General features: G+C 44.4%; 4 protein-coding genes and 1 long non-coding RNA gene across 5 annotated transcripts; 4 read left to right on the top strand and 1 right to left on the bottom strand.

The window, feature by feature from the left end:
* The first annotated feature begins 11,842 nt into the window (after window positions 1-11,842).
* Window positions 11,843-12,480, top strand: LOC129602997 (uncharacterized). The gene is made up of 3 exons (XR_008692517.1): window positions 11,843-11,899; window positions 12,182-12,238; window positions 12,407-12,480. It is a non-coding gene; the product is annotated as an uncharacterized LOC129602997 (long non-coding RNA).
* A 4,287-nt stretch (window positions 12,481-16,767) lies between these two features.
* LOC114870697 (uncharacterized) lies at window positions 16,768-20,923 on the top strand. Its single transcript, XM_029175688.3, has 10 exons — window positions 16,768-16,913; window positions 17,075-17,398; window positions 17,486-17,785; window positions 17,870-17,966; window positions 18,054-18,154; window positions 18,236-18,270; window positions 18,508-18,564; window positions 18,837-18,893; window positions 19,035-19,104; window positions 19,209-20,923. Exons 1-9 carry the CDS (start codon window positions 16,868-16,870, stop codon window positions 19,086-19,088), a joined length of 1,071 nt encoding a protein of 356 aa, XP_029031521.1. The 5' UTR covers window positions 16,768-16,867; the 3' UTR covers window positions 19,089-19,104; window positions 19,209-20,923.
* Window positions 20,924-21,135: 212 nt separating this feature from the next.
* LOC129602994 (uncharacterized) lies at window positions 21,136-23,374 on the top strand. The gene is made up of 9 exons (XM_055502232.1): window positions 21,136-21,271; window positions 21,359-21,658; window positions 21,744-21,822; window positions 21,910-22,010; window positions 22,092-22,126; window positions 22,480-22,536; window positions 22,804-22,860; window positions 22,995-23,064; window positions 23,166-23,374. The coding sequence occupies exons 2-8, from the start codon at window positions 21,415-21,417 to the stop codon at window positions 23,046-23,048; spliced, it is 627 nt and encodes a 208-aa protein (XP_055358207.1). The 5' UTR covers window positions 21,136-21,271; window positions 21,359-21,414; the 3' UTR covers window positions 23,049-23,064; window positions 23,166-23,374.
* Window positions 23,375-23,485: 111 nt separating this feature from the next.
* Window positions 23,486-27,427, top strand: vdac2 (voltage-dependent anion channel 2). Its single transcript, XM_029175692.2, has 9 exons — window positions 23,486-23,624; window positions 24,503-24,574; window positions 24,670-24,719; window positions 25,114-25,266; window positions 25,371-25,423; window positions 25,800-26,027; window positions 26,204-26,354; window positions 26,438-26,495; window positions 26,614-27,427. The coding sequence occupies exons 2-9, from the start codon at window positions 24,508-24,510 to the stop codon at window positions 26,703-26,705; spliced, it is 852 nt and encodes a 283-aa protein (XP_029031525.1). The 5' UTR covers window positions 23,486-23,624; window positions 24,503-24,507; the 3' UTR covers window positions 26,706-27,427.
* A 403-nt stretch (window positions 27,428-27,830) lies between these two features.
* LOC114870696 (neurofilament light polypeptide) lies at window positions 27,831-30,905 on the bottom strand. Its single transcript, XM_029175685.3, has 3 exons — window positions 29,729-30,905; window positions 29,521-29,645; window positions 27,831-29,420 (listed from the first exon to the last, which is right to left on the bottom strand). The coding sequence occupies exons 1-3, from the start codon at window positions 30,653-30,655 to the stop codon at window positions 28,202-28,204; spliced, it is 2,271 nt and encodes a 756-aa protein (XP_029031518.1). The 5' UTR covers window positions 30,656-30,905; the 3' UTR covers window positions 27,831-28,201.
* Between the last annotated feature and the right edge of the window lie 32,314 nt (window positions 30,906-63,219).

The following is a 63,219-nucleotide window of genomic DNA, read 5'->3' as shown; positions in this document are numbered from 1 at the left end:
TAATACTAATACCAATAATATTGTTGAGGTATGTGCACATACTCATACATATACAATCACATATGCATTGTTATAAATAATCTCATACTACTTAATAATAGCGATAGCCAACATCACAAATTCCATATTTACACATTATTGATATCGGTAGCGATAAATACCAGTAATATTTACAGTTGGGTTTAGAAAGCTTGTTTATCAGCTCAGGCGTTGAGTGTCCCTCTACAAGGTTAGTAAAGCTGTAGCTTAACATTGTTCACCCAAAGGGTGAGGCAGACGTTGGTGCATGAACAATGCCACTTTTGGAAGCCAGGGTGATGTGAGGGGCTCGGCCACTACGCCCATCCAACGAGCAGAGGAAAGAATCCTAGCAGCCAGGGAGCCCACGCACCTTCAGCTCCAGGAGGGCAGGTGTCGCGACCCAAGCCGCCCACACAGAGCCCCCCAGGTAGATCTGCAGCAGCCACAGAGACAGCACCTGATGCCAGAGTGGGCCACCGTGGATCAGAGTGGACAACCGTGGATCAGAGTGGGCCACCGTGGGTCAAAGTGGGCCACCGTGGGTTAACGCTGTCCGCCCCATGAGAACCAGGGGCAAACACTCCCCCCAGTGGGAGGGTCGGCCTGAGAGACTGGAGCCCGAGGACCTCTCCACCACATCGGCCTGCAGCACAAGGCCAGCAATTGGTGGGGGTCAGCAGAAAAGAGACCTCTGGTTTTGTCTGGGATTTGCAGCATCAATACAGTCCATACAGTCTGTACAGGCAAAAAATATTGGGAACTGATGAATTAATAAGAGTCAATCAAAGTTGTCTTTCTGTCGGTTTAATCTTGCATGAAGAGAAGTACACAGGAAAAGGTGCAGTTGCCCTGCAAGACTGTAATCCTGAAAACTCTCTCTCTGTGCCTCCCCTAATATCTCCATTGTTGCTAAGGAGTCAAAATGTAACAACTCAGTGAAACGTGTAACATATAAAGAACAGAGTGTTCATAGATTTGATCATCTTATGCTGAATGCAATGTTTCATAACACACCGAACAAATAACATTACTCATTGGATTACATGTAAGTTCTATCACAATAGGAAATACTTTCACATATATGAAATTTCCATTACATTCCCTCCCGCTTTGATTATTATTAATCAACACATAGAGTGAACACCGAAACATCAGCATAGCCAAGATTTTCAGTAGATATCATCATAAACTGAAAAGGGCAAGAGCTGTTTTTGTAGAAGTAAAAGCACTTCTGATGATAAAGCTTAGCAAAGAATAGAACACAGTCATTGTTTATGAGAGAGCATAAGTATCACTATTTACACAAAGTACTGTGGTCTTTTTCGGTGTCAGAGTCATCTCTAGTATCAGATGAAGTGTCACAGTGGTTTTTGTCCCATGAGAACAAATCTGTACCACAGTCATTATCAGTCATGGGTGCAACAACACAAAGTATTTCTCACAGTCCTGCGTCAGTTGCTGCGTCACTGCGTGTTGTCTTGTCCTCGTCCACAACCTGAACAAATGGTTGAGTAGGGTCTGAAAGACCCAAAGTTGGAGCAGTCTGCAAAGTGAGCTTTAAATTTACAAAGGATGCCTCTGCCTCAGGAGTCCAATGGATGTTGTCATGAGATTGCAATGATTTTCAATGAATGAGGGCACTCAAAGATGCTTCGAGGACGGCATAATTGGGAACAAAGTTTCCAAAAATATGAACACATTCCCAAGAAAGACATCATTTGTGGCTTTGTGAGCGGCCTTGTGATGGTCTGGATAGCTTCAACTCTTTTGGGTGAGAGTGATTTCCCAGCTGCTGTGATAACATGTCCAAGGAAAGTAACTTCTACTGCAGCATTCACTGCACAAATCCAGATCCTGAACAAATCTTCACTCAGTGGGTTGATCTTTGTCTCTTTTTTTTTCACAGGAAAGATAGGTGTGCAGCAGGGACTGGAGTCACATAGTATGATAATGCCTGCTTTAGTTAGTGAGTTAAAAAACTGGGCTTATGCCGTCTATAGCTTCCTGTCTATTGTTTTGCACACACCCTACAGTATATGTGGTCTTGGGTGTAACTACGACTGGTTCACAGTTAAGGATCAGGCCTATGTGTGCGGCTTTTCTGCTAAAGCAGGAGTTGATGTTAACTCAGTGTCAGTGAGCAGTGTACGGCAAGATGTGTGATTCTCAGATTGAGGAAATGGAACCACCACATGAGTTGTGTGTACAATAATGGTGAAACATTATTATTATACATCCATTTACTCTACCAGTGGGTGAGTACGAAACCGTTTCCTCAGGTGTGTGTTGCCAATCAGTCATGCGTCTGCGTCTTGATACAAATCGTCCCAAGTCTTTCCAGTCTGCAGATCTACTTTTAGTAAGAGAAATGTGTGGCACAGAAGAAAACAAGTCATATAGTTTGTCTAAATGTGGTGGAAGAGTGACGGACAATGCACAGTCATGCTTTGTCCAGTACAGACGTCCCGTGATCAATTTGTCAGACAACGTAATTGTCCACTGTTGTTCAAATTGTTTATCTGAACCCTGAAGCCCCAACACTGTAGACATAATTCCCACTCATTTTTGGCATAGTTCTAAAACTTGAAGTCATCACTACAGAGCGTGTAGCTCTACTATCTACTAAAAAAGTGATTTGTTCCCCATTTATCATCAAAGTTATCTTTGGAAACTGCATGTGTGGCTCATTCAGATGCACATACAGTAGGTGCCTTGTGGTTTCTGCAGTCTTCTTTCTAAATTTGACAAACATTGCCAAATCATTTCTGAATCTAAGCATAGCAAGCGTCCTTCATTGCTGTCGGCTGTGATGTCATCAATGAGTGTGTGTGTAAGCGTGTCTTCATTGCGTTGTGTGTGTGTGTCAGTGCATTCACCTCCCTCCTCAGGGTGATTTACACTGCCACCAGAACCCAACCGGCTCCTCACCCATCAGTTTGCCCTGGCAGATTCATTCTGTGGACATTCAGCTGATCTGTGCCCTTCAACTTTGCAGTACGGGCACCGTCCCTCAGTGGACTGGCAATTTCTAAACCAATGTCCCTCCCGCATTTAAAACACGCTGTTGCTGATTGTTGATTTCCTCGTCCAGTTCCTCTGTGTCCTGCTCGTCCTCTTCCTCCTCTGCTGTGACCCCTTCCCCGACCATGTCTCTGCAGTGTGACTGACTCATACAGTACATAGTTAAAGCTGGCATTTGCAACTCTTCCCTGTCCTTGGGAACCAGACAGGTGTGGATCTGACAGATGTTTTCCAGCATTTCTGACATCATCGTCTGTCCAGGGGCCTTGTGGCCCTGCGACCTCAACCATGGGCATGGTCATAACTGGGCCCAGTGTAGCTTGTCTGGTTCTGTTTGCGATCGGGCTGAAGTGCAGGCTGGCTTGCCAGCATTTCCTATGTTTTTCCACATCCTCTAAATCCTTTGTTTTTTACCGTCTTTCCCTTTCTCATTGTGTGTTCGCATTTTGTCAGTTTATCACCCAAATTATCAATTTGCTTTATTTTTAAGAACCACCTTCTTGAAACCCATATTGTTTTGTCTACACAGAAAGACAACTGATGGTGTCGTTTCCATAATTTCCCCTCATGATATCAACAATGGGACCCTCCGGCTTCAAGCAGGGTTTACCTTTGCTGTTCCCCATGGAACAGCACCACGCGTGGTTGGACGGTCACAGACGTCTCGGTGAGAGTTCCATGCCCAGTTATAGTGTCCACTGACTAACACTCACACCAGTACCCTACAATAGTGTTCACTGACTATCAGCCATGTCATATCATAGTGTACATATCAATGCCCAATTATAGTGTTCACCGATTAATACTTTTCCACGGACATATGAGGAAGAAAAATATTAACGAATCACTAGGTTCCCCTTTAGTGAAGTTTTGAGTTCGCAGGATCCGTCAGATGGCGATCAGAGGTGGAGCCTTTGGCCCCCGTCTCACTCTGTTTTTGTAGAGGAGGATGAGGCTGAGCTGCGCTCAGGGCGACGTCTTTCCACAGTCAGCAAACCCCTCTGACGTCCACCAGCGGATCTCACTTCTGACACCAGATTGTAGAGGCAAAAAATGTTGGGGACTGATGAATTAATAAGAGTCAATCAAAGTTGTCTTTCTGTTGGTTTATTCTTGCAAGAAGAGAAGTACACAGGAAAAGGTGCAGTTTCCCTGTGAGAGTGTAGTTCTGAAAATCTCTCTCTGTGCCTCCATTAATTTCTCCATTGTTGCTAAGGAGTCAAAATGTAACAACTCAGTGAAACGTCTAACATACAAAGAACAGATTGTTCATAGATTTGATCATCTTATGCTAAATGCAATGTTTCATAACACATCGAACAAATAACATTACTCATTGGATTACATATATAAGCTCTATCACAATAGAAAATACTTTCACATAAAATTTCCATTACATTGTCACATAGTTTATCTTTGATATTATGTGTTAAACAATGTTCTGTATGATCTGAACAGGAGTTTCTCATAGTGCTACACTGCCACCTTAAGTGTGTTCACAAACCAATACTTTTATTTTCTTTGTTTTATGTGCATAACTATTTCAGTTTAAACTCTCCTTTTTGACACAGACGATCCATTTAGTTGTTAGCTTCATGCAATATTGATAGCATCAACCAATGTAATGCAACTACCTCAGTCAAGAGGAAGAACAGACCCACATGTACTGTACATTAAGAAGAATTAGGAAGAAGGAAAACACATTGCTCTGACTGTTCACTCAGCGACATGGCTCATTATTTCAGCTTTCTACTCATGATCTTTGGATTTACACGTAAGTCACAGGTTCTTTCTTAACAATCTGATCACATGCTCATATTTGACCACTTCATTTCCATTTGCTTTAGAAATAATGCATATGAATATGTAATAAATATAACTCTCTCTGGCTCAGTAGTTATGTACACTAATATAGTACTTTTGTGTATGTTGCAGGTATTTACAGCATTACTACAATCAGAAAAGTATCAGTGAAAGCAGGACATTCCCTCATTATCCCATGTAATTATGATACTTATTATAAAAACTATGTAAAGTACTTGTGTAAAGGATACACTTGGACGTCCTGCTCATATGAAGTTAAAACAAACCACCGACATCATTCAGGAAAGTTACAAGTTACTGGTTATTACTGGTGCGCTGTGGAGATCAATAATAGAGTAGATGATGGGGTGTCCTTTCATGTGTTGGTTGTCATGATCCGTGTCTTTGTTTCTAGTTGTTCCCTGTTTTCACGTCATGTCCTGCTTGTCTTATTTTGGTTCCAGTTTCCGTTTCCTGTTTTATTTTGGTAGTCTCCCGGTCTCTGTTTTGTGTTCTAGCTTTACTTCCGGTTTCTTGTCTTGTCACAGCTGTCCTGCTCATTACCCACACCTGCACTCTGTTAGTCATCAAGTCACTGTGTATTTAACCACCACCTGTGTCCTTAGTTCCCTGCCAGATTGTCGTATTCGAGTTCCCTGAGTGTTCGTGTTTCTTGTGAGTTGAGCGTCCCTAGTCTCCTGAGTTCCCTGCGTGTTCGTGTTTTTCGTGTTTATTCCTGTTTGCACCATGTATCCTGCCTGACCCTGGAGTATCTACTGACCGTGAGTTTTTGCCTGTTCCCTGCCTGTACTTTTGTCGAGCCATTTCGTGTATGACCTGGACCGTCTGACCGTGCCTTAAGAATAAACCTTTCTGATCGTAATCCTGCCTCTGTGCTGTGCATGTGGGTTCGCCGCCTGCCCGAGTCTCTGACAGAACAATCTGGCCACACTTGGACCCAGCCAGCACTTAGCCTCCGGTCAGGTCAGTGACTGTTTTCCCCTTGTTTTTTTACGGCAAATATAACTCCCCCGCGGAAGTATGGTTTCGGTTTCATCCTCTCCGCCTCGTCGGATCGTCGTGCCTGCACCAACCTGCCCAGCTCCATGGTTATTTCCCTGGGAGGATTTCCTGCTCTCACGCGCTGCTCAGTCTCCAGTTCAGCCGCGCGCTGCTCAGTCTCCAGTTCAGCCGCGCGCTGCTCAGTCTCCAGTTCAGCCGCGCGCTGCTCAGCCTCCAAGTCAGCCGCGCGCTGCTCAGTTTCCAGTTCAGCCGCGCGCTGCTCAGTCTCCAGATCAGCCGCGCGCTGCTCAGTCTCCAGTTCAGCCGCGCGCTGTTCAATCTCCAGCTCAATCGTGCTTTGCCCAGTCTCCTGCTCAATCGTGTTTTCCCCAGTCTCCAGCCCAAGCTCCAGACGCCGCGGCCCCGTTTCACCATGCGGATCCCGGTACAGAGGTCCGGTCCACACCGCGCCCAGCGCCTCAAACGACGGACAGTCGCAGCTGCTCCGGACGGCGACGGCGGCGGCGCGGGTCCAGGATCCCGGGTCCCGCGGTCTCGGTCATGGGGACCGAGCAGCCTTCTTCCCCGACAGAGGAGCCCCTTAATTCTCTGACTGACTGTGTCCCTCTGATAACAGGCATCCCAGACAGCGTCGCCCGACGGGTCCACCTCCTCTGCTCTCCTCCAGTTGCCTTTCTCTTCGCCCACCTCATGAACACCGCCAATTCGGCTACAGACCAGGGCGCGAGAGAACAACTGTTCGAGGAAGCAGCCGCTCTCGTCCGGAGGGAGCCTGTCCTGCGTGAGGCCCTGCAACTCCCGGGCCTGCAGCCAGCGGTCGCTTCATGCCCCACCTCTCAGTCAGGTCAGCCGTGTGTTACTCAGACCCCAGATCAGTCGTGTGTTGCCCAGACCCCAGTTCAGCCGTGTGTTACTCATGCCCCGGTGCAGCCCTGTCGTCTCCAGGCCCCAGCCCAGTCGAACCTAGTCCAGACCCCAGATCAGCCGTGTGTCGCCCAGACCCCGGATCAGCCGTGTGTCGCCCAGACCCCGGATCACCGTGTGTCGCCGACCCCGGATCAGCCGTGTGTCGCCCAGACCCCGGATCAGCCGTGTGTCGCCCAGACCCCGGATCAGCCGTGTGTCGCCCAGACCCCAGATCAGCCGTGTGTCGCCCAGACCCCAGATCAGCCGTGTGTTGCCCAGACCCCAGATCAGTCGTGTGTTGCCCTGACCCCAGTTCCGTCCTTGTCCCCGTCAGAGGGCGCCGTCCGTCTGACGACTGTTAACCCCACCCAATCAGGCCCGACGTCTCCCCCGTCGAGCTCGGCAGCTGTAAGCTGTCATGCCAGCTCCGGAGTTGACGCCGTTCCAGTCCCTGTCGGCCATGTTGCGGCCGTTCCAGCTCCTGTCGGCCATGTTGCGGCCGTTCTAGTTCCTGTCGGCTCCTCAGAGGAGGACGCCGTTCTAGTTCCTGTCGGCTCCTCAGAGGAGGACGCCGTTCCAGTTCCTGTCGGCCATGTTGAGGTCGTTCCAGTTTCTGTCGGCCATGTTGAGGTCGTTCCAGTTCCTGTCGGCCATGCTGAGGTCGTTCCAGTTCCTGTCGGCCATGTTGAGGTCGTTCCTGTCCCTGTCGGCCATGTTGAGGTCGTTCCAGTTCCTGTCGGCCATGTTGAGGTCGTTCCAGTTCCTGTCGGCCATGTTGAGGTCGTTCCAGTTCCTGTCGGCCATGTTGAGGTCGTTCCAGTTCCTGTCGGCCATGTTGAGGTCGTTCCAGTTCCTGTCGGCCATGTCGAGGTCGTTCCAGTTCCTGTCGGCCATGTCGAGGTTGTTCCAGTTCCTGTCCCTGTCGGCCATGTCGAGGTCGTTCCAGTTCCTGTCCCTGCCGACCAAGTTGAGGTCGTTCCAGTCCCTGTCCCTGCCGACCAAATTGAGGTCGTTCCAGTCCCTGTCCCTGCCGACCAAATTGAGGTCGTTCCAGTTCCTGTTCCTGTAGGCCAAGTAGAGGGCGTTCCCGTAGGCCGAGTAGAGGGCGTTCCCGTAGGCCGAGTAGAGGGCGTTCCCGTAGGCCGAGTAGAGGGCGTTCCCGTAGGCCGAGTAGAGGGCGTTCCCGTAGGCCAAGTAGAGGGCGTTCCCGTAGGCCAAGTAGAGGGCGTTCCCGTAGGCCAAGTAGAGGTCACCCCTGTCTCTGACCCCGTCCTGCGACCCTGTAGCGGTCGTTCCAGTCCCCGTGTCCTGTCGACCCTGTAGCGTCGTTCCAGTCCCCGTTCCTGTCGACCCTGTAGCGGTCGTTCCAGTCCCCGTTCCTGTCGACCCTGTAGCGGTCGTGTCCAGTCCCCGTTCCTGTCGACCCTGTAGCGTCGTTCCAGTCCCGTTCCTGTCGACCCTGTAGCGGTCGTTCCAGTCCCCGTTCCTGTCGACCCTCGTAAGCCGGTCGTTCCAGTCCCCGTTCCTGTCGACCCTGTAGCGGTCGTTCCAGTCCCCGTTCCTGTCGGGCCCTGTAGCGGTCGTTCCAGTCCCGTTCCTGTCGGCCTGTAGCGGTCGTTCCAGTCCCCGTTCCTGTCGACCCTGTAGCGGTCGTTCCAGTCCCCGTTCCTGTCGGCCCTGTAGCGGTCGTTCCAGTCCCCGTCACCCGTGGAGCCGCAGCGCCCGCCGGTCCCCAGGAGGAGGTCGCGCTAGCCGCAGTTCCTGCGCACCTCCAGGAGGAGGTCGCGCCAGCTACAGCTCCTGCGCACCTCCAGGAGGAGGTCGCGCCAGCTACAGCTCCTGCGCACCTCCAGGAGGAGGTCGCGCCAGCCGCAGTTCCTGCGCACCTCCAGGAGGAGGTCGCGCTAGTCGCAGTTCCTGCGCACCTCCAGGAGGAGGTCGCGCTAGTCGCAGTTCCTGCGCACCTCCAGGAGGAGGTCGCGCCAGTCGCAGTTCCTGCGCACCTCCAGGAGGAGGTCGCGCCAGTCGCAGTTCCTGCGCACCTCCAGGAGGAGGTCGCGCCAGTCGCAGTTCCTGCGCACCTCCAGGAGGAGGTCGCGCCAGTCGCAGTTCCTGCGCACCCCCAGGAGGAGGTCGCGCCAGTCGCAGTTCCTGCGCACCTCCAGGAGGAGGTCGCGCCAGTCGCAGTTCCTGCGCACCTCCAGGAGGAGGTCGCGCCAGTCGCAGTTCCTGCGCACCTCCAGGAGGAGGTCGCGCCAGTCGCAGTTCCTGCGCACCTCCAGGAGGAGGTCGCGCCAGTCGCAGTTCCTGCGCACCTCCAGGAGGAGGTCGCGCCAGTCGCAGTTCCTGCGCACCTCCAGGAGGGGCGCGCCGCGCAGTTCCTGCCTGCGCACCTCCAGGAGGAGGTCGCGCCAGTCGCAGTTCCTGCGCACCTCCAGGAGGAGGTCGCGCCAGTCGCAGTTCCTGCGCACCTCCAGGAGGAGGTCGCGCCAGCCGCAGTTCCTGCGCACCTCCAGGAGGAGGTCGCGCCAGCCGCAGTTCCTGCGCACCTCCAGGAGGAGGTCGCGCCAGCCGCAGTTCCTGCGCACCTCCAGGAGGAGGTCGCGCCAGCCGCAGTTCCTGCGCACCTCCAGGAGGAGGTCGCGCCAGCCGCAGTTCCTGCGCACCTCCAGGAGGAGGTCGCGCCAGCCGCAGTTCCTGCGCACCTCCAGGAGGAGGTCGCTCCCGTCGTAGCTCCTGCCGACCTCCAGGAGGGGGTCGCTCCCGCCGTAGCTCCTGCCGACCTCCAGGAGGGGGTCGCTCCCGTCCCGGCTCCGGCCGCATCTGCATCGGTCCCTGGCGGTCCGGCTCCGGCCGCATCTGCTTCGGTTCCTGCCTCTCGTCGCGGTGGTCCAAGGAGGACGCCGCTGGTTCCTGCCTCGTCTCTGCCTTTGCTGCCGGACTGGTGGCCTCGCCCTCGGCGCATCCTGCTGCTGGGATGGCGCTGCCTCCTGCGGCGCCGTCCGCCTCGACTCCTCAACCGCCTGGATCAGCGTCCGCCTGGTGGACGCTGCCATGCGGGGTGGTCCCCGGGGACATCGTCACAGCTCAAGGGCACTAAGAGTGCCATCCTGGCTCAGCGGCTGCTGAGCAGGATCTCGCCACGCCGTCACCCTCCGTGACGGAATCCCTGGACTTTTTTTTATTTTCCTGTTCATGGACTTTGAGGTTTTCGTGTGGACTCTTGTTTTGGCCCTCCTCCGGTCCTCCCTCCACCCACCCTGCTCATGTACCTTGAGGGGTAGGGATTCGGTCCCTCCGCCTGGGACCACCCTCCGCCCGCCCTGGTTTGGGGGGGGAGGCTTCCGTAGGCGCCGTGGAAGGCGCCATAGGGGGGGGGGGTACTGTCATGATCCGTGTCTTTGTTTCTAGTTGTTCCCTGTTTTCACGTCATGTCCTGCTTGTCTTATTTTGGTTCCAGTTTCCGTTTCCTGTTTTATTTTGGTAGTCTCCCGGTCTCTGTTTTGTGTTCTAGCTTTACTTCCGGTTTCTTGTCTTGTCACAGCTGTCCCTGCTCATTACCCACACCTGCACTCTGTTAGTCATCAAGTCACTGTGTATTTAACCACCACCTGTGTCCTTAGTTCCCTGCCAGATTGTCGTATTCGAGTTCCCTGAGTGTTCGTGTTTCTTGTGAGTTGAGCGTCCCTAGTCTCCTGAGTTCCCTGCGTGTTCGTGTTTTTCGTGTTTATTCCTGTTTGCACCATGTATCCTGCCTGACCCTGGAGTATCTACTGACCGTGAGTTTTTGCCTGTTCCCTGCCTGTACTTTTGTCGAGCCATTTCGTGTATGACCTGGACCGTCTGACCGTGCCTTAAGAATAAACCTTTCTGATCGTAATCCTGCCTCTGTGCTGTGCATGTGGGTTCGCCGCCTGCCCGAGTCTCTGACATTGGTCACCACAGGTAAGATCCTTTAAAACAAAATACAGGAAGTGAAATGTTATTAAGGTTTTCTTTATATTTCCTTAATTGTATATATTCCCCCCAAGACGCCCCCGCTCTCTATACAGATCATCAGGAGATTACAGGATTTATTGGAGACAATATGAGACTATGGTTTCACAGTAGAAACCCTGGAGAAGTAAAGTGGTGCAGACTGGGCAGTTCTTGTGCAACATCAAAATCAATGGATGGAATACATTTGGCCATTAATGAGAATCCCTATGATAATTTTACTGTGACTATGAGTGGACTGAGGACAGAGAGCAGCGGCTGGTATTACTTTGTTAAAGGGGATTTACAGATGCCAGTGCACCTAACTGTTACAGAGAGACCCTCCACTAGTAAGTACAGTATAACTCTGTGAACTACATTAGAACTGATGTCCTCTTGTTTTACTAACCACTGTCTTCTTTATTTATAGCCGCTTTATCACCCACTACTCATCAGTCCACTACTACTCATCACACCACTGTTAGAGAGAACCAGACCTTTACCACATTTGGAACTGGACAGAAGAGGTCAGACATGAAATCTGTTCATTCAGAGACAGAGGATAATGTACATTTATAACGACTAGCTAAAACACACACTACTGTATCTTACAGCACTGATAAAGTTGACCTGAAGAAGCTCATCATCCCTCTGGCTTTGTTGATCTTCATAGTAATGATGACCTTGATCATTTGGTTTATGCTGAAGACACACAGTAAGTCTTTACTCGTCTCTAGGAGTTGATTCACTGAACACTGACCGTGTGTAACATGAGCTTTAATTGTTTACCTTGTAGAGCAACGCAAAGTGAATTTATCAGCTACAGTTAAGGTAAAATAATACACACACACACACACACACACACACACACACACACAGCAAGAAAATAAGACTGAAATCAACTCATTTTAAGGTGGATGTTAACTTTCATTTGGTGGCTACCGACCTTTTTTTTTGAAAACTTAACAGCAAATTCAATTTTTTTACTCCTGTGGTATTTTGGTTTTCTTGATTTTACAAGTGTAAAACCTACAGAAGTGTTATTCTGTAGGTAAAGGAAATTTGTGAACTGTTTTTTACTCCTTTAAAACAGGCTGAAGGTGAAGTAACATACTGTGATGTTAAATACAGGAGAAGAACTTCAGTGCAGGTAAGAATTCTAGTAATCAAGTGTCAATACTTAAGTTATCTGTGAAGGTCTAAAGGTTTTTTTATAACTATGTTGAAGTATTTCTGTGTACTATATTGTTCATGGCACTATACAACTGAATAGTAGCCACATAATTAACTAAACATGTTTTGTGATCTCATAGTATTGTGTGTTTGTTGTAACGGTTCACTTTGTAATATCTTTGTCTTTGTCTTGTCAGAGGGAATTTTCCACCTCCTCAATATCTTTCAAAATCACATTTATTCTGTTTCTTTCAAACAGGCTGGAAGTGATGTAATATACTGTAACACTGGTAACGTGAAAGTAACATCAGATCAGGTAATGCTGCATAACAGGAAAAAGGATTAAATGTATTAATCAATACAATAAAATACACAGATCAACAAAACAACCTGAATGTCATATATAGTCATTAACTTTGTGTATAATTAATAATTAATGTAATGTAATTAATAATTAAATCTCTCTCTGTCTTTGCTCATCCAGATGCCATGCTCAGATGTGGATGTGATTTATAGTTCTGTGGTTACTAAAAAGTAGCAGTCTCACACAGTCCAAACAGTCAATATGAGGTACATTAGTTATTCAATTTTCACAGTCACCTCATCTCACAGCAACAACACATCAAAACAATCAGACAAAGGCTAAAACTGTTGAAGTAAAGTAGGAGATTCATGAATGAGTTATTTAAAGTATATAAATTTATTTTTGCATTTTAAGAGCATATTTAGAAACAATCATACAATTTATTCATAATTCATATTAATACCATGTTTAATATGAATAAGTATACCTTTACTACACAAGTTTTTTTCTCATCTTACTTGAACTGTCAGAATATGTATTCTTTTTTCTAAATGTGTTTTCGCTATCTTTTTTTTTTGTTCCGTCCAGCAGTTAAACAAGCAGCATATTGTGATGGACAGCTTTGCTTTAACAAGAGGAGTATAAAGGAAATATATATTTACTTTTCTTGATTAATGGTTTATTTAATGTTTTATTCAGTCAATCCTAAATATGTGTGATGTTGCTGTGCTGGTGGACAGGTTGAGGTTTTGCTTTGGGGTGTGTGTGGGTGAGGGTGCAACCAGCTGCTAAAACCAAGCAAATCAATTAAGCAAACAATCTATGCAAAATAAATAAGTAGGGATGTACCTTAGTCTGACACATTCATAAGCTACTAAACAACTGCTGTACCGTGATTTACCTTTGAGATTAATACTAATACCAATAATATTGTTGAGGTATGTGCACATACTCATACATATAGATTCACATATGCATTGTTATAAATTATCTCATACTACTTAATAATAGCCATGACGTACAACATCACAATTTCCATATTTACACATTATTGATATTGGTAGTGATAAGTACCAGTAGTACTTATACAGTAGCTAAGTTTACAAAGCCTGTTTATGTGCTCAGGTGTTGAGTGTCCCACTACAAGGTTAGTAAAGCTGTAGCTTAACATTGTTCACCCAAAGAGTGAGGCAGACATTGGTGTATGAACAATGCCACTAGTGGAAGCCAGGGTGATGTGAGGAGCTCGGCCACTACACCCCTCCAACGAGCAGAGGAAAGAATCCTAGCAGCCAGGGAGCCCACACACCTTCAGTTCCAGGAGGGCAGGTGTCGCGACCCAAGCCGCCCACACAGAGCCCCCCAGGCATAGCTGCAGCAGCTACAGAGACAGCACCTGATGTCAGAGTGGGCCACCGTGGGTCAGAGTGGGCCACCGTGGGTCAACGCTGTCCGCCCCATGAGATCCAGGGGCAAACACTCCCCCCAGTGTGATGGTCGGCCTGAAAGACTGGAGCCCGAGGACCCACGGTCCACCCACACTTTTTATTATCTTTCTTTTTTGTCCTTGACATAATTCTCAATGAAAAAAAGTTTTAAAAAAATCTTATTCACCTATAAATTTTGCATGAATTCACCATATATAATGTAGCATTTAAATTAATTAATAAATAGTCTGTACTGAATGCAATGTGTATGTATGTAATCGCTTATTGCATGTGACACTAGCATTCTGATGCAACTACACTGCCATTAAAATACTTGTGGTGATAATAGTTGTTCATGCGAGTCCCTGGCGGCCAGGCCTGTTCCCATGGGACCTGACCAGGCACCGCCTGACATAGGATCGTCTTCATGTGGACCCACCACCCACAGAAGGAGAAGGAGCCGGTGCTAAGAAGATTGGGCAGTGGTCGACCTCTGGTTTTGTCAGGGATTTGCAGCATCACTACATGAGGCGTCAGTGAAAGCTGGGGATTCTATTACTATTCAGTGACTTTATCGTGAAAAATACATACGGTAAATGATGTGAAGTACTTGTGTAAAGGACAACTCACTACCATGTGTAGTTTATTCAGGAAACTTTGCAATGCCTGACAACCAAAGCTAATTATTTTGTAAAATAAATTATTTAAATCTTAATTCTGATCTAATGGATGAAGACTATGATTTTTACTTATGTGGTGTGACGATACCAACAAAAAGTTTATGTGTGTGTCACCAGAGGTTAAAGGTATAGAGATATGAAGCGATGCAGGCTAAATGGGCCCTGTGTGAAAGCTGATCTTAAAATAAGTCTTGACAATGTTTTTCAAGCTGTGAGTAAATCTGTCTTACATTTAGAGCAGAACATAAAAGTGGTGAGACATGCTCATTATGTCCTACTGTCAGGGTTACGCAGACATCGGACCCATATGCACAGCGCGGACAAGTTGGTAAGTTTGAATGATGACAGTCTTTATTTGCACAATCGTAGTCAAGGCAGGGTCATACAGGGGTGAGCTTTTTATCGAGCAGGCAGACTCGAGTCCAGGGACAGGCAGCGTCGTCAACAGATGAACACGGCAGCGGTACAGGTGAGGATCAGCCTTTTCTCTAGGTCAGAACGGTCAGGTACGTTTCCGGTTTTCCACAGCAGATGTACAGGCAGGGAGCAGGCAGGAATCAGGAGACAAGGTAAGCTTTACAACACCGCTGGAAAGGGGTGAGTACACGCGACAATCTGGCAACTGAGTGGTGTAATCTGGTGTTTAAATGCTGGAGGTTGATTACTAGATTACTGGCAGGTGTGTCTGATGTGGACCGGTGGTTGCATGAGAGCAGCTGTGACATGAGTGAAACAGGAAGTCCTTCAAAATAAAACCGGAGCTATGCCCAAACATGACACCTACTGTACAGTACCTTCTGAAAGAGAAAGTTGCTGCGTAATCCCAGGTTCCCAGGTTCAAGCCCTGCTTCTTGCCCTAGGTTTGTCCTTTCGGCACTTCACTTTGCTTTTGTTGTGAAAGAGACTAACTGTTAGGGAAATTGTTAGTTCCCTTTGTAAATCTTAAATAAAGCAGGCACAATAAGTTGAGACCTTCTTCAGGATTTTACTTGCAAGGAGTGAGCAGTTTACAGCAAAGGCAACTTCCTCTCACTGAAGAGAAGACAAGGATTCAGCTCATAATATGTATTGCATTCTGGGAGGTGCATAGTCACACAGAACGTGGGAAATGTTTCCTGCACAAAACAAGCATTGGGCTCATCAGATAAGGATGCTACACAAATATGTTTCAATGATCAAATGCAGAGGGAGTAAGCGGTTCAGAAAATGGATGGATGGATGATCAAATGCAGTATTTTTCCAACACTAACGTTTAGCATATGTGTATTATTCGAAATCAGTCAGGGTTGTAGTTTGTGTGTTTTACTGTGTTTCTTCTTTTCTGCAATGCATCATTTGAGTTTCATAATAGCTCTGAGCTCAAGACAGGAATAATCCATAAATACAGTATTTAAAAAGTAAGCAATTTTGTTTCTGGATTGTTTTTCATTGTTTTTATTTTAGAAATCAACAACTGACTTCAACTGAAATGTACAGTAGGACAATATGGAAATATGTAAAAGTATATAAAAGAAGCAGCAGATTAATTTGGAAAATTTAAAATGTAGAATCAAAACAGAAATCAAACCGATCTCAAATAATTCATTCTTAATTAATTACTTCTAATTAGCTCTCTATTTTATGTCATCTGTCTTGTCTTCTACAGTGACTTAATGCACATTAAAGTGCCACAAGCTGAAGTAAGTAAACTCATCATGTAGCAAGACATCCATAAATGAGATATTTAGAATATATGAATTTATTTTTGCATTTGAAGAGCAATTGTATACATTATAAATAGATATTAATACCATGTTCTTCACTGGATTTGCACTGTTAGAATATATAATTTTTTTTTGTTTTCTTGGTTTTTCTTTTTTTTCCTTTACATGTTTTCTAATGAAAAACATTTCAAAGAATCATTCACCAGTTAGGAAATATTTTGTAGTTTTTGTTTCTAACAAATTCTGCATAAATTCACCATATATAGTGGAGCATTTAAGTGTTAATAAATAGTCTGTACTGTCTATGTATTGTCTATGTGAAGATAGACATACAGTGACTGTTCTTAATGCAAAGTGCCACATGCTGAAGTTAGTACAACCACATGTGTGAATTTTGACACTTCCATATCTCTAGTCAACATGATGCATCTTATCGTTGTCCATTACAGGAACATATGACACATAAATATAATGACAATTTATTCACTTTGTTTTAGAGTTTTTAAACATTAATTGTCACATAGTTTATCTTTTATATTATGTGTTGAATGATGTACTGTATGATCTGAACAGAAGTTTCTCATAGTGCTACACTGCCACCTTGTGTGTGTTCACAAATCACTAGTTTTTTTGTTTTATGTGCACAACTATTTCAGTTTAAACTCTCCTTTTGACACTGACGATCCATTTAGCTGTTGGCTTCATGCAATATTATTAGCATCAACCAATGTAACGCAACTACCTCAGTCAAGAAGAAGAACAGACCCACGTGTACATTAAGAAGAATTAGGAAGAAGAAAAACACATTGCTCTGACTGTTCACTCAGCGACATGGCTCATTATTTCAGCTTTCTACTCATGATCTTTGGATTTACACGTAAGTCACAGGTTCTTTCTTAACAATCTGATCACATGCTCATATTTGACCACTTCATTTCCATTTGCTTTAGAAATAATGCATATGAATATCTAATAAATATAACTCTCTCTGGCTCAGTAGTTATGTACACTAATATAGTACTTTTGTGTATGTTTCAGGTATTTACAGCATTACTACAATCAACAGAGTATCAGTGAAAGCAGGACATTCCCTGACTATCCCATGTAATTATGATACTAAATATACCAGCAATGTAAAGTACTTGTGTAAAGGATACACTTGGACGTCCTGCTCATATGAAGTTAAAACAAACCAGGCACATCACTCAGGAAAGTTTACAATCTCTGACGACAAAAAGAAGAGGATCTTCACTGTTACAATAAATCATCTGACGATTAGTGACACTGATTATTACTGGTGCGCTGTGGAGATCAATAATAGAGTAGATGATGGGGTGTCCTTTTATGTGTCGGTCACCACAGGTAAGATCCTTTAAAACAATATACAGGAAGTGACATGTTATTAAGGTTTTCTTTATATTTCCTTAATTGTATATATTTCCCCCCAAGACGCCCCCGCTCTCTATACAGATCATCAGGAGATTACAGGATTTATTGGAGACAATATGAGAATATGGTTTCACAGTAGAAACCCTGGAGAAGTAAAGTGGTGCAGACTGGGCAGTTCTTGTGCAACCGTTACATCAAACTCAATTGATGGAAAACATTGGGCCATTAACGAGAATCCCTATGATAATTTTACTGTGACTATGAGCGAACTGAGCACAGAGAGCAGCGGCTGGTATTACTTTGTTAAAGGGGATTTACAGATGCCAGTGCACCTAACTGTTACAGAGAGACCCTCCACTAGTAAGTACAGTATAACTCTGTGAACTACATTAGAACTAACTGATGTCCTCTTGTCTTACTAACTACTGTCCTTTTTGTTTATAGCCACTTTACCACCCACTACTCATCAGTCCACTACTACTCATCACACCACTGTTAGAGAAAACCAGACCTTTACCACATTTAAACATGAAGGGAAGAGGTCAGACATGAAATCTGTTCATACAGAGACAGAGGATAATGTACAATTATAACAACTAGCTAAAACACACACTACTGTATCTTACAGCAGTGATAAAGTTGACCTGAAGAAGCTCATCATCCCTCTGGCTTTGTTGATCTTCATAGTAATGATGACCTTGATCATTTGGTTTATACTGAAGACACACAGTAAGTCTTTACTCGTCTCTAGGAGTTGATTCACTGAACACTGACCGTGTGTAACATGAGCTTTAATTGTTTACCTTGTAGGGCAACGGAAAGTGAATTCATCAGCTACAGTTAAGGTAAAATAATACACACACACACACACACAGCTAGAAAATAAGACTGAAAACAACTCATTTTAAAGTGGACGTTAACTTTCATTTTACCGATCGAGTTTCTTTTTTTTTGAGAACTGAACAGCAAATTCATTTTTTTTTACTCCTGTGGTATTTTGGTTTTCTTGATTTTACAAGAGTTGAAGTGTTATTCTGTAGGTGAAGGACATTTGTGAACTGTATTTTACTCCTTTAAAACAGGCTGAAGGTGAAGTAACATACTGTGATGTTAAATACAGGAGAAGAACTTCAGTGCAGGTAATAATTCTAGTAATAGTGTCAATTTTTAAGTTATCTGTGAAGGTCTAAAGGTTTTTCATAACTATGTTGAAGTATTTCTGTGTACTATATTGTTCATGGCACTATAAAACTGAATAGTAGCCACATATTAACTAAACATGTTTTGTGATCTTATAGTATTGGGTATTTGTTGTAATTGTTCACTTTGTAATGTCTTTGTCCTGTTAAAGGGAATTTTCCTCTTCCTTAATATCTTTCAAAATCACATTTACTCTGTTTCTTTCACACAGGCCGGAAGTGATGTAAAATACTGTAACACTGGTAACATGAAAGTAACATCAGATCAGGTAATGCTGTATAACAGGAAAAAGGATTCAATTCATTAATCAATACAATAAAAGACACAGATCAACTAAACAACCTGTATGTCATATGAAATCAGTAATTTTGTGCATAAATTAAATCTCTCTCCGTCTTTGCTCATCCAGATGCCATGCTCAGATGTGGATGTGATTTATAGTTCTGTGGTTACTAAAAAGTAGCAGGCTGTAAAACACGGTAAGGATTAAGGCACAATATTAGAGCTTGAGGAATCTATGTTATAATGTACTCATTTATTTCACCTTTGTTTCCCATCCTAACTGTTTCTTTGTGTTTACTAGGTGGAAACACACAGTCAAGATGCCACAGTACAAGCACAAAGAGATACTGTATGTCACCACCAACTGCAAAATTTGAATGTTTTAGGCATATCTTTTGTTTTGTGTTGTTTTGTCCTGTTTGTGGCCACAGGCAGGGCATAACCGCTGGCTGACAATGTGTCTTCTTGCGACCCTAGACGTCCGTTGAGTAGTTAAAACTGGGTGGTGATTCCTTTTACCAGGGAAAGAGCCCACCACCCTGGCCCAGCAGACAGAGCCATTAAAGCAACGGCTCTATCCACTGACCCCCCATGGAGCAGCCTCTTAAGTCCTGGAGGAGTGTATATGACTAATGCAATTAAAACTGTGGAGCTACTTTCCAGTAGCCCCCAGTCCTTCAATCAGCAGGACGCCCCTCACAGACCTACGTCAGGGGTTAGGAAGCAAAGCACTAGGTTACCTAAAACTTTGACTTGATGTAATTAATTACATAAAAAAAATAATGAAGAATCATTTGTAGATGTAGCTGCGCTCAATTTAGATTATGTTTTAATTTGAGATCACACAGTGGCTCTAAACAGTCAATATGGGATAGTTATTAATCTCAGTCATCTCATGTCACAGCAGCAACACATTAAAATAATCAGTCAAAAGCCGAAACTCATCATGTAGTAAGAGATTCATAAGTGAGATAATAAGAATATGTGAATTTATTTTTGCATTTGAAGAACATATTTAGAAACAATTGTATAAATTATTAATAGATATATAAATATCATGTTTAATATAAATGAGCATACCTTTACTACACACGTTTTTGCCATCCATACTGGACTTGCACTGTCAGAATATATAATTTTTTATGTGTTTTCTTTACATTTAGTTTTTGTCTTTGACATTGTTCGTAATGGAAAAACATTTCAAAGAATCATTCACCTTTTAGGAAATATTTTGCAGTTTTTGTTTTAAATAAATTCTGCATAAATTCATCATATACTGTATAATGTAGCATTTATGTGTTAATAAATAGTCTGTACTGTCTATGTAATGTCTATTGGAAGATAGACAGACAGTGACTGTTCTTAATGCAAAGTGCCACATGCTGAAGTAAGTACAACCACATGTGTGAACTTGACACTTCCTTATCTCTAGTCAACATGACACATCTTAACGTTGTCCATTACAGGAACATATGACACATAAATATAATGTCAATTCATTCAGTTTGTTTTAGAGTTTTTAAACTTTAATTGTCACATAATTTGTCTTTTATATTATGTGTTAAATGATGTACTGTATGATCTGAACAGGAGTTTCTCATAGTGCTACACTGCCACCTTGAGTGTGTTCACAAATCACTACTTTTATTTTTTTTTTGTTTTATGTGCAGAACTATTTCAGTTTAAACTCTCCTTTTTGACACTGATGATCCATTTAGTTGTTGGCTTCATGCAATATTGATAACATCAACCAATGTTACGCAACTGGCTCAGTCAAGAGGAGGAACAGACTCACACGTACATTAAAAAAATTAGGAAGTAGGAAGCTCTGACTGTTCACTCAGCGACATGGCTCGTTATTTCATCTTTCTACTTATCAGCTTCGGATTTACACGCAAGTCACAGGTTTTTTTTTAACAATGTGATCACATGTTCATATTTTAGCTCCTCTGTTTGCTTTAAGAAGAATTCATATGAATATCTAATAAATATGGTTCAGTAGTTATGTACACTAATATAATACATTTGTGTATGTTGCAGGTATTTACAGCATTACTACAATCAGCAAAGTATCAGTGAAACCGGGACATTCCCTCACTATCCCATGTAATTATGATACTTATTATACAAACCATGTAAAGTACTTGTGTAAAGGAAACACTTGGACGTCCTGCTCGTATGAAGTTAAAACAAACCAGGCACATCATTCAGGAAAGTTTACAATCTCTGACAACAAAACAAAAAGGATCTTCGCTGTTACAATAAATCATCTGACGATTAGTGACACTGGTTATTACTGGTGCGCTGTGGAGATCAATAATGGAGGAGATGATGGGGTGTACTTTCATGTGTCGGTCACCACAGGTAAGATCCTTTAAAACAAAATACAGGAAGTGAAATGTTATTAAGGTTTTCTTTATATTTCTTTAATTGTATATATTTCCCCCCAAGACGCCCCCGCTCTCTATACAGATCATCAGGAGATTACAGGATTTATTGGAGACAGTATGAAAATATGGTTTCACAGTAGAAACCGTGGAGAAGTAAAGTGGTGCAGACTGGGCAGTTCTTGTGCAACCGTTACATCACAATCAATCGATGTAACACATTTGGCCATTAATGAGAATCCCAATAATAATTTTACTGTGACTATGAGCGGACTGAGGACAGAGAGCAGCGGCTGGTATTACTTTGTTAAAGGGGATTTACAGATGCCAGTGCACCTAACTCTTACAGAAGGACCCTCCACTAGTAAGTACAATATAACTCTGTGAACTACATTAGAACTAGTTGATATTGTCTTGTCTTTCTAACCACTGTCCTTTATTATTTATAGCCACATTATTACCCACTAATCATTACTTCACTACTACTAAAAAACAGATCTTTACCACAGTTGGACCTGGACAGAAAAGGTCAGACATGTAATCTATTTATTCAGAGACAGAAGATAATGTACATTTATAACGACTAGCTAAAACACAGACTACTGTATCTTACAGCAGTGATAAAGTTGACCTGAAGAAGGTCATCATCCCTCTGACTTTGTTGATCTTCATAGTAGTTATGACCTTGATCATTTGGTTTATACTGAAGACACACAGTAAGTCTTTACTCGTCTCTAGGAGTTGATTCACTGAACACTGACCGTGTGTAACATGAGCTTTAATTGTTTACCTTGTAGGGCAATGGAAGGTAAATTCATCAGCTACAGTTAAGGTAAGATAATACACACACACACACACACACACACACACACACACACACACACACACACACACACACACACACACACACACACACACACACACACACACACACACACACACAGCTAGAAAATGCAAATATTATCAATCTACAGTATAATCTGACTTTAAAGTTGATGTTAACTTTATTTTGGTGGTCACTGACTAGTTTATTTTTCTGTAGAACTGAACTGCAATTCAGATTTTTGTTGGTTTACGCTTTTAAAATTTAGTTTTTTTTTTATTTCACATAAAGTAGTTGAAGTATTATTCTGTACGTAATGAACGTTTTTGAACATTTGTTTTGCTTTGTCTGCTTTAAAACAGGGTGAAGATGAAATAACATGCTCTGTTGTTACATACAGGAGTAGAACTCCAGAGCAGGTAATAATTATAGTAATAATGTCAATACTCATGTTGAAATATCTCTGTGTGTACTACTACTGTTAATGGCACTGTACAACTGAATAGTAACCACATATTAACTAAACGTCTTTTGTGATCTCATAGTATTGTGTGTTTGTTGTAACTGTTCACTTTTTCACTTTGTAATATATTTGCCTTGTCAAAAGGAAGTTGCCATCGCTTTAATATTTTGGTAAATCACCATGAACAGAGTAAATCATCATTTACTCTGTTGATTTCACACAGGCTGGTAATTCTGTAATATATCGGAAAACTGGTAATGCGAAAGTAACATCAGATCAGGTAATGCTACAAAACATAATTTAAATGTATTAATCAATATAGTAAAAAATCAGCTAAACAAAACTACCTGAATGTCGTACATATTCATTATTTTTCTGTATAAATCAAATCTCTCTCTGTCTTTGCTCATCCAGATGTCATGCACAGTTGTGGATGTGATTTATTATTCTGTGGTTACTAAAAAGTAGCAGACTGTAAAACATGGTAAGGATTAAGGCACAATATTACAGGTTGAGGAATTTATGTTACAATGTACTTATTTATTTCACCCATGTTTCCCATCCTAACTGTTCCTTTGTGTTAAGGTTGACGCACACAGTCAAGATGCTACAGTAAAAAGAGAGGAAATGGTTCCCAATGAAAAACGTTTCAAAGAATCATTCACATGTTCAGAAATATTTTGTAGCTTTTGGTCCTAATAAATTCTGCATAAATTCACCACATATAATGTCACTTTTAAATGTTAATAAATAGTCTGTACTTACTATGTAATGTGTATGTATGCAATCTTTTATTATTTCATGTGACACTAGCATTCTGATGCAACTACAGTGCAATTAAAATCCTCGCGGTGATAATAGTTTTGCTCAGGCGCAGCCGCGGTCGCCCCGGGGTCCTGAGGCGGGCTGTGATAGGTCTGCATTCAATGCAGTTCAGTCTCCTTCAGCTCGCCCTCCAACCGGTGACTCCTGCCTCGGCCGTGCTGTGTCAGGAACAGCTCCAGTAAAGTAACGTTACTTCACTTCTAACCGCATCCTCCACTGGTAAGAGACTATAATATTCAGCCCGATGTTCCGAAGCTTTTTTTTGTGACTAACGGGAGGCAGTGCGGGCGCACGCCGGCAGCTGCTCTGTAGATTAGCAAGGCAAGCTAAGCTAGCTGGTGTCGCTGTAGAGCGTCTGACACATGTCAAGTAAAATGGGGCAACCCTCCTTTAATGTCGTGTTTTGTAAGCTGCTAAACGTGCCACAAGTCGTGCACAGGTACGTCCCCCTTCAGCCTCAGGCCTTAATGTTGGCGGTAGTTTAGTTAACCTGCCTGTGGCCTAATTAGCAGTAGTAAGATAATGCTAACGTTGGTGAACTTTTAATTAACACGCCCCAATAATTGGCGCTGACATGTTTGCTGACCACGCCCGCTCTTCTGCCGCTTTACAAGCAGTAACAGTGTGGGAGCCAGGCCTCAACTGGTCGCACCAGTGCGGCAAAATGGCTTCTGTGTCAGCCAGTTGGTAACCTTGTCCATCCGGCGTCTCCCATGCTGTGACACTGGGAGGGCTACTGTCACAGGGCCGTCAACGCGAGCAGGCAGTTTTAAAGTGTTTGCACGGGAGAGACGGCTTGAAGCAAAGGCTGTGTTTCACCGTATAAGATGATCAGCAGGTCTTTAATACTATCAAATAGTAGCTTTTTGCAGCGCTACTCTGATTTTAAATCAGAGGTTTGTTTTATTGTTAGATTATGCCCATACGTAACGTCAATGTGTGTGTGACCTGTAGTGCACAGATAATTTTCCTGGCCGCCAAGTGTTATGCCTTTTACTTTCACTTTGCTTATTGGGTGTGACAAAGAAGAACTTTGCTCCCATACTCGCAGCAATGAGCTTTTATGACAGGCTGGAGCTTTTTTTTTTTTTTCCTAGATACAATGGCAGTGCCTCCTTCGTACGCTGATTTGGGCAAATCCGCCAAAGACATCTTTAACAAAGGCTATGGTATGGTTTCAGTTTGACATTGTGTTTTTTTGTTTTTTTAATCTGGTTATTTTTTATCTCCAAATTATTTTCATGTTTGTTTTTTCTATCATTAGGATTTGGCTTTGTGAAGCTTGATGTCAAGACAAAATCAGCCAGTGGAGTGGTAAGTTCACTTAATTGGTTTTGCCTCGTGAAAGCTGTAGGCTCCACAATGAAGTATCGCAACAACGTATTATATAATATTATCAAATTGCATCAAAAGTTAGTTTGCACTGACTAGTTCCTGACAACAAGCAACTATACAAAACAAAATCCAACCACTTAATGTCCTAAGACTGACAATGTTGCCCGCAGAGACTGCAAGTAATGACGATTCTTTTACAATCATGGGTGCACAGTTTGCTTGTCCCCACAATGAATCTACTTCAAAAATATAATAACTCTTTCAGACAGTGTCAAAAAAAGAACTACAAGCAATGGCGTGAAAATTGATGTTTGCATTGAAAACGTTCTTTCATTTATTATTCTTTTTTTATTATGTGCTTATTTCCTTGTAGGAGTTTAAAACATCTGGTAATTCCAACATTGATACCAGCAAAGTTGCAGGGACCCTGGAAACTAAATACAAGAGGTCAGAATATGGTCTAACCTTCACTGAGAAGTGGAACACAGACAACACCTTAGGAACGGAAATCACTATTGAAGACCAGGTCAGGAAAACACTTTTCTGCAGCTGAAGTGTATACACACAAATAATAAAATAAAAATAAAATATATATTTTTTTTTAATGGTTTCTCTTGTTTCTTATCACAGATTGCCAAAGGACTGAAGTTGACTTTTGACACAACCTTCTCGCCAAACACTGGGTGGGGTCATTAATGATGGTTTTGGTTGGACTTCTTTTTACATGAACTCTTGACATGTGTTGCTTTTTTACATGAGTGATTTTGGCAACATGATCTGTGCATACTTGTGACAAGTGTGGTTGCTGCCCACGTGACCCCAGTCCCAATATGGAGCGAGTCTCTTGTAACACAGTGTCATTGGTTATAGGGGGTATAGCTATTTGCTTGTTATGCCTTGCAATTTCTTTCCTGTGCCCAAATGCTGTAGAAATAAAAATGCTTTATATATGGTCTGAAACACTAAGTATGACCTAACATGGAATGTGTGGAATTGTTAGAGGTGTTTGTTACTACGATTCAAGCCCATGTTTAAGCTTTAGTTTGTCTCCCATAACAGCAAGAAGAGTGGCAAAGTTAAGACCGCATACAAGCGTGAATATGTCAACTTGGGCTGTGATGTGGACTTCGACTTTGCTGGCCCCACCATCCACGGAGCTGCCGTCATCGGCTATGAGGGGTGGCTTGCCGGTTACCAGATGAGCTTTGACACTGCCAAATCAAAGATGACCCAGAACAACTTTGCCATTGGTTACAAGACGGGAGACTTCCAGCTGCACACCAACGTGTGAGTAGAGAAGTACTGCATGCGAAATGTAACTTACTTAACCGTCTGTCTGCATTTTCAGTTTATTTGTCACCTATCTATCAAGTCAAATCTGCAGTTATGTGAAATGATGACCAGTAAGAAATAAATGCATTGTCTTTATTGAGACTTACTGGATTTTATTTTCCTTTTTAAAGCAACGATGGAGCTGAGTTTGGAGGCTCCATCTACCAGAAGGTGAACGACAAACTGGAGACGGCCGTCAACTTGGCCTGGACTGCTGGTAGCAACAGCACACGCTTTGGAATTGCTGCAAAGTACCAGCTGGATAAGGATGCTTCCATCAGTGTAAGTATAAAAAACAGTATTGAGTGAAATGCTGGGTCAAAAGAGAAACCAAAAGATTCTCATGTCTCCCCTCCTTCTCACAGGCTAAAGTGAACAACAATAGTCTTGTTGGTGTTGGCTACACTCAGACCCTTAGACCAGGTAAGTTGGGTGTTTACTGTTTCTACTGTCTACTGTCAGTAGCTGAAGGATTTTTAAATCTTTTATGACAACTGTCTCTTATCACACTGGCTGATGGCTTATCCTCTTATTCGTGCAGGTGTAAAACTCACCCTCTCTGGCCTGGTCGATGGCAAGAACATCAATGCAGGAGGCCACAAGCTGGGTCTGGGTTTGGAACTGGAAGCGTAAAGTTTCTTCAGGCTGCAAGGGACTTGGGAATATCAGACAAATCTGGCCTTAAGTATATCTGACTTAAAACCAGCAAGGGGAAATCTCGGAGAGATTGGTTCAAGGCTACGACAACAAACTCTCGAGTACCATCTCAACTTGGTGCTTTTGTCATTTTACCTTTTTGTTTCTTTTTATTCAGGTGTTATTTATGAGTCGTGTCATTGTTCTGCTATAGCAATGCCATAATAATGAAATCCAATACAATCCTGTTGCCTGTCAACCTTGTGGCTTTATTGTGCTAATCCCAGGCACTCCATTATTTGTGTGTGAGCATTTGTTTCACACGTTGTCTGGTGTTGTCTATGCATACCTTTCTGATTTTACCATCATGGCCATCTGATATTCCTTTTGTCTAACAATCTATTTGCAAATCCTATTAAATACGCTAGACTTTATCCTTGCTATTATTTAAGTACGGCCGCACTCTTCTGCATAAAGAGTGGGTTCTAAGTTTGAGTGAAACCACTCTGTGGTTGATGCACATTTAGTCTGTAATGAAACAAACGAGGGCCACGTAGTGTTCAAATGCCAAACTATCATTGTTCAGCTGGGTGTAACTTGGAAGTTGTCCGTCACTCTTGGTAAAAGCTTTCCTGTGTTGACCAGAGTTTACTTTATAGAGGACTTACTTCAGCTCCCAATGTGTATGTATACATTTCCAATAAAGTCTTTGAACTCCATAGATGCATTGTTAATACCACGTTGGCACTGGTGTGGCTTATAGTCTAAACTGGTAGGTTCACAAACTGCAGCATTTGAATTCTCAGTCTCAAGTGTAGACATGTTTTCCAAAGTGAGGTGGGATTTGACTAATATGAATAAGTGGACTTTAAATTGTCACCTGTATTTATAAGTGGATGCCTTGTAGATAAAGTTAGACGCTGTTTAAAATCCATTGAATGTTCCAGGTGTACCTTCCAAACATGTCCAATGAAAGTGAGCCAAAATGAGAGCTTGGTAATGTTGCAGTATTGTTACATTGCACCCTTTTTATTGAAAATGCAAATGATTTGCTGTAGTATTTCCTACAGTACAATCTACAATTACTGAAAGTGGTTTATAAGTGGAATAATAACATTTAAATGTTTTTTTTTAATTAGATTTATTTGTCAGCACATAACAAAGCAGCTAAATACAAGTTCAACATTCAACTTGTATTATTTACATTCATAATTTAATTTGTGTGGTTCCAGCACGTCTTACATTTCAGTTTAATAACGTCTTGAATTCAGGCTCAGCGGCAAAGCTGTTGCAAACAGGAGAATCAAAGGATCATGCCCTCTCCTGTTAAATCAGGCTGAAGAGACGCCGCAGCATTGAGCTCTCCACTGGGCGCAGCTTATGCCTTGAATTTGCACTTGCAGCAATCGAGCTATTCAGGAAGCTGCAGATGTGCGGCCCTTATTGTAGGGAGGTCATGCCCCTAATGCTTGGATCCTCAGCACCACCGCCTCTTATTTGTCTGAACTGGTATCTCCCTCCAAAGGTTTGACCTGAGGACCGTTGGTTTTCTTTGAGCCCTCAGTCGTGTCTGCCTGACTGAGCCGTGGCCCCTGTGTTTCCTGGTTGGCTGCTGTACTGTCTCTTGGATTTTCCTCTTTTTGCACAGATTTGGCTGTTCCAGTTTTATCCCCTGTGTTTGGGAGCTGTTCCTTTACCTCAGGAAAGCCTTTCCCATTAGATGTAGGAGATGCTTCCTTATCCTGACTTTTAGTGCTTTCAGGTCTAATATCTTGAATGGCTACTGCTTTATCTACATCTTTCGCAGGTTCAGATTTACTTATTGCTTTTGCTTCTGTTGGACTATGTTCATTTTGCTGACTCTTGCTTGTTGACGCTTCTGTGGGTTTCTCTGCAGGTTTTAAAGCATGAACTTTATCTTGAACCTGCACATGATTGCTTAACTCTGCAGTTGTGTCTGATTCCTGTGTCTCATGAACAGGGTCCTTAGCCTGAACAGGGATGACACTATGTTCGCCAGCGACATCATTCACAGATATTTGTTCGTGATGCTCAGTTTCCACAGGGACTTTTGGAGTTAAATCCTGAGGTGTTGAAGTCAGATCTTCATTAGCTTCTATTTCTGTCACGGCAGCTTTTATCTCCTCTTCTTTGTTTCCAGTGGATTTTTGATCTTGGTCCTTTTCTTCCTCACTCACTGAACACTTTTCTGTATTTTTATCTCCAGGCTTCTTAACTATGTCAATCTTCTCAGGCTCCTTTGGGCTTTTTTGCCCTTCACCATCGTCCACGTCAACAGTAGTATCTTCATCTTTCTCAGCAACTTCTGCTACTGCGTTTTCCCCTGAGTCTACTTGATTCTGCTGACTATCACACATCTGCTCACCTTCGTCCTCTCCACTGTCTTTAGTATTCTCCTCCTCCTCCTCCTCATTGCTTCCTCTGTCACTTTTGGCACACTCCTGCTCACCTTTTACTTCCTCAGTGTCCTCTGATCCAGATTCTTCAAACTCGGACATCTCGATCTCCCTGGTGGTCTCCGTTATGATCTCCTCTACGAACTTGTAGTGGGGTTCTACTCGTCGGGGTGTCCCACCGGGGCGGGTGAGGCAGGGTAGGGTGTAAATGGGGGACTGGTGGTAGATGTAAGGCAATGACATGTGGGGGTCAGACACTGAGGAAAGCCGAGCTTCCTCGCCGCAGAGGAGTTTCCTGCAAAATAGAGAACACAAGTACAGTAATCAATAATACAGCACTGATGGAAAAAAACTTTAAAGTGATGGGCAGGTACATAATGTTTAATGCATCGTACCTGTAGGACAATATCTCTACATCCAAAGCCATCTTGACATTTAGCAGGTCCTGGTACTCCCGTAGGTAACCAGACATGTCGAATTTGCAATTGATGAGCTCATTTTCAAGTTCTTTGATTGTATTCTGTATAAAATACAATGGAGCAGTTGTTATAGACATACTATGTGTATATGCATATATGCTGAAGAGGCTGTATAAAAGCCTACCTGATAGTGAATAACCTCCTCCTGGTGGCGATCCTCAACGTCGTGAAGTTGTTTCTCCAGCGCTTCCCTGGTGCCTTTTGCGCAGTCCAGTTCCGTGTTTCTGGCCTGCAGACGCCTCCTGCACTCCTGGATCTCCCGCTGGCTCGCTTTTAGCGCCTCTCTCTTGGTTTCAGCCGCCTCCGTTAGTTTCACGAACTGAGATCGGAAGCTCTCTCCCACCTGCGTGACGTCGGTGGCAGCGTGACCCTCCAGCTGCGCCCGGATGTCCCGGAGTGCCGCAGTGACGCCAGGGTTGCCAAAGTCGTGCGCCTTCACGGTCACCTGCGCATTCTGGATCTGGTCGAACATCTCTGACACCTCGGCTTCGTGGTTTCTCTTTAGGAAGTGGATCTCATCGACGAGAGCCTGCGCTCTCTTTTCCAGCTGCACTTTAGCCTGATACGCGTCACTGATGTCCTTCTTGAACACCCTGATATCGCTGTCGACATCTGCTCGGCTGCGAGCCTCCTGCTCATACCGCTTCCTCAAGTTTGTGAGGTCGTCCTCCAAATGCTGATGCTCGATTTCAATCTGATGCTTCTGGTGAGTTATGTCTTGAACCAGCTGCCTCAGGTTCCGGAGCTCCGGACTGTACTCCTCCTCAAAGCACGATGCGGGTTTGGCTTTCCCTCTGATCGCCTCGATTTCCCTCTCCAGCAGCTGGTTCTGGTGCTCCAGCTGATGCACTTTCTCTATGAATCCTGCAAGACGATCGTTCAGGCCGTGCATCACTTCTTTCTCGTTGCAATTTCCGGGTAATGAGCCGGTCACATTCATACTCACGAACGTCCCACTGAGCACACGCTCATCCAATCCAGATCGCCTTGGTTTGCGCTGTGAATACTGGTCTGAAGTGCTTCTGTGCGGGGTGGCGAGCCTCCGATCCATCCTGTGACTGGTGTGGTTGTGAAGCTCCGACGCAGACGCGCTCCGTGCGCGTCTTTATAGGCGTCGCCATCTGCTCGCTTTGCAAAACGGAGCTGTCCGCGGTGCTGAAAAGGTGAAGCATCAGCTGATGGCTTAATGAGAGCTTACTCGACATTGTGTCGCAAACACGAGTGACGTGTCTTAGTCTCAAAACAATCAACACTGTGCATCATCCACACAGAAACTAAATTACCGTGCGATAACAATTACTGTTACTGCAGCAGCGTGTGTCTCCACGCATGTGACGTCATCGGTTGTCTACACGCATTTTTTTCCAGGCTGTTCATGCTGACTCCAGCTCACACATGGGTTAATATTGTGCTGAAATTCTATCTGCATTTTAAACCAGAAAAAAATGACTGGATCACATCCAATGTTGCAGGCGTCACTGCACAATCTTTGGCCACGTTTAACTCTTTGTTACAGCTGAGAGATAACAGTGAAGAAAGTTTGTTTTCAATGTTTACTTTCAAAATCTTAGTTACTGTCTCATTTGTAATATTATGCTCAAAAGAACATTTTATAGCATATGCTGAATAAATAACACAGTAGCACTCAGAACCAAAGTGCTAAAGTACTTGATGTCATGTTTTATGAATCTTCCATCTTACGGAAAATGCTACATTGTCGGAATTGAGACATGCGCAGGGTGCTTAGGATGAATGTTAAGGGGGGTTTAAACAGGAATTGATTTTGCTGCTTTGCCTTGCATCAAGACGTGACACTGTTTCCTGGCCAGACACCTTTTAGTCTGGAGTCTGCAGCATTTGGTGAAGACGAACTGACAGAAGATGGATGTGCACCACACTGCACTGTTTGCTACACAATTTCCCTGGAACACTGTCACTAAAACTGTCAAAGGCAAAAATTAAAGTCTGATGTACTAGAAATAATTTAGCAGATAAGAGTTAATTCAAGAGGACTCATTTTAACGTTATAGTATGTTGTAAATTCATTGAAAAAGACTTCATCTTACCTAAATAAATTTCTCAGGTCCTACAGCCAGAGCCAATTTGAAATTTCGAGCAGGTAGATAAAGAAACTGGGTTGTATTAAAATCAAATGGTTCATATGCAGTGTGTCACCCCACCCCACTAATTAAATTTTCTTCAAATTGGAGGCCTCTGGCCTGCCTGAGAGGAATCCATCTGATTTATTTGCTTATCATCTACTAAATATATTTTGAAAGCTTCAGCAGCAGCAGTGGGATTTGAATCTTAACACTCAGTAGTTTTTTAGGATTACTTATTTATGTTTTTATTTTAGTTTTATTGACTTCTAGTATTTTAATAATTGTTTTGATTGTGTCTAAATTCACTGTAATCTCACCCGTTTTTAGTTGCATTGATCACTTTGAGATTAAACTGACGTTAATGGCTTGTTCACTGTCAACCAACACAACATCACACATCGTGATCCTGATTGTGAAATTATTAAACATGCTTCAAATAACACTTTTCTTTGTTTACTATCCCTATTCTACATCTGAGTGTCTGTGTTGCCCTCTAGTGGTTTAAAATGGTAATACTAGGATCCTGGCAGTTTATTGTCCACAAAACATAATGTGACATCAAAAATAAGTACTTTAATAATAACACAAAGTATTCTGAGCATGTACTTGAGAAAAATATCCAAAATGAGATACAAAGTTTGGAGCACAGCTTCAAAGCTGCTTTAGTTTTTAGCCTGAAGCACCCGATGATCATCAGACCTCGTCTGACCTACATAACCTGCTCGCAGCCTCAGCATGTAGATTCAAGTTGGAGGCTGCTTGTCCATGCTGAAGTTAATGTTTCCACCTACAGAACCCAAACAGTGCATGTTTCTGTCCCTGTGCTGCTGAAATGCATTTTGCACCTGCTAAGTTAAAAAGAGACAAACTTTACACAGATAAATGTGGCACAAGCAGCCAAAATACTTCCAGATTTAATATTCTGTTATTACATTATTGACAGTCACAAAAAATATTATAATACAATTACAATGTGGGATTTAAACAGACGTATGTCAGATTTCTGTTAATTTACAGTGTATTTAGAATAGTAGGTTACATGCTCAAGGCTGCCATCTAGTGGCCAAACAATAGAAGAGCATGTTTTGTGTGCTTGTTTTCTGGTGTAGTTTAATAAAGAGATGCTGTGTGGTTGTGGATACACTGGTAGTGTTTTTGTCAAACGTTCTTGATGTTAAATAAATTTATATAAAATAAATAATATTTATATTTATAAATAATATTATAATAAATACATATAAATAAAGTTGTTATACCTGAAAAAAAAAACAACCTACACATTCATTCATTATTATTGAACACTTCAAAGCACACCGCATGATGTATTTGTCCTGTGGCACGTCACATTTCAGGCCTGATCGTTTTCAGCCTGACCGCTTGTAGATGTCAAAGTGCTGATTCTCGCACGTGCACGTGACTGGCACATCACTGACAACGATACATCACGGCTGCCCACTTTACAACCTATAGCAGCCCATCTGGAAGCACTCTCCCGAGTCATCAATCAGCAGAGCTGGGCCAAATTTACCACTAAATATCAAAGCTAGACAATCCACTAAAACAGATTCCTCAACACAAAACTGGCATGAACAATTATTCGTTCACAACAGCTTGTCAAGACCAGAGGTTTGCGTTTGATGAAGTGGCTCCTTGAGTTCCACATGGACACAGTGACAGCTAAAAGTCTAACTTTTACTGTTACAGATAGTTTCAGGCTGCATTTTTCGTTGGACTGTGCCGAAGCGAAGGTGCGGTGACATAAACAGGCAATTTATTTGTTGCAACTTTGGTGGATGCAAACATGATCTGACTCAGAAACAGGGATGGAAGATGTTATTGTCTCTTACTAATAGTGCATTATAGTTAAAGTTCAATTCCAGGCCTGTAATAAAAGGTAAAGATAATTAGTGACCAGTTACCAAGTTTCCTTTTTCAAATGTGAGTCAAAGGGTTTTATAACTTGCTTTGAGCATCTCCTTCCAGCAGGTAGAGTTTAATGAGCAAACCCCACGTTAGCTGATTTCATCTTCCAACTTCAAAACAGCAACAAGCGAGGCAGTAGCCAGGAATTTAAAAAGGGAATTTTGGGGATGTGAGTGGGACGCGAGGTCTCTCCGAGGACACAGAGCTTCCGCTGTCTGCTCCCTAATTAAGAATGCGCTGATACAAACAAAACATGCCACTGACAAGAGCGCGTCACGCAAATGAGCCGTGACACGGGCTGTCTTTGGGAAGAAAAAAACCCCACTAAACGTTTGATTTGTGACGAGGAGCGCGTGCGCACAGGTCCTCGCTGCGAAAATGAGACGCCGTGTTCCCTCCACCACCCCCCCCCTCCCTCCCCCGCTGCTCCGGGCCTCTGCTTGTGTGACGCTAATTGTTTCTGCTACTTGTGCCAAGTACCTACTCTTCCCCGGCACATTCTACAGACAGGCCCCGGTCCCTCAGCTGCTTTTTGTGTCTGTTTAAGGAATGAAAAAGCGTGCGCTGCCATCTGCGGCGCGCGCGCGCGCGCGCTCCACCGTTCCTCCTCCCGGCCGCGACTGTCAGAGCGCCGCGGTGATCCACAGTCACGCGCTCTCTCAGAGGTGGAAAGAACCGTGCTGCGGAGAAACAAGGAAACAAAACTGACACGTACAACTGCTAATATGAAACAAAATAATTCAAGAGGTTCCTGTTTTGATGCATTTAGCGAGCGCGGGGGAAGACGCCGCACATCTGAAAACAGGCCTCTTAATGTTGCATGTAGAGAAGAAGTGCATGTGGTGGATTTAGGGAGAAGCCAAACCCAATCAGAAAGGATTTAAACACCGGGTAGAAAAACAAAACCTCCTCAAATATATGCACAAAGGATATTTTACATGACTGTTCCCTTTATTTTCCGCGCAGTACCTCATTTTGGCCAGTAAGGGGCAGTGTTGTTCAGCTTATCATCATTGGTCCCCACGCTAACGCAGCGTCCTGGCACAAAGAGAGCCAGGCCTTCAAGCCCAGACAAGGAAGTAATATCACTTCCCTCTTGTTGAGTCGACCTTTGACCCCATCACAGAGAACGACACATATTGACGCGCCGGTAATGCGGCGTGGCTGTTACATCATCCGGTGTTTTTATTCCACGGGAAGCCTGCGTGATGCACTCTAACAACAGCAGTGGGCCCGGCGCCGCCTCAGCCGCCAGATAAGCGCGCGTGAATATTAAGTGATGCTAATCACAATGGAGAGAGCCGCGTCAAGGCGACTGACAGACATTTCTTGGCGTTCAATTGACACCCTCACATTCGTCCTCCGCCTGACAGCAGCGTCTCCCCAACATGACAAGTCTGCTTAAAGCGGCTGCGAGAGGTTCGAGCACGTGCGCGGGCGCCGGCGCGCGTTATTAGCGAAGCGTTGACACTGATTTTACTCAAACTGGGCCACTGTGTTGCCGCGCAAGACCGAACGGTGTTTCTCAGCGTGTGCACAAAGAGCAGCGGTTTATGTAGGCCACTCGCACGGCACCGGAATGGAGATGAGGATATGAGGAAATATTCCCCGAAACCGCTTTTCAATCGTGGAAATCTGGATTTATTGCAGCCGCATTAAACGACGGTGCATTTTGGTGCCTGAATGTTGAGGATCATCCATTCAATTCATTATCATCCCCTCTTTGTGTACTTCAACCATACGGAACAAAACTCCAAATCTGCTTTTGTGAAAAATACCCCAAATGAATGGCAGGTGTGGTTGTTTGACTTTCAAATCGCCCCGGCGTCTATTTTATTAACCCGCCGTGTAAATAAATACGGAATTCAATTTCCATAGAGTCACGCGAGACGTTGACAGTCCTCAGAGAGATCAAACACGCTGCTCCGGGGCACGTGAGCTATCGCGCGCGCAAAAAAAAAGCCTTTGCCGTGAAAGGTGTTGACACTGTGAGCAAGCCACCAAAAGAGACAAATGTCATTTCCCCACCAACAATTACCGGCGGAACCGCTGGGTTTCAAGCTAGCAGGTCTCTGAGTCGTATTATTCTGCTCCGAGTGAAGATGCTCCCACAAAAGCTCACAGTGGTTGTCGGCCAGTGTCAGAGCACCGGGGCTCTTATTTTGAAATTAGGAACATCAACCTCTGCCTCAGTTCCAGTCCAGAGTCACTACACGCTCTCTTCTCATTAGTCCCACTCTCTGCTGATGCGTGTGTCCCATTGTGACCGCACTTGAGGCGCTAATGGTAATGTTATAACCCAGACCAATTAGCAATGGCAATCAAACTCACTTAATTGAGTTGATTAGGAGCTCTCCGTTTGAGATGACCCCTCTGGACTCAGAAAAAGGAAACAGGCAGAGACAGTGCACGGAGGGCTGCAGGGCTTCTTCAGGCATTCCATCACGGCGCAGGAGTCACATGGGATATGACTGTTTGGAGACATGAGCAGAGGCATATGTGTGAGCGTGTCTGTGGCACTTGTGCATGTGTGGGGTGTTGGAAGATGGCGTGTAGAACGAGAGCAGGCCTTCAGGGAGGTGTAAGGGAGGAGAGGGGTGGGACGGTGGCTGGAGGGGGGGGGGCTGGGGGGTGCTGGAAAAGCTCAGGCCCGGGGTTCAAAATCACAACACGCCGGCTGTAATAGATCCAGACACACACCACATCTGAAGTTAATCCAATCAGGGAGAAGCACGGCGCTCCCATCCGCTCAAGACACACAAACATAAGGTCAAGAGCAGCTTGTATTAGCGCGATGATGTCAGGGAGAAGTGGTGTTGATAATTGACTTTCAGCATGTTTTAAAAGGCTAAGAGAGATGAGGAAATGGAAGAAAGCAGAGGGTTTGCAGCAGGTCCAGCCAGGCAGATGTTAAACGAAGGCCAAATGAGTCAATACTTTATAGCAGGTTCAAACTAGAGCAATGGACGAATCTCAGGTCATCCACCATTCGTCCATTGCAACTATCCCTGAGGAGGAGAGAACATCAGCTCACTTTACTAATACATATCAAAAAGTACTGAAAGCTTGAAACGTCTCTTCTCTCACGTTGTTATAATATTAAATAAAATACTTTATTGTAGTATGAAAATACTTTTTTCTCCTTTATACCAGATTAAACAACTGTGGACTTTCCCTAATATTATTAAAATAAATAAAGCACTTCTATATATTTGTAGCATTTACTAGCAGGACTTTACTTCAAATCCAAAGGCTACAGAGCACGTATAATATAAACATTCCAGCAGCAGCTCAGCGCTGCTACGCATTAGCATGTGTAAGTTCAACAGAGCAGGACAAGCGTGGCGGGGTGCACTCAGAACTGTACTGTTTTCTTTACAGTAGAGCAGGACACACTAATAAGGGACACAGCGGCCCGCGCCATGATATCATCTGGGGATGGAAAGCAAATGTGCTTTCGGGAGCCAAATATACTGGTCCCTTTCATAGGCGACTTGGTTCCACCCATGATCAAATGCAACATTCTAAAAGGACTATTTACTCTTTTCATTTCCTCTTGTGTATCACAGACGGAGGCGCGTGTGGCTGGCTGTATGAAAACGGGGCCTGGCCTAATGTTGCATGAAGACCATGGTGAATTCATATTGATGGGAAAGCAGCCTCTGAAGCCCAGCAGCCATGATTTTTTCATAAGCCACCGGGAACAAGAAGTCAGTCAGCTGACAGGTGCTAACGCCGCCAATTGTGCCGTGGATAAGAGATGTGACATGGAGAAAAGAGGGAGAGAGGGGGGGAGAGAGAGAGGGGGAGAGAGAGAGAGAGAGAGAGAGAGAGAGAGAGAGAGAGAGGGAGAGAGACGGAGGAGGAGAGAGAGAGAGAGAGAGAGAGAGAGAGAGAGAGGAAGCACAAGCAACAACTGGTTCCTCTTTTCTAAGCTCTTCTGTGCAGGATGTGTGTGTGCTGCCTCGTGCGAGAGCTCCCCGCACCCCGTTCCCTTCTATAGCTGGAGAGGATTTTACGGAGGAGACTGTGTAAACACCAGAATGCATGTCAAATATGATGAGTCTTGATAGCTGTAAAACATACCCAAGGACTGCTCCTCACTTATTATCTACAACCAGAGCCCCGGAGCTACGTCTGCATCCCTCTGCCTTCCCTCCACGCGTGTCGCGCCACAAGTCCCTCTCTGGAAAGCATTGATTATTTTGGCATGAGCTGGGGAGAAAGAAAGGTGTGATTCCTTTTGTGTTTCCTCAAGAAAGAAAAAAAAAATCAGCAAAAATAAATATTTTTGTGAGCATGGTGCAGCCACAAGAAAAATATGAGCACATTGGGGAAGAAATAAAGATGATGGATTTGCTGGCTGACGTGAGCGTGCGTGCGGCCCGTGTGCCTTGTGTACTATAAGATAGCGTGCACGCGCGTCCGCGCTCTGCACAGTTTTTCCGGCTGCTGCAGTTGCCGCATTGTTTGTGCGTTCCTCCGCTTCCATGCATGTCATTTACTGAACCGGACGACCAGAGCAGTATTATATGTACTGCATGTAATTGCGCCCCCCCCCGTTCGCCGTGTCTGCGTGGCGTGCACCGGAATAAAGCGGCGCTAGACAGAGCGAGCGGAGCTGCAGGCACCGCGAGGCTCCGGGGAACCACTTGAGACTGCAGGAAGAGGGGCTGATAAGGCAGCCAGCCATTCATCAGGCCAAATGAAGGCAGTAAAGTTGACTGGAGGAGCCCGGGCATCGCCTCAGGACTGCAGTCGGCCTCTCAGAGGAGACCTGTGACTAACGCACGCGAGCGGGCGTGCATGTACACACACACACACACACACACACACACACACACACACACACACACACACACACACACAGTCGAGGAGTTCAGCAGAAACCTGGAGCGAACGGGACGGGAAGGAGGTGCAGGATTTAGGACTCGGGGCCCGGGAGAGTTGCGGGCCAGAACCGTAATGGACCTCCAGGGGCAGTGGCCCCCCGTCCGCTCAGAGCTCCGCCCGGCGACCGAGGCTCCCGTCGGCGCCGCGCGTGGTCCGCAACACTCTGAAAACATCCATCAGACGGATATTACTGTAATCCAAAGGTGATACATTAGCTCGGGTGCCGAGGGGACAGTGCGCGGCGGTGATGGATGCCTCGGGGGCTCCCTGTCGCCGCCGCGGGGGCCTCGCAGAGCCAGATCCGCCGCGATCGCCGCCGCCGCTCGCCTCGTCCCCGCTCCACGTCACCGTCTGAATTTATTCCGCTGTAATGCTCTTTGTATTTTATTCTTAATCACACCACCCAGAGGATAAAGACATATTTCCAGCAAAGAAAGTGCTGCGAAGTTGCACACTTATGAAAGCAATACATTACTTAAGCACTTAGAGCAGCCAAAGAGGAGAGATGAAGCTACTTAGGAGTGTTGCTGGTGTGTTTATAAGACCATATTAGTGTCTCACTGGTGCTTTGATAGAGCTCGTACCATCAATTTCCACAAAGACTCTATCTTTGCTTACATAAATCCCACCTCAGGGTTATTATGAATCTGATTTATTTGCTCCGCTTATGTTTATTATTGTGTTTTATGGTTTATATTCTGTGTTAAATGCCATCAATAGGACTGCAGAGCATGTGTGTCTCATCCTGCGAGGGGATGAAAATGCTTTATGGAGCTGTGAGTGCCAATAAACAGGCAGCCTTGGTCTTTTGGATGTACATCTTTAATGTTTTATGCATGATGAACTCAATACTTTAGCACCGGTTCAAGGCCAAATGGTGAGCGCTGACAGGACTTCCCGGAGGCGGCTGAGCAGCGCGAGGCCCCGGCCGGAGATTGAGCCGCGCGTTCGAGCGGGGCTCCTGTGATTTCGCGTCGGTAGCTGCGTTCGGCAGGAGGGGGCCGGCGCGCGTCCGGCGGCGGTCTGGACGTCTGGACGCGCTCATCCTCCGCGTTGTCTGGTGCCTGTGAGGAGGCCATTACGGGGATCTGTCTCAGGCAGGATGAGAAGCAGACCGTCCACCAAAACCATCAAAACAGACTGATGCTCTCACCAAAGCAGTGACACACGCTCAATTAACGCTCTGCAGCAGCAGCAGCACATAATAACAATAATAGTGCCCGACTAAAGGTCAAAGGTGAGCCCGCACGCTTCTCCCAGAAGTTAAACCAAACACTGATGTATGTGTTAAGTCAAGACATACATAGAAAAAAGGAAAAATATAACAAAGGGGCAAAATTATTGCAAAGAGCTGCAAATGGACTAAAGATGATGATCTGCAGCTTGTTTCTGCACTGTTTGAGCGATCCTCCGCATCACTTCAACATGTGTGCGGCTTCAAGGCCGGGCGAGAATCACTGCTATCGTCTAATTCGCAGACCCAGATTTCAGAAAGTTTATACGGCAGGTGTAAATGAGGGAATGTGTGGATTTACCCGTGTTTCCATCCTAGCACCTGTCGGTGCTGCGAGTGAGGCTTTGATAGCTGTTACACTGCGAGACAGACAGGCCTGTGCCAAGACGATGGCATCAAAAAGCCCACGATTGACAGCTACTGACAACCATCTTCCTCCTAAACACACTTCAGGTCCCCTGCGCTCCCTCGCTCTCTCTCCCGCTCGCGCCGTCTTTTCTCTCTCTGTCGGGGGAAATTGAGGAGACTCGGAGATAAAGAGAGGGATGTGGTAAACTGGCACCTGTCATCGTGTTTTGTTTTGGTCAGGGCGCGGGAACATTCTATGTAAAGTTTTAAAAGACATTTTGAAGGATTTAGTTCTTTCACCGCTGCATTTTTCGAATCTCAGGTGATATTCACAGTCCCTCACACCGGATCGCGTTATTTCTGGATGAGGCGGTGTTTTCGTGGGGGTGCGAGTTCTCCGCGCCAGCGCCCGAGCAACGACGCATGTGTTTTCACGTTAATTCCACCAGCGATTCTACTTATTTGCTTGAGATATTAGACCCTCTTGCTTTTTGTTTTCCCGGACGTGACGCCTGACGTGAGGCGCTGTCACCGAGATACAGGCGCCTGCCAGCACACAGAAAAGTGAGATCTTTGGCAGGTAGATGTACATTCAATCACACACACGCACACGCACACACACACACACACACACACACACACACACACACACACACACTGAAAAACAAGCATTAACTTGGCACCAGCTCGTGCACAGACGCATCCAGAGCGACGCCTGCACCTGCGCGAGCCCCAGATAAACACCTGGCTGCTTTCTCAGGTTGGGTCCGCGTTTCATCAGCTTCGCTCCGGCGCCGGTGCCGCTCCAACGCGTCCAACCTGTGGCGCCACCGTCTCCTGACACGCTCATCCTCCTCTAAATGATTTCTCTTCATCTTCCGCGAGTCGCCTAATCAAAGTTGAAAGCTTAATGCCATTTACAAATCCCACTGCTTTCAGCTGCGTTTAGCGTCATTATGAGAATGAATGGTGGCAGCTGAGAACTCAGATGTTCTTTCACATCACAACAGAGCGCCTCCTAATGTGTCTTATGATCTTCACCGTTGCCGCCGCGCGCTGAAGGCCTCGCTTGTGCTTGTGACTAATCGCGTTACACATCTCTGCGCGTTTGGTTTCCGTTCCCGCGTTCAGATCATTCGTGTTCAGCCAGAAGAAGAAAACTAGTAAGTTCGGCCCAACTTGAAGCCGGTGGTTCCTTCTCGTAGCCCCAATCGAGGAATTTAATGAGACAGGAATTGTCAAGATTCCCATTTAAGGGACAGAGTTGGAGATAAGTATCTTTCCGCTGTGCGACCTGGCACCAAACAGCAGCAAAGCAGTCGCAGGAATAAGTGAAGTGGCTGACTTGAAGTTATTTACAAGGATTATCTCCCGTGTTTGTCCTTGTTTTCCAGAGCGTTCCATAAATAAGATGACATTATACTCAAGCAAGCAAAATGATCCCAATATGAGCTCAGTGTGACACGTAATTAGTTTTCCGAGGTCGTCATGTTTTTGTTGTGCGGAGGTGTTTACGTGCCTCGGCGAAGCTCCGTGACTTCGTCTTTGGGCCTGTCACCGCCGCCGAATCTGCCGCGCCGCGGAAATTTATTACAGGAGCGATCTATCAGCGGCGGTATTTTTCAGAGTTATCTTCCAGATGTGCCGCTGTGAGGACAGAATGACATCCTCATCTCACCCCTAATCCGCAGCCGTCTGCCGGACGCGTTTGCTCAGGTTTTACATGGGCTTACGCAGAATGTAATTACCTTTTTTTCCAGACACGCAGCTGCTGGAAAATTTTATAGATCACGACCATTGCCAAAAAAATGTAAGCTCCCCGGACTTAATTTGTCAATTATTAAATCATAATTGCAGTTTCTTAGTTAGGAGGGGTTTAACATTCACCATCATTTTGCGTTAGGCCTCTAACTTTTTCTGAGGGTTTCACAATGAAAATATAATTCAAATCTCAATAATGTGCCGGGATTCTTTCCCCCAATTTAGCCAACAAAGCGCAGAAATGAATCATGGCAGACGACGGCACAGCTCATAATTAGATTAGGGCTTGATGGACTAGAATGTATTAATGATGAAGACACGTCCGCGCAGCCTTTAAGCTCATCTTTCTCCACACTTCATCTTTGGCCTCTGACTTCATTGGCATATTGCTCACTCATCTGCTGGCGCTCGTTACCGAGCGGCGGCAACGCGCTGCTACAGCGGATTAGGCGTGAGCACGAGCAGGCCGGGCTCTAAGTGATGGCCACAATATGCATTTGCCTTGAAAACTTAAAAGAGTGCTTTAATTTATCGAGGGTGTCACATGGCAGGAGTGAGTAATTATTCCCAACACCCCTGTGGAGGAGAGTGCTTAATGTATTCCAGGGCCCTAGGGGGAGCTGTCAGGAGGAGGACACCCTCACGGCTGCTCTGCTCGCTGACCATGTTGGATGGTTCAGGACAGGATTCCCAACACACGGCCACAAATCACTCCGTGGGGGGATGTAACTGCCCCCCCCCAATAATCCACTTTCCTGTTTGCTGAATTACTTCAAATAGATTTTATGTTAAACGCGCTTACCGACACTTCCCGGGGCTCGAGGGGCCGGATTTCTAAAGAGACGAATGGAGACAGTTTAGCCGCTTTGTCTTTTACAGGTTTTGGTCAGAAAGGGAAGCCGTTACGGAGCCGCTGCTGGTTTTGAAGTATGAGCCGCAGAGCGTTTTTTTTGTGCAAACCATTGTTTTGTTGACTTCCTGTCCAGTGTCGAGTGTGGGGGATCTGGCAGCTGCTCGTTTGTCGTGTGAGCGGCTGTTGACAATAAGTTATCAGGAGAATACAACCTCTGCCTTTGATCGCCGTTCACTAACTGGGTCAGACTCTGCTTACAAATGACTAAGCTTCTTGTGCCAAGTGGGTGAGGTTGAGCATTGTCCACCATGTTTATTTGGCCTCAGCCTGCATATAATTCATAGTAGTCAAGCCAGGATGCTGTTCAACCTTATTGTTTACATATTGAAACCTGTAAACACAAATGGCTACGGATGACTATGACTGTGCTACAAAGCCTCTTCATTGTTTTTAGCTTACATTTGCTTTTTTGATCACTCTCACTACCTATTGCATCACACAACTCTCAATTCAACAATCGCTATAAGCACTAAGAAGGTTTTTGTTCACTCTGATACTTGAACTCGTGTCGCTTGTCATGAGTTGACACAGTTTGGAGCACGGTGTCGGGGGCATTTGTCTTTAAACACTGTGAAATGGTTTTCACAGGGTTCAAACAAAGTGTAGCTTTTATTTCTCGGCTTCGCTCTGCCCATGAGTGTAGCTGCAAGACAAATAAGGGGCCTTGCTCTTTTAAACATCAATGATAATAACCGTGGCTTTTGCATCCATGAGAAATCTCCCATTATCTATTGATTCGCTCTCACCCTGCGTCTCGGTGACTTACGCCTCCCTCTAATTCCCATTACCGGGAACACTGTACCCTTATCAAGGGAAACAATAAGCCACTTGTCAGAGCAGCAACAAAATATGAGGAAGCATCTGTCCGGTCCGGAGGAACTCATGACTCTGTGGTGGGGGGAAAAAAGGCCCCGCCTCCCCCCTCCTGCCTCCCCCCTTCTAGCCAGTCCTCTCTGTGACCTCTACGAAGGCGCGGCGGCGAGTTGGCAGCGCCGCTGTGCAAAGTTACTCCGACTGAACAGATCATCAGGGGTCGCAAACTGAATTATGCCCCGTCCGCGAGGGCAGGCGTTTTATGTGGGGCCGTCTACGATGCACAGGTGAGCGTGAAGGGAGCGCTGGTTCTGTCCAGATGGACCCCCCATGCCTTCCTCCCCCCCTCGCCCCCAAATAGAAGCCCGGCGCACCAGTCGTAAACCTGTCACAGAGATATGGCTCTGTCAGCGGTGGCATCCAACTTTCTTTTTTCTCGCCCCCTCCAACCGCTGTTATCTCCTTCCTCCCTGCTATGTCTCCCTGCTCTTTAAGACAAAGGGTAATAAAGCTATAAATTGTGTGGACTGCGGAAGGTATGGACATTCTGTCTGGGAGACGCTGTAAGAAGTGCCATAAAGCACCCTCAAAGTCATAGCTAAAGATTTACAGTTATTTAACATCCTCCTCTTCCCCTAAATTAGAGTGATAAGAGAATTAAGTGATGGCTATAGGTTCTTTGTCCTTAGTCTATTGATTTTCTTCGCCCCTCGGAAGGATCCGGAACATTATAATTATTGAGCCCTGCAGTTTGATGCAGGTTTACAGAGTAGACGAGGTGCCCTCAGTTCGATTCTAACACAGTTAAAACAAAAGGCGCCCGTTTTTCAATTTGGTAATGGGCTTCCAATTATGCTTCATTTACCTCGTTCGGCCAGAAAATGGTTTGTCTGAGGCCGCTGTGCTATAAACAACTTCTTTTGTGTGGTGACAAAACCGCAGCAACAGCTTTATTTATCCTTTGGCAATTATTCAGCCATGTGGAGGTTTTTCACCACAGGTTTTATTATCTGGAGGATGCTTGCTTTAATATATTACGAAACACTTACAGTGTGTCTCATGTGTGAGTCTGTTCAGGTGTTTTGTTGGTTTTGTGCACTATGGTGTTTATGCAGATGTACATATAACACCTGTGGCATTTTAATGATGGTATTTTAGGACCCTGCATCTGCCTGCTATTCACATCCACTGAATACTAGAGAGAAAATATGTCAGACCAGGCCTGAAACTTTCTGCCACCCGGACAAACAAATAAATGTTGAATTAAAAAAATCCTGTCCATAAATAAAATATAAACTGCTGTTTACTGAGCAATTTGTTGGACTGAGTGACGAGTAGGAATATTATTTATTATAAGTCACACATGTGCTCCAAATTACAATGCAAGTATTTTTCATGTTCAGGCAGGCGCCATCATATTAATTATTATTATTTTAAAGGGGTCGTTTTCTGAACGTATGCACGGAGGAGGTGTGATGTTGTGGGACTGCTCTGCTGCTGACGCTGTCACATCACATCTGGTTTGTGCTTACAGTGGGGCCACCGTTTCAAAATGACCCCGAACACACCTCCAGGTTGTGTAAAAGCCATTTGTCCCAGAAGAAGAGTGATGGAGCGTTGCATCAGCTGATCGAGCCACCGCCACCCAGTCTGAATCCTCAACACTCCTTTAAGACGAATGGGTCCTTCTCAAGGCTGGCTGAAAATATTAAAACGACTGGAGGTGTAGCTCGTGTAAAGATGCTATGGTGGGGTTATGATGGTAGTCATGGTTACTGTGTTAAGTGCAGGTAAAGTAAAAGATGGTGGCGTGAGCCTTTGTGCTCTCAGACTCCGCCCAGGATGTTTGCTGCTTCTGCCTCTTTGTCCTCACAGAGAACAGTCGCGACCACAGACGTCGCCTCCTCCTTCAGTTTGGTGGAAACGATGCATTTGCGTAGTTCTACTGGTGAAGACATTTGCGCTGCTACTTTGTTTTCCGTCATGTCTGTCTGTTTTGTGTAAAGGAATGCACGAGGAGACAAAGACGCACACGCTCTCCCACACACACGCCTCAGGCGCCGTAGGACCACGGCCCCACTTACCACCGCCTGACAGTTGGCTCCTTAACAAAGATGCTGGGAATATAATTAAATCATTTACCTTTGATACGCTGCCAGCTCCGCAATTAATTTATTCACCCTGGGTGTGCTGGAATTGCATTCACGCACAGACGAAAGAGGAGCAAAAAGAACCTTCTCCTCGTGCTGTGGGGACCAGAACCCAACAGCATCGCCTCCTTTTTTTTTTCTCCCTCGTCCACTTTGCCTCAGAAATGGAAGTTAAGTGCTTCTCTAGTTGAAATAATGACCCTGCGCGGATGTTTAGGCCTCATCAGCCAGCGCGCCTGAAGCCAGATCAGGCTGTGGCAGGAGGACAGGCGTTGCTTACACATCCCTCTCATTTGTCCTGACCTTTGCAGAGGCTGTGATGTGGGAAGGCGATTGCTGTCAACATCATCAGTGTCACACGGCACCAGAAATAGCCTCCGTGGACATCAGCGGTACCTTCGGAGGAACAGGGCATAATAAACACTTCCACTCGTACAGCTGTGATGTAAAATCCAGGCGTCCCTGAAATCCTGTCTGTTTAGTCTGCATTTACTGTGTATTGTGTGCGGGAAGATTACAAAATAAGAGCCTTTGTGGTATGAATAAGTAGTTTTTATTGAGTGTACTTTCTGTTCCTTGTTTGCCCTGGGTACGTGTTTGCTGAAATGATTATCACATTTTTACATTCAATCTGAGTCAGAGATCTTCTCTGGAAGACAGTCAGAAGGCAGCCCGAAGCGAATCTCTCAGTGCCATCCCTCTGCCTTTCCAAGAACATCAAGCATTTGAATCTATGAGCCTTCATGAGCTCTCTAATTTTTTACCCCTCCACTTGGCTCAGCTACTCAACTGCCACCTCAGGAGAACAAACTACAGTGCTGTTGTTTTCCTCTCTTGTTTTGTTTAGTTTTCTTACTCCGTTATGTCTCTGACTTTGTAAATTACTGCTATGACAAAGCTACAAGCGTCTGAAAAACACTTCTGTAAATGATTGTCGATAAATTGTAATGAATCAGACGGACGCGAGACGTTTGATTTATAATTTGGGTCTGACTGCATGAGGATATATTGCTGTGAGAGATGCTTGGAGGATTTGGTGGGCTCCACAGACACATCCATCACTCTGTACCCAAACAATTTTTTTATAACAGCTCACACTGTTCTAACTATAATACAGCTCAAAACCTTGACTGGCTCCTGTAGTTTTGTGCGTTCTCTTGGGTTTATGTGCAGTTTTCCTTTTTACGCAGTTTAAGGTTTTAAAATCGGATTTATATAATAATGATATAATAAGTTTAGTAAAATGTTCTTCTCAGGTGCAATATAAGATACATATGAAATAGTTCAATGAGGAAAAAAAGACTTGGATCATACATCTTAATCTTGTTTTTTGTGAAATAATGTATTATTTGAACTCTGAAGGTGTGAAACAAAGGAGAAATGTCTCACTGGTGAAAAACCAAACAGATCATAGATTTATGTGAGGCGACCACTTATTGTTTACTGAGGTGCCAAGAATTCAAGACAATGAGTTATAAGATTATTTTCATACAAGATCATCATTAATATGTACTGTAGCCCTATGACAAAAGCACAAGATCATATAGAGAACCTCAACTTCATTTTCTTTGTTGGTCTGGATTCAAACTGAAGAGTAGCTGCGAGCGTTTGTCTCCAAGTGCACATACAGCCGAGGCATCGGGTCAAGATCGTGTATGTAAATGGTTAAGAATGAGGCCTTTCATGCCCTGTGGCCACTAGCGGCCCAGGCATAGTCATGCGGTTACAGTATTTACAACCCCTGTGTGATCTAAAGATCATTTACCCAAAGCGTACGCTGGCTTCGTAATGGTTAGTGGTATTTGTGTGAATGCGCCCAGCAATTAGCCAGGGAGAAATTAGGCTGGCGTTAACCTCTGGGTATGCCGTGGATGTTAACACCCTTCTCTCTGAAGCTCCCCACATCTAGCTCTCTCATCCTCTCATCCCCCACCTCCATCCCGCCGCTCCCCTGTGATTGGGGTCCAGTGGAAGTGATTTATCTTGGAGTGATGACGCCGAGGCAGGAGGCCCAGGGCCCTTGGCATTGAATGCTTCGATGGCGTTTGCATGAAGTTCACGGCCCCGGAGCCACGATAAATGTCAGCTGCAACAAACGTCTTGTAAATAAGACAGAGCACTGCCAAAGCCGCAGTCTGGTTATTGACCGGCCGAGCAGAAGGCAGCGGCGGCGGCTCGCGCAATGTGCACGCGCGTGGCAATGAATAAACCCAACCTTATCCTGTCCCAGAGCAAAAAGCAACAAATCTTGGATTTCATAGACGCAGGCTGTACCCTCAGAGCGGTTATGAGCTCTCCGCGGCTGGGGTTTCATTCGACAGCTATGTAAAAGTGAGGAAATGTTGAAGGTGAAGACCACTGTAAATGTGTCGCTGAAGAACTGCAATGTTCTGCACATTGTTCAAAACATAGTCTGCTCCTCCAGGTTGGTGTTCACATGTATATGTACAATATTTATGCTTTACAGAAAACAACATCCAAAGAAAAGGATACCTTAAATTGTTATTATTATTTTTTTAAATATCACCAAATTCTGTTCCTGCTCAGTGTTGCCACCCAGTGGAAACCAGGTGAATTAAACAGTTGAAGGTTTTTCTTATTTATTTTTATTCATGTATATTTAGTTTATTTAGTTAGAATTGTTGATTTGTTTCTCATAGGAAAGTGCAAATTTAAAGAAAAGCAGAAGAAAGAGACTTGGACGCTAGTGCAAGTCAGTAATATAAGGTAGAAGGCCAAAAGCAGGAAGCACATGAAGTAAAATCTAGTTATGTTCCACTCTTATGTACATTTTTTACCTCTGTCGATAAAGATTTGGTATCATCATACATTTCCATCCGATTTGACCATTTAGTCAAACTTTCTGTTGGGGCAACCAATGCCTGATAGTTTATGTGATGCAAAGCTGACTTTGGCTGCAATTTCTGCAGATTTGCTTCCAAAACGGAGAAACATAAAAACAATCCCACAAGCACAAATGTACTTGCCTTTTTTCTCACCTTTTCACGTCACAGATGTATAATAATATTATGAGTGTGAATATTCTGGGCTTTTACTAAGCCTTGCGCTACAGTTCCTATAATACACCTACAATACGCAGTTCCTATAATACACAGAATTATCTGAGAAGTTGAACAAATAAATGTTTTCAATCCAAAACTCAGTGAATTAGTAAGAGCTAAATGAAAAGGAAAACACTCCTCCACCAGTGCAGCTTCTATTGAGCTAAAGTCACATAATGTAGGCCACACTTACTGTACCTTCCCTCTGTGCGTCTGTGTGCATGTATGTGCTGTCTGTGAATGTGTGGCTCACTTTCATTTCCAAAACTATGGCGTGAAAAAAACACTAAAAAATTGCTCTTCAAAAGGAGACACCTATCAGATTGAGCCTGCATCCCCACTTTCCTTCCTCAGATGACAGCGCGCCTTTATTTAATTCTGGGATGTCATTTAAGGACTTGGCGAAGTCATCGTGGGACTCGAGCGCATACTTCAAAGCATCGCTTTATTTGATCAGCCTCCGTTACTGCAGGAATTTCCCTGTTGGTTATAAAAGCAGGAACAGAGCTGAAACAGGGGCTTCATACTATTAGAGTTATCAGGGGAAGTACAGTCCTGCATATATCACCTCCGCCTGTGTCATCCCCACTTGATAAAGTGCATTTCCTGTCAGTGGAGGACAATGAAGGTTACAACTGAGATTAAAACGAACAAACCCACCTCCCAACTGCAGCTGTGACACGCTCTGCCTTCTGCAGAGCTCCACTTCACTTTTGATGCTTCACATGAGCCGAAGAGGCTAAACTCTGGAGCGATACATCGAAGTCGCAGCAGCCGAACGCGCGCGTTTAAAACACGCAGCGGAATGCAAACCGTTGCCTGCACGTGCACTCCGCTGATTAAACACGCACATAAATTGCTGCTCTTGTCTTTGTACAGTACATAGAGACTCAGAGCTGTTCCTCGGTCTTTTGAACTGGCTCCCAAGCATCACCGGAGGCACCGGTTCTGCAAGGAGCGCGGCCCTGCAGCGCGTCCAACCCACTGCAGTGACCAACGGATGCGTCCGATCACCGGCTCAGACAAACGCAGGCGATTTATGGGTGTCTGGCTGCCGACTGATTAGAACAGTGCCTGTAAAACACATTTTGGCATGTATGCAGGGTTTTACTAGAGCTCCCCCTCTCACACATGAGCCATACATCAACAAAGAGAGCGAGAGAGAGAGAGAGAGAAAGAGAGAGAGAGAGAGGGAGGTGGTGTCATTGTCGAGGGAGGACATTGTTTAATCCTCGAGCCTCCATGTTGGAAACGGTTTCCTGCACCCTGTCAGCACCTCATATTATTCAGGAGTCAATTTGAGAGGAAGTTTGATAACTACAGTCTGTGCAACCTTCACTGTCCTTCACGTTTTCGCTCCATATTTATCGTTCATGTTTTCACGTGTAAATCATAACTGATTATCTTACAGCCCCCTCGATATAAATCCTCTCCTTGAAATTACATATCTTTCTCGATCTCATTAAACACCCCACAATTATTGATTTTCACCCAGACGGCACAATAACGGACCCTGGCCTCAGTCCAAAGCGCGTCTTGAGTTTCTCAGGAAGTATCCGCGAGGTCTGCTACCTGTAACCCAACTTCCAGGATGATTTGTGACGGCACGGTGTGACCAGAACAATTGCATTAACAAGCGCCAGAAGGCCCCGCCTGTCAGGTTCCGCTGATGCAATGTGAGATCTTTATTAAATTACAATTATGAGACGACAAATCCTCTCATTGTTCCACCTTGTGCACCGCGCTTGGACATGTGTCACTGTCACGTGAGCCCAGGGCGGGCGGTTCCGCAGAAGCGAGTCGTCGCCCCCGTGCCGTTCCATCGTCCGTAGCAACGAGCCCGCTGGGAGAAATATGAAGCGGTGCTCCGTCCAGACAATTAGATTTGTGAAGGACGCACACAATCAAAAACCTAATTTGCTGTGATAGCCATTGCTTGTACAGTGTGTTGCTTACTGTAATCAGCTCAGACTCAATGTGATTGCTACATAATATAGCTTCAAGCTAGTTGGTCAATTGACACCTCCCTGACCACCATATTGGATGCTTGGCTATTTGTTCTGACAATCTGTTCTTATATTAATATATAGAAGAGGAAAACATGGAGCCCATTCGGTCCTATGAAAGCGTCCTAGCGGGACATTGTCTGAAAACGATTCCTGACTCAAAGTTTTAAAGATTGTGCTTCAGATTCAGACGACCAGGTGAAGTCTGAAGCTAGAAACTGAATTGCTCATTAGCAACACTTTCAAGTGCGTCTGTGAGGAAGCAAATAAACAGCTACTCTGACCAAACCAGCTTAGTGCATTAGTGTTATTTATGAGATCGTATAATTATAAATTGAGGTGAATAGGAAATGAAGTCCTCTCCAGGGTGTCTTTCAACTCGTGCTGGCATGCAGTAATTCTCACAGAACAATACAGTTTGCATATGATAATACGTCTGATGATAAATTATGCCTGATGCGAGGCGCGCGCGTGTGTGTGTGTGCGTGTGTGTGGGGGCTGAGGCAATCACATATGCAGAAAAGCAGCAAGCACTTTGAAAGGATCAATAAAGTGCACGGGATTTGGGATTTATGACGACGTCCTATCGATCAATTAGGAGCCGACGGTCTGAGGAAGTCAGAGACGCCAGCGGCTATTATAGCTAAATCAGACAGAAGTAGTGTATAACACAAGATGAACTACGGCATTTTACTCTGACAACTAACAATCCACCTTTTCACAAGCTAATAGCTTTGGATAAAGAAACTTAGACTGATTCCTTACTTTCCTGTGATGGCAAAAGTCTCTTTTTGTCTTTCTCACAAGTCAGAAATACTGTAATGGTTTTCTGCATGTTATAACATATGTATATACATCATTATACATTATACAATCTGTATGTTGTATAATTTCTATATCTTGGTTTTGTAGCTGCCACACTTTCACTCATCTTAAAGAACATTAGGAGAAATGTCTGCGAGAGGGCCGGGATGAGATAGACACAGATAAAAGCGCTCCTCCTGTGACTTCTCAGGGGGAATGGAGTCATTTAGGAGATTTCTCTCCCCGCGCCTATCACTCAACCCGAGCTGCTTTCACCACACAGCTGATAATCATACATATTCTAAGCGCCGGAGCACAATAAATCTCTGTCTGTGTTTCATCCCTCTGTCGTTCATCAATCACGCAGGGAGCAGGATGAAACGCCGCCTGCTTGAAAATATATCACATTAGTACCTGGGATGTTTACCAAGATAATGTGAGACAACAGCACAAGGTGAAATATAGCACCGCTGCATTCCTTAAATTAAAACCACTCCTCCTCCCCTTCAGACCACCCTCCGCTGTGGGAGTCGGCGGCGGCTCGTGTCTACAAGGAGTCCTCAAAGTCTCTGCTCGCTCCTCTCTAACCTTGAGGAAACAACCTTAAAGATGTCTCCAAGGTTCAACAGTGATACTCAAACATGCATATGGAACGCTTTTGGTTCCAAGACTGTTAGATTGTTTGATTAGTCATCTTTAGCATCATGTCTCACATCATTTACATCTCTCACAACGTCTACTATTGAATTTCCTTTGGCCATTAGTAACTGCATGCATCATTCTGAATATCATTAGTAGTTACCTCAGGCCAACATCTCCAATGTATTATTCACCAATGTGAAACAAGATGGAGCATTGTTTTATCAGTCTTGTGCATCTCCACCACTGGTTTGAAACTGGCCGTGCATCTACAGTGTTCACACGGCCTATCGTTTACTTTAAATTGATTATCCAACGTGATTGGTTGATTTGGATGCTGAGGATGCTGGATTCCTACATAGCTGGCGGGCCGTTTCAGATTCTGCTGCACCACAGCTAACCTGCGCTGCGCACGATGCTCTGCTCGCATCGAAAGGTCTTTTCCCCCGCTCCTATATCCCCTTTTAGATTAGAAATGTAATTTGGGGAGATGAATGCATTCTATTCCAGTTTGCTGTGATCAGGAGTACTGCTGTGCAGAAAACAGCATTGCTTCCCGATTATTGAATTTTTATGGCCAGGTAATTAATTGCAGATTCCCTGTTTTGTTCTATTTCTTCCTCTCTGACATTTTAATTTCGACAAAAAGCCACGGTCTCCACACAGCCCTTCTCTGGAGATCCTAATGGCCTATAAAACATGATGACTTATAGATATGGCGGAGACTTCACTTCGCCAATGATTGTTTGAAACCTTGCTGATCACACAGAATTTAGTCCCCCTGCTGCTTCCTCCCTCCCTCCCCGCCATCTCATCCCTGCCGTTCGCTCCCAACCTTCTGAATTCATTTCTTGTCAATTAAACTGCAGCTACAGTGTCCCATCTGAAGAATAGGAATCTATCAATGTGTCATCGTCCGGGAATTCATTATTGGATGTGGCCTGGTAACTTTTCAAAAGCGGCGTTCAGGCCATTATTCCTTAAAGACGATTGTCATTACTTGACCAGGCAGGCAAGTGTCCTTGGCTTGCATTGCTAGCTCTGCATTTAAGGGCGCGGTGGAATCAATCGTAGCGGAGGGTGACAGACGCCATATCTCAAGGCAGACAGCTTTGAATGCTTATATCAAATCAGAATCCTTTGCTGGCACGGGGACCATTAGTTACCCCGGTGTCATGAGCACATGTAGGCCACATCCAGCCATTGTGGAGGAGAGTGGGGGAGGGCGGTTTGTTATTTTATGCAGGTTTGCTAAAATGTCCCGTGATATTGATGAACCCTTGTAAAACATCCTTCTTCTCTCACATTTAAGGCCTTGGATTTCACCGTTTGTGCTTCATTTTACTCTACAACAAAGATGTTCTATTCTTCCGCACATAGTTTTGCCATCTGGCAGCTTCCTCAGGGATACAAATTTTCTAAAAATCCCTACAATATGACCAAAAAAAGCTATGATGCAAATTCAGCAAGATTAAAGTGGTTCATTACATTAGGCACTGAATAGGCTGTAAGAGCATTTAACAATAGTTTCCCTCTTCCAGGTGGAAGAGGATATGAATCAGTGCAGTGTGTGGCCAAAACACTAATCTTTCTTGTGTTCCCAGTTAATATATGTCCACAGGATATCTATGCAGGACTATTTATTTATTATCCTTGCCTCGCTTCTTAGTTCTTTTTGCTGTCCCCTCATCATTGTGCTCTTTTCTGCTGTGTAAGCACAACATATAACATATCACCGGTGAAGTGTACCCCCTCCTAACCTTCAGTAGTTCTCCCTGCACAGTATCCTCAGCTCTGTAATGGCTGATGCAGTTACCATATTTCAGCCCTAATTGGGTCGAAGCCACAGAGCCAATTTGGGAGGGTAGTTTGGAGTTCCTCTGCGACGTTGTTAGACACCGGGATGTCTGCCGCGTTGCCAGGTGCGGATTGTAATTGCCACTGAATGAAAAGAGCACCTCAGCAGTGGAGGCCTGGTGTGGTTTGTTTGGGGTATGAGGGTACTTCATCCACAACAATGTTTTCCTCTGCTCCTGCTCAATAAGTCAATACAGACAAGATGAGATTGGATGACTTGTCTTGTTTACATCTTTTAGGTTTGTTTTTGGGGAGTTCTGTTGCCCTGAGAGAACAGCGTTTGTTCTATGCAACCGCGGTGCGCACTCATCAAAATGACATATTACTCACCAAGCATCCTCTGTAGTCTATTTTCTTCCTTCATCCCATTTTCTTGTGCGAGTTGCATGAAGCATTGCTCGGAGATGAAGATGCGTCTCACTGTCTGACCTTACATGCAGCTCCTCAGAGCCAGGATCTATGGCAGCCATTTTCTCTCTAGCCAGTCATGAAGAAGCAAGAGATGTAAATGTCAGTCTGTGTCTCCTTAACACTCAATAAAGGCCTGGGATTGGGCCCACCGCTCCGCCAGTCGATTGGCTATCTAATGAGGAGAGGCCTTACCATAACTCTAGAAGATTCACTACTGTTTGTGTTTCACCAGAGGCCCTAGCACAGTAATATTTCTAAGTGGATAAATGTTTTCCCGATAACAAGCTGAAATAACCTGTCGGGCTGAAGTTGATGTAGACAAGAAGAATCACACAATTAGCGATCAATGGGGATTTATCCTGGAAGCAGAAGACAGAAGGCAGAAAGAAACGCAGCCCTCTTCTCTGTCTGGCAAAATTCAAGCCTACCTTGCACCAAAATGCTCTTTGTCCTGTTTTTCCTCAACCCGTGTGTCATCAGTCACAGGATTTAGCTTGACGGCGGCCCTCCGTTTTTTTCCACGTTTAAATGCCTCAAACTAGCATTTAGCTCGTTAATGTAATTGAAGTCACCGGGAGGGAAGGTGTTATGGATGGAGCGCTTGCAACGAGACAATGCTCTCTAATCTCAGTTTATCTAGAGGCTACTTCCCACCCTGTGAGAGACGGAGCCCAGAAATCCATTTAGATTTGTTTAAAAGATAAAAAAGGTGTTTGAATTGATGGCATCAGTTATTTTAGATTATGTTAATGGTTCAATCTGGAACCACTTCTTCATTGCATTGATTATGCAAATTGAGTTTGCTAATTGGTACTTTCTCTGCAATAATTTTCGAATAAAGGGCTTATTTAAGTATCCTAAAAAGTCAGAGATTACGTTGTGTCAGACCATTATGTCTCCCTACATCTTAATGTTACAAGGCACTCTAAAGTTGATTAATAACAACCAATTTCATCATAAAGACTTAAGACTACTGTAGCTATTGTAATTAACCTTTAAGTGTGATGGACTTTGCCGTATATTGCCCATTTCTATTACTGACCTACATATATCACGCCGGAATATCACATCCTTGCATCCCGGGCCTCCCAGGAGCCTCGGCATACACTCTGTGTCCGATGACATCATATCCCCACAGGAGCGTGAGTTATCTTGTTTTCGTCTGATCTCTCATATGTATTTTCTCTGCTGCTCTTGCACAAATGTATCATTTAAACCATTAACAGCACCTGGCTCTTTCATTAGAACGAACTATATCATCCCCTCCCCAGAGGCACCCGCAAGCCACCGGACTGTGAGAATACATTTCACTGAGAAGGAATATTGAAGGCAGCAACATGCCTAGATAAAGTATTACTTAATTTATACTGCTAATGTATAACATTGATTCTCTGTGGGGAAAATAAAGGACAACATATTTTCAGAGCTCACATCATTAAGGTTTAATAATTTAGGCCCAGTTAGCGTGATAATAAATATACTAGGTGAACTTAAGTGAGCCTTTTGGTGATGAATGCAATTAGAAAACGTTGCACTTACATAAAAGAGTAATATGAATGGGGTGTAGAAATTAATTGGAGTTGGAGAAATAGTGTGGCCTGCGGTGTTTCACAGGAGGGATAAAGAACAGCCTATTTTTCCAAGAGCCCAATCCTGAATACTAACTATTCCCTGCATGCTAACTTACCTTATCAGTACCTACGTAACTAATGACTGGGCTAAAACATGGGCTTGTGCTTTTCTCTTTTTCCAAATCTAGCAGACAGTGGCAGCGTGCTTTAGTGAGATTTTCCTTTTATTGCTGTTCGGAAACATGACTCTGTACATTAGCCATCGTGTTGCAGATACATCATTAGAAAAACGGATTAACAATCACAGCTGCTTCACGCGTTCTGTGTCAGCTTCTAAAGAAGTATTCATTATAATGCACATTATCAGCTCCCCATAATCAAGGTGCTCAATTTGAACAGAGGGAGTAAATGCTGCTGTTATGTGGAGTGTATCATAATGTTGTAATAATTTATCTTGGATGATACGAGAAGTTTGTAGAACATTGCAAACATTAATTGTAAATAATTCATAGAACGTAATCTGAATAAAGACAGATCAAATATGTGCCATTAATTATTAATACTAAAGTTCTTACAGTACATTAAAATATTTACTGTACAGTAGTATCAAATTGGTGTTGAACTATTATCATGGCTTTATATATCACTAACAAGCCCAATACACAAAGCTGGGTTGCCAGATGGTGGATTACATTTCGACTGGTTCATAAAAAGCCAATCAGCCTAAGGATCTTTACTGTTACACTGCCACTGAAGGAGCCTCACAGCCACATCTTAGCATGTTTTAAACCCAGAGTACACAGATGCTGAGTGTCCCGTCTGCAAGGTCGCAGTCAAGCAGCCTTGATGAAATCTAAGAAACTATAAATTTTACTCATATGTAACATTCAGCCTTGTTTCATCAGCTACGTAAAGCTGAACTCTTGCCCCCAACGTGGCTTGTTTGCTTACTCAATAGTGCACACAAACACATAGAATGTTCCAGTCAAAGAACCTTGCTCTTCTGAAAAAAAGGTGAAGACCTTGCAGGTTTTTGAAGAGCTTTCACAGAGCTAGTTTTTATACCCCACCAAAAGATTAATAGTAAGCCGCCCTTGAAAAATGAAAATCAAAGGTATCAAAAAGCTCCTAGGGATTAGAGTCGGGGAGTCTGATATCAAGCCCAGTTTACTCTTTATGATGTCATTTTCTTTTTATGGAGGAAGCAGGGGGCGAAAGCTCAAGGCAGATACGGGATCCAGGTTTGGGGTAATCTTCCATATACCACAGTGCATAAATCTGCTCCATTGATCTCTGGAATCCTGCTTCTATTGACAAGAGCGAGTCTCTCTTTTTGAAAAGTGATAACTGTACAGGGCAGTCCCACTCAACATTTATAGATGTCATTCCTCCCTCGGTCTGGGCCCTTTGCTCTGTAATAGCTTTTAGCGTCATGTAACACTTCTACGTGTGAGTGAATGCACAAATGTGTCTGAGACCCTGCTGAGTAAGTTTACGCTGGCCGTTAATCATTGTCCGGGCCAGCTGGCTGTGGCCACTGGGCAGGTGGAACTGTCAGGTTGGCAGCTTCCATCATGCAGCACCGAAACCGGAGCCCTCAGGGACGACCGTGTCTCTGATGTCTCTCAAGTCCCGGTGCTTACCAAGTGCTATTTCCACTGATACTTTAGATAACGGCTGGGTGTGGTGAACTTGCCCAAGAGTGGTAATCAAATACCAATAAAGCAACACATAAAACTGGAAGAGAAGTCAGGATGTTTTCATTTTGTCTCCGGTTTTGCAGCAGAGTAGCATTAGTTGGATTCATTCGCTAGATTTTGAAATGGGATATCTTTCCCCTGTGGTCTTGAGCTTGATGGGGACTTCTGTTGAATGTGGGGGCAGATAATTGTCACGCAACTGCTTCACAGATTTCCAGGGAGTAGTTTAGATTTACCCATTTACAGGAGTTAGACTACTTAGTAATGTCCAGTGTAGGCTACATTGTTGAACCACCACGGCAAACACACGTGAATTTCTCACCTAGAAGACAGGGGTCAGGGGGTGTTTAGCATTTTAACTTCCAGCTAACACTGAAGGGAGGGAGAGCACTGTGCAACCTTTCCTTCAACCTGTTCCTCCATCCATCGCCCTGAAGTGGCTCTGACAGGCAGGCATCTGTGGCCCCCGGAGCTGACAAGGGTCCTGTGAACTGCAGAGGAATGCTGGGACCCCAGATTAGCACCGTGGCCCATGGTGAGCACGTTCTCAGAGCGGAGGTTGAGGACAGTGTGGGTGAAATACTAGTTCTGCTACTGTTGCATCAACCTGGTTAAGTTCTGCTCTGGTTATGTCAAGTGTGTTACTGTACATATGGAGTCCACACAGTAAGTACACTAATTATGCTAGGAGCCATCCCAAGATGAGTGATTAAAGTCAGCATGAATTAGCATCTCCGGCGCGCTGGGAGGATGCCGTATAGTTTATAAATGACTTGAAAACAAACCAGCTTGGCCTTTCTTGAGTTTCACACGGCCATCAAACTGTCAATTCCAGGAGCAGGCATCGAGCCTTTAGTGTCTCCTCGTCCCTCGCCGTGCCAATAAATTCTCAGAAGAGCAAAGACTTTTTACGGCAGTCTTTCAGTGTTACATTAACAGGAATGACAGCGCTCCTTTATCTTTTAACGTGCACGTGTTAAATAGCGGCGTGTGTAAATCTTTAAGAGACACGCCGAAAGAGGCCTCGACGAAACTCGTGGTCGGACACGGGGTCGTACATTTTCCTCTACGCAGATCCAATTAGCAGTGATAACTGAGCCTGGACTTTGCTGTTGCTGAGGGTGCTACAGGAAATCGCACTCATAAAGTCAGGCACTATACTGTAGTGTTCAAGGCGCATGGCTCTGTTTTCGGTCTCCCGTGGGCGTGATTTATGAAAACGTGAGTGACAACACGTCCTGCTTGGCCTTTAAGACCTACATAAGCAGTGCTGCGCTGAGGCCAGCTGGGTAGTAATAGTTGGCACGGGAAACGTTAATTATCGCTCTTTTACCGAAAAATGTCATTCAATCCCTACCTCTGCAAGTTTGTCCTTTTGAACTGCTCAGTAAATCAAAACCACGTGTTCTACAGTACTGAAAAAAATATCCTGAATCCAGAAGGTCCAAATTGACTTATCAAGCAAAGACCCCTCACCTGTCAATTTTATTGAAAGAGTAATGGATTTTGTAAAGGGACTGTCCTCCAATCTGTAGTGGCCACATTTTGCCTCTCTTTAGTCATTCCATAGGTGCCTGTTGACAAACCTGTCATAACACCCGTTAATGAGAGATACCAGGGCCTAATTTGAGATACAACGACCTGAGGGCCAGTTGAAGATGAGGCCATGAAGAGTGAAAGAAAGGACTGGTTCATTACAAACTTCAGACAGGTCACACTTTGAAGATCGGATCCATCAGGTCCTTGAGTTTCCCTTCAAACTGTGCAGAGCCAAGCATGATTCAGTCCATGGGAAATGAAGGGTGGTTTTAGATGCAGTAAGCGCTGATGGCACTCCTGGGAATTGTTTAACTAAATATGATTTAGTGATAAATTAACTCAAATGTGTTGTCGGCCTCCGCTCCATGTGTAAATCCTCTTGGCATCGCCGCCGAAGCGGTCACAGGCACTGGAACAGATTCCCTCACTGGCCACGAACATCTGCTGCGCTATTTAACCAGCTAATAGATCAGCGCAGAAAGGGAGCGAGGGCGAGGGGAGGGGTGCAGGTGTTCCCAGTCAGAGCCAGAAGACATCAAACCGAAAGCCCGGGCCAAATCCACCAGAGCACAAACTGAATGACTCACAGCCTCTCACAGATAATAAAACAAGCATAAAGTTTGCTTAAGGTACAGGTGGGGGTATTTTGCACCGTACTCAAGAGAGACTGGGCACCAGCTCGGTACATGGAGAAACGTAATTGGATGCATATGGGAGGAGGTAAATGAAAGAATTTTCTGAATATCTCTGTGGAATACCTAATGGGGACAGGACAGAAAAGGAAATTAAAAATTATTCGAAGCAGATGGACTGTTCTTTGAGTTTTTCAGGGAAATTTATTAGCGCTCTAAAAGAAACGTGTCTGTTTATTTTGTGCTGCCATGAAACGAACGGCCTGCAGAATTGTGCTTGTGTTAGTTTATGACTGCTTGGCCATTATTCATAATTTAGAATGCATTTGTTATCGATTCATGATTTAGCATGATTTATTGGGGCTTGTCAGGTTTCATTCAAGACCCCACCAGTTTTATTTCAACAGCAGGCCCAGAGTTTATGAAAAATATAAACAAAGTTGGGGCGATATGCGGATACAGTTTCATTTGTACCTTATTACATAACAGACTTGGCTGGAATCAAACGGGGCCTCAGTGTAATTCATTTGTTCCTGTTATTTCTTTATAGCCAACAACAATAAAATGAAATGTTGTAGAGTACAGCATCAGTCAAGAAACACGTTGTAATGGGAATGTTGATGGGGAAACGTCAGAATCCCTCCAAGTTCAAACAGTGTTTAGAGTTCAGTGTGGTCAGGTAGGAACACAATATTAGCAATTGATCAGCACCAGCAGTTTATATTATAAACCCATCCCAGGAGGATTCCTAAGGAAGCTGCTTTATTCCTACAGCAAGCATCATTAAATCTACTGGCACTGAACGTCTGGGAACATTAAGGTTAGCACTGATATTAACCCAACATATGGTTTTACTTTGGGAGAAATATTTCAAGATTAAAAGTCTCACAATAAAGCAGGGTCAGCTCAGTCTACTGCAGTTGCACACGTTCTGTTGTAAATTACGCTCCACTCATAAATTCACCTTTAATTGCCTCAACATTGCAGCTTGAAGTGGATTTTCATTCCTCGTGATTAATGAGAACAAACACAGATCACAGATGCAAAGCAGCTCATGCTAAAGTCATCAAATCCGTAAGTGGACTGAACTTTACCGTCAGCAAGAACAACATCGGCTCAGAATTCCCAGTTTGGTGCCACCTGCAGGCACAAAAGTACAATTAATAAAACACGTAACAATAAACACCAAACATCAAGGAAACAGTACTGAATGAAATAATGCTGTTTCTGTAGGTGTTTCCATCTGTATCCATTCCTCCTCCTTCATACGTGCCCCCTTAGGGCTGCAGGCCAAGAAGGGAGACGTGTTGTGAGAATTGTGAGAACAAAAACAATTCTCACCTTGAGATAAACAAGAGACATAACCGCGGCCTGCTCCCTTCCTGCTGCGCTCCGTTCCAACCAGGACAGCGAGGAATTCAACCGACGGTGGAGTTCACCCACTGTCAGTATAAATAAAAAAACAGATGCGATGAGTTCAGACAAAGCTCTGTGTAATGGGACTTTATGTCTGAGTGTAGATGAGGAGACAAAGTTGGAGTCAATAGAACAAAATGAAAATGAAAACACAATCAAAGGAAGGCAGAAACCAACCCTCTTTGCATAATTGAAGTAAAATTGCCATGGAAAAAATATATTTTTCAATGAAGTCCACTTTTAGAAGCAATCCGCATTGACTTTATTATAACAATGTGAATGTTGGTGAACATACAGTAGGAGCAGGTACAGCCTGTTGGTTGGCTTCGCACGACTGTGTCTCGAGCAGCGAGCGGACCCTCGTTTCACATCACTGGACCGCTCCTGTTTCATCAGGATCTAAACCGAGCCTGTACCTTTCAAGTCTCAGCTGACGGAAACAGACGAAACCTCCCCTGACAACTCAAAAGCTTTCCTGTGTCTGTCAGAGGTTAGTGATGCTCCCTGAGCTGACATGTGGTACAGCGAAGGCTTGCTTCATTATGAGGAGGTGGAATAGTTGCTTTGTTTCCTTGCTGTGAAGAAAGTCGATAGACTCCAGATCAGTAAATGAAGTGTATGGTTGACCTGATTATTTGGTGATGGAACATATGTATTATAAAGACTTTTGGCATTGCTGACAAAAAGCAAAATGACCCCTTTTGTGAAGATTGTCTTCTATTTAAATGTAGGATGATGATAATTGGTTTAGTTGAGGGTAAAGCACATGGGGATGTGTATAAAAATGATCAAATCAAACACCGTTTTGAATTGTGGAGACATTAAAATCAGGTTGAAGAAACTACAGGTCAGTCAAAACATTTGTTAAAAAAATACCACTTCTTCTTCTTCTTCTTTTTCTTCTTCTTCTTCTTCTTTTTCTTCTTCTTCTTCTTGTCTTTTTGTTGTCATTGTACAGCAATCTAGTTGGTGGAAATAATAATTCAGACAAAAGTTTTTCTCACTAACTGGTGGAGAACAAAACAAAGATATAAGATTATAAATCTGTATTGAGCCCATTGTCCACCAGGTGAAGCGTAGTTAAGAAAAGCGTCAACAACTTTCGCAGTTATAACAATGATCTTCTGATAGTCTCAGTACTGTGTGTCATTTTATTACAACACAAAGGTTTGCGTTTATAAGTTGAAACTAGAAGTTACACTACTACAAGGAATCAGTTCCAGAGGCAAATTTTCTCAAAATTTTGTGTGTCTTCCGATGCGCCTAAACTACCATTACTACCAACCCTCCCACTATGCATGGGAGACTTGCCTAAGATGAAGTGGCATGTCAGCGGGGGAGCAGGGCTTTGTCATTGTAATGGATGCCAACATACTTAACCCGACCATTTTAGACATTAGTTTCCACCGCTGCAGCTCCTGGGAGAGCTGCTTCTGGAAGCACTTTTCATACCTGCTCACAGCCTCTCCCTCTCCCACCTCCAACACTTGGCAGCGAGGAAGATCCTACAATTATACCAGGTTCATTCTCATCATGTTTGGATGCGTTTGAAAGTTGGACATGTGACAGACAAGGAGGGAGAAAGGCAGAGTTAGGGTGAGATGAGAAAAAAGGCAGACTAGGGAGCAAAATTGTTTGAACTCAGACTGTAATGTAGTCAGGACGGAGCGCGTCACTCAGCTTAGTGCATGTTGATGACTCAGGGTAGTTTCAGCTGTAAGCAGCTCCTGATTTATGGACAGACTGTGAACTCCTGCGGGCAGTGAGGTAGGAAGAAGAGGGAGATCACAGCCCCACAACTGTAACAGGGCCTGTTTTTCCAACAGAGCAGAAAGCGAGAG

The sequence above is a fragment of the Betta splendens genome, chromosome 15 (assembly GCF_900634795.4).
Source record: "Betta splendens chromosome 15, fBetSpl5.4, whole genome shotgun sequence".
In the NCBI taxonomy this organism is placed as follows: domain Eukaryota; kingdom Metazoa; phylum Chordata; class Actinopteri; order Anabantiformes; family Osphronemidae; genus Betta; species Betta splendens.
Note: the sequence above shows the minus strand (reverse complement) of the source record. Positions and strands in the feature narration are given on the sequence as shown.

Coding starts and splice junctions, on each gene's coding strand:
- LOC129602994 (XM_055502232.1), top strand. CDS start 21,415: ATGAAAATATGGTTTCACAGTAGAAACCGTGGAGAAGTAAAGTGGTGC. Junction 22,011..22,091: donor GTTTATACTGAAGACACACA/GTAAGTCTTTAC, acceptor TTTACCTTGTAG/GGCAATGGAAGGTAAATTCA. Junction 22,127..22,479: donor ATTCATCAGCTACAGTTAAG/GTAAGATAATAC, acceptor GCTTTAAAACAG/GGTGAAGATGAAATAACATG.
- LOC114870697 (XM_029175688.3), top strand. CDS start 16,868: ATGGCTCATTATTTCAGCTTTCTACTCATGATCTTTGGATTTACAC. Junction 17,967..18,053: donor TTTAAACATGAAGGGAAGAG/GTCAGACATGAA, acceptor TGTATCTTACAG/CAGTGATAAAGTTGACCTGA. Junction 18,155..18,235: donor GTTTATACTGAAGACACACA/GTAAGTCTTTAC, acceptor TTTACCTTGTAG/GGCAACGGAAAGTGAATTCA.
- LOC114870696 (XM_029175685.3), bottom strand. CDS start 30,655: ATGGATCGGAGGCTCGCCACCCCGCACAGAAGCACTTCAGACCAGTAT. Junction 29,646..29,728: donor AGGAGGTTATTCACTATCAG/GTAGGCTTTTAT, acceptor TATTTTATACAG/AATACAATCAAAGAACTTGA. Junction 29,421..29,520: donor GTAGAGATATTGTCCTACAG/GTACGATGCATT, acceptor TCTATTTTGCAG/GAAACTCCTCTGCGGCGAGG.
- vdac2 (XM_029175692.2), top strand. CDS start 24,508: ATGGCAGTGCCTCCTTCGTACGCTGATTTGGGCAAATCCGCCAAAGAC. Junction 25,267..25,370: donor AAATCACTATTGAAGACCAG/GTCAGGAAAACA, acceptor TTCTTATCACAG/ATTGCCAAAGGACTGAAGTT. Junction 26,028..26,203: donor TTCCAGCTGCACACCAACGT/GTGAGTAGAGAA, acceptor TCCTTTTTAAAG/CAACGATGGAGCTGAGTTTG.